Source organism: Salvia miltiorrhiza, chromosome 4 (assembly GCF_028751815.1).
Source record: "Salvia miltiorrhiza cultivar Shanhuang (shh) chromosome 4, IMPLAD_Smil_shh, whole genome shotgun sequence".
Lineage (NCBI taxonomy): Eukaryota > Viridiplantae > Streptophyta > Magnoliopsida > Lamiales > Lamiaceae > Salvia > Salvia miltiorrhiza.
This window is the reverse complement of record NC_080390.1, coordinates 46,512,164-46,583,575: the sequence shown is the minus strand read 5'-3', so window position 1 is coordinate 46,583,575 and position 71,412 is coordinate 46,512,164. Positions and strand designations below refer to the sequence as shown.

At 34.6% G+C, this 71,412-nt stretch overlaps 5 protein-coding genes and 2 long non-coding RNA genes across 12 annotated transcripts; 5 read left to right on the top strand and 2 right to left on the bottom strand.

Annotated features, from left to right (window-relative positions):
* The first annotated feature begins 20,604 nt into the window (after positions 1–20,604).
* LOC131023822 (uncharacterized) lies at positions 20,605–26,285 on the top strand. 2 transcript variants are annotated; one of them, XM_057953427.1, is made up of 5 exons: positions 20,605–21,272; positions 21,788–21,824; positions 23,297–23,533; positions 23,628–23,675; positions 25,616–26,285. In XM_057953427.1, the coding sequence occupies exons 1-5, from the start codon at positions 20,974–20,976 to the stop codon at positions 26,015–26,017; spliced, it is 1,023 nt and encodes a 340-aa protein (XP_057809410.1). In that variant the 5' UTR covers positions 20,605–20,973; the 3' UTR covers positions 26,018–26,285. The 2 variants fall into 2 exon arrangements, with proteins under 2 accessions (XP_057809410.1, XP_057809411.1); XM_057953428.1 differs by lacking the exon at positions 25,616–26,285 and adding an exon at positions 25,241–25,347 and having other exon boundaries at positions 20,619–21,272.
* Positions 26,286–26,672: 387 nt separating this feature from the next.
* On the bottom strand, positions 26,673–28,255 carry LOC131023823 (L-ascorbate peroxidase 3-like). Of its 2 annotated transcripts, none has more exons than XM_057953429.1 (9): positions 28,095–28,255; positions 27,892–28,016; positions 27,747–27,796; positions 27,608–27,673; positions 27,485–27,533; positions 27,325–27,407; positions 27,177–27,256; positions 27,001–27,103; positions 26,673–26,928 (listed from the first exon to the last, which is right to left on the bottom strand). In XM_057953429.1, the coding sequence occupies exons 1-9, from the start codon at positions 28,184–28,186 to the stop codon at positions 26,746–26,748; spliced, it is 831 nt and encodes a 276-aa protein (XP_057809412.1). In that variant the 5' UTR covers positions 28,187–28,255; the 3' UTR covers positions 26,673–26,745. The 2 variants fall into 2 exon arrangements, with proteins under 2 accessions (XP_057809412.1, XP_057809413.1); XM_057953430.1 differs by having other exon boundaries at positions 27,747–27,793; positions 28,095–28,252.
* A 455-nt stretch (positions 28,256–28,710) lies between these two features.
* On the top strand, positions 28,711–30,067 carry LOC131023821 (uncharacterized). Its single transcript, XR_009101533.1, has 3 exons — positions 28,711–29,558; positions 29,662–29,755; positions 29,878–30,067. It is a non-coding gene; the product is annotated as an uncharacterized LOC131023821 (long non-coding RNA).
* Positions 30,068–36,194: 6,127 nt separating this feature from the next.
* On the bottom strand, positions 36,195–42,864 carry LOC131023818 (cell cycle checkpoint protein RAD17-like). 3 transcript variants are annotated; one of them, XM_057953422.1, is made up of 13 exons: positions 42,730–42,864; positions 42,340–42,564; positions 40,789–40,846; positions 40,269–40,348; positions 40,138–40,185; positions 39,998–40,054; positions 39,755–39,857; positions 38,676–38,986; positions 38,245–38,596; positions 37,800–37,925; positions 37,121–37,319; positions 36,980–37,040; positions 36,195–36,565 (listed from the first exon to the last, which is right to left on the bottom strand). In XM_057953422.1, exons 2-13 carry the CDS (start codon positions 42,544–42,546, stop codon positions 36,350–36,352), a joined length of 1,818 nt encoding a protein of 605 aa, XP_057809405.1. In that variant the 5' UTR covers positions 42,547–42,564; positions 42,730–42,864; the 3' UTR covers positions 36,195–36,349. The 3 variants fall into 3 exon arrangements, with proteins under 3 accessions (XP_057809405.1, XP_057809406.1, XP_057809407.1); XM_057953423.1 differs by lacking the exon at positions 42,730–42,864 and having other exon boundaries at positions 36,195–36,554; positions 36,981–37,040; positions 42,340–42,681; XM_057953424.1 differs by lacking the exons at positions 42,340–42,564; positions 42,730–42,864 and adding an exon at positions 41,664–42,289.
* Positions 42,865–42,954: 90 nt separating this feature from the next.
* Positions 42,955–46,491, top strand: LOC131023820 (rac-like GTP-binding protein RHO1). Its single transcript, XM_057953425.1, has 8 exons — positions 42,955–43,095; positions 43,181–43,546; positions 44,311–44,398; positions 44,529–44,638; positions 44,773–44,836; positions 45,726–45,790; positions 45,930–45,995; positions 46,108–46,491. The coding sequence occupies exons 2-8, from the start codon at positions 43,448–43,450 to the stop codon at positions 46,207–46,209; spliced, it is 594 nt and encodes a 197-aa protein (XP_057809408.1). The 5' UTR covers positions 42,955–43,095; positions 43,181–43,447; the 3' UTR covers positions 46,210–46,491.
* Positions 46,492–50,561: 4,070 nt separating this feature from the next.
* Positions 50,562–55,249, top strand: LOC131023817 (la-related protein 1B-like). 2 transcript variants are annotated; one of them, XM_057953421.1, is made up of 7 exons: positions 50,911–51,049; positions 51,147–51,338; positions 51,530–52,061; positions 52,139–52,283; positions 52,369–52,459; positions 54,222–54,293; positions 54,589–55,249. In XM_057953421.1, the coding sequence occupies exons 2-7, from the start codon at positions 51,243–51,245 to the stop codon at positions 54,736–54,738; spliced, it is 1,086 nt and encodes a 361-aa protein (XP_057809404.1). In that variant the 5' UTR covers positions 50,911–51,049; positions 51,147–51,242; the 3' UTR covers positions 54,739–55,249. The 2 variants fall into 2 exon arrangements, with proteins under 2 accessions (XP_057809403.1, XP_057809404.1); XM_057953420.1 differs by having other exon boundaries at positions 50,562–51,338.
* Positions 55,250–63,910: 8,661 nt separating this feature from the next.
* LOC131023816 (uncharacterized) lies at positions 63,911–64,852 on the top strand. Its single transcript, XR_009101532.1, has 2 exons — positions 63,911–64,348; positions 64,468–64,852. It is a non-coding gene; the product is annotated as an uncharacterized LOC131023816 (long non-coding RNA).
* Positions 64,853–71,412: the final 6,560 nt, after the last annotated feature.

Genomic DNA, 71,412 nt, shown 5'->3' with positions numbered 1-71,412 from the left:
AAGAAAACCATGGTACCAGGGGTACCTAAAAGTTCATACAAGAAAAGAGAAAAAAGGAATCAGAGCACCAAGAAATGAAGCTCGATTCCTTTGCAACAATACCAAAAGATTTATTCCAGCTCCAGATCATTCCTTTAATTTCCAACAGCAGGTTCTGGATATCCCACGCCTTCCCTTCAAATCTGCTCTCGTTACGTCGTTTCCAAAGGAGCCACACCGTGCAAATCCATACCGCCTTAAGCATGTTACCGCTCTTCTTTCCTTTTCCAAGATGAATGAACCAATTGTAGTGCTGCTCAATCTTCATGGGTCTCGCTGAAGAGATACCAATCCACTTCTGGATATCATCCCACACTCGTTGAACTTTAGGACAGAGCAGGAAAAAGTGGTTTGCTGTCTCTTCACTAGCCACACACCCATTACACCAAGACTCCTCAACGGTCACTGCCACGTTTCTCTTAATCAAATTATCACACGTAGCTAACCTGTTTCTCAAGCATCTCCAGGCGTGAACTTTGGCCTTATGAGGGGTTGGCGACTCCCACACCGTTGCAAGGAGATCAACTGGGATGTTTGGTGTGGGCACTTCAGTTCTTGTTGTAGCAATGATGTGATACGCTGATTTTGTCGAAAAGGCTCCGTCTTTAGTCGCCTTCCAAGTCCACTTGTCCTTCATACCTGAACAAGGAGCAAAAACAGACAGGTAATCACGCAAGGAATCGATCGCCCCCCTCTCCCTATCGAACAACTCCCTTCGCCAAAGAAACTCCCACTCCCATTTACCCTCAACCCAACTGCCCGACTCCCCGATGGACACCTCCTTATTAACACATAACTGGAACAATCTAGGGAAGACAAAACGTAACGGTTTATCTCCCACCCACCTATCTCCCCAAAACTTGGTGTCAAACCCATCTCCCACAAGACGTGAAATATTTTGAACGAACCAACTCTCGGACGACCCCCCGCTACCTTCAACAATCTTTGGCCACCATCCCCCCTTCGGATGCCTCTGCCCCAACCTCAGCCGCCCCTCCTCCCCCCACTCCACCTCCCCGAAAATAGACCTCACCACCCTTGCCCACAGAGACTCCCTCCCCTGTAGGTACCTCCAAAGCCATTTCACCACCAAGACTCGATTAAACCACTCCAGATTTCTAAAGCCCAGCCCACCCTCATTATTGTTAAAACATAGGTCACTCCATTTAATCCAAGAGATGGATAGATTATAGGAAGCAATTATTTGTGTGTTTTTAATTTGAAGTTGATATATTTTCTTGAGTCTTCATAGAAGATAGATAATTTATTCATCAACTTTCATAATTAACTCTTTGTTAAAGGCTATGAATAATTGAGTGATCTTTCATCATGATTGGACTAAACTGGTAGTTAGATTAATAGATTAACTATATAGATTTAATTGGCATTATCACATTCCTACTGGCAGTCTTTCATTCTTAAGTTTTTATCTCATATTTTATTTGCTTTTAATTTTTTCTATCTAGATTGGATAATCACATTCCTTTGTTAAGTTGTCTGAATATTAATTGGGTGTCTGTGTTTAATTTTTCATTGTGTTTTCATTTATCAGTATTTGTGGATACAATACTCTACTTGTTATATACTCCCTCCATCTTTAAATAAGTGTATGACACAAAATTACACATACCAAGAAAGAGTATAATTTTACATACATACCCTTAGTTATATTTCCTAACTTCAAGGTTTCATTTAATTAAAATATTAAGACATGGGTAAAATTGGAAGTTTAGCTCAATTTTACTTTAAAATTCCACAATATGACGCTTAAAAGGGACAAAAAAAATTCTACATTATGACACTTATTTGAAGAGGGAGGGAGTATATGCATGCTACAATTATACTGTTTAATTATGATATTTTATTGTTATTATTTTAATGATCAGGGATTCCGTAATTGGTTAGCAGCTTCCAGGCATTGGGATTAATTTTCGATGTAGGTTCCCAACTTAGTTGGTTCTCTAATGTACTTGCAGAAACACTGTTGAAACTCTTGCAATTAATTATGATAAATCCGTAAAAATAATACTTTTATTAAACAAAATGATTGCTAATATAATATAATTTTAATAGAAATAAATTTCGAATTTCATCATTAGTAGAGAAACACTTCTTCACATTACACTCAAGAAAACGCGCTGCTATATATTTTGTAAAAGGTGGGTATTTTTTAATTTTTTTTCTTCTAATGGATACATATCATGCTGCCTTAAAATAATTATCGATTCTATTGAACATGATCAACACTAATTAAAAATTGTAAAATTAGACTTAATTGCAAGAATTAAAGAAAATTTAATAAATTTGATAATGGAACATGTTCAATGGATTAGAGGAGCTAAAGTGAATGTCCAATTTTCCCTTTCTCTATTTGATGATTTCCAATAGTGTATATGAATAAGAATTTTAAAGTAATTAATTTTCGATAGATGGGCACACTAGATGCTGAAAACCGAAGCAAGAACATGTAATCAATCATTTTCCTTATTCCTCATATTTTTCTTGAAAATGGTGTGCATATGTCGAGTGATGGTGAGTTTAAATAAAATTAGAGGCATCAACTTGTCAACTTTAACGCCACCTCATGTCATGCAAAACACTCTTCTTGCAATAATAAGTCGCTTAATTGAAAACCCGTTGAATAATTAAAACTAGGAAACAAAATTTGATTCTTGGAATTAAATAAGTGTTTGAAGAAAATGAGGTTTAAAATTTTTCCTTAGACTACCCCCAACGGTGACCCCGAGGAGGGGGTCACCAGAAACGACAAAAAGATGGGGTAATTAAATTAAATCAAAAGTCATCCAAAATGGGTGACCTGGGGGATCTGCCGCCCCAGTGTCACGCCTCCCACTTTTCTCCTTTTTATGCCACTTGTCAATTTTTAAGTGGTTGATTAAATATTTGAATAAATAAAATTTTATAATGTTTTTTTTTATAAAAAATATATTAAAATTATATTAAAATTTTTCTTATTTTTTGCTCTATAAATAGAGCCTAACTTCACTATATTTTTACACCTAAACAAAAACTCTCTCTTTCTTCATTTCACTATATTTTCATTATGGATCCAAATTATCCCAATTATTATTATCCAAATTCTCAAAATCATCAAAACTCCCAAGATTATCCTAATCCTCAAGATTCTGCAAATTTTTCATCTTATCCGACTCCTCCTTTTTTTCCAAATTTCGAAAATCAACCAAATTCTCAATTTTATGAATCTCAATTTTCTCCAAATCTAAGTCAGATCCCTACATCTCAAAGAATTTCCAGTTGTATGTTTAATTTCAGTTGTAATCTCAAAGTCACGTATTGTACTTTGCTATATTTAATTTCAGTTGTATGTTTAATTCTTGTAATCTTCCTTTGTGATTGAGTTAAATATCAATTATAATATATGACAATGTTTAATTATAATATAATTACAATTTTGTTTAAAAAATATTTATTTTATTTATTAAATATAATAAATAAATATTTAATTTATATTTATATTTTATTTTAGATATTAAGATAATTTAAAAATAAAGTGAAAAGAAAAAATATGTAGGTTGGGTTGGTGTCACCATTGGGAGTAAAAATTGTGTTAGGTTGTGGGTTGTGTAGGTGGATGAGAGAGAAATGAATATTTTATTAAAAAGTGGAGTAAGGTTGGGTTGGGTGAGTGTCACGACTGTGGGTAGTCTTAATAAAGTGGTGGACCAGAAGTATTGAAAGTGTTCAAGATAACCGGGATAGGACACTTGAAAAGATGTTCAAGAAAATACTAGTACTACTATAAATTCAATAAAAGTGGTAGTAGTATTATATAAAGCTCATTTTATGTAGGGACAGTTTCATAGCTGATTTGTTATAACTTAAAATGTTTACTTATTTTTTTGTGTTTGAGTGACCTGGGCCATATATGCTTCTAAATATTTCAGATTTAAGGTGTATTAAGAGCTAAAACTAAATTAATTAATCTGAGATTATTTTTAAGTTAATTAGCCTAGTATTGTAAGGTCCAATGAGTTTGATAAGAATTAAAGAATGATGATGATGATGATGATTATTATTATTATTGAGTGTCATGTGATTTATATCAAGAGTGGTGCTAATGTTTTGTCGAAATCAGTTTAAATAAAAATAAAATAAGATAGTGTGCAATTACAAGCTAGGTTCGTAGATCTATCTTACCGTGAATTTATTCAACACGATTTGTAGTTTTATACTTTTCAGCAATAGACTTTACGTTGCAGACATTTTCCACATACTTTCATTCAATTATTCGAACATGATTTTCACTTTCTCAAAGTTCGGATTTTGATGTAGCTCATCAACCTACCTGACGAGTTTGAGCAAGCATGATGTTACATTTAATTTATTGCAATAAAATCTGTCGGCCAAATTTTGAAGAGAAAGTAACAACCAACGTATCAGAAGCCAAGGCAAAATAGTACTTACAAAAATATTATTATCTGACAACCAAACTAATTAATGCTACCTCTCAAAAATAATAATAATAATTAATGCTAAAGCCAATTCTAATTTGCAAATCAGTCTAATTTGTAAGTTGAACGCAAAACATTAGCACGCTAGTTGGACATTTTATTATTATATTAAATTTTGGTATAATCAACCATAAAAAAAATCTTGATATAAGAAATAATTAGGCCCATCATATATAGTTGTTTTAGAGACTAAGATGGCACTAAAACTAGGATAGTGAGATTGCATTTTGGGCCTCTTGTACCAAATGGGCATAAGAAATAGTATGGACTAAAATAAACTTATCTAAATTCGAGTACTAGGAGAAAAAAAAAAAGATATCTTATAGATGCTACATAAAATAGAACATAATAAATGAAGTTACAAATTATCTATATAGTACATGTAAGTAAATTAATGAATTTGTGTATATATAAACACGCATTGTTGTGCAATATGTATTTCACATGATATAAAGTAGATCAAAATGATACTAAAGAGAATTCCAAAAGCAGAATAGGATATGCAAGCTTTTACAGTTAGGCTTTGAAGCTGACTGATTTGCCCAACTCCAACTCCCAACTCCAAATCCTATTCATAAAATGTGGTCCAATTTTTCCACTTTGAAATCAATAAAACCCTCTTTTTCCCTAACTTTATTTTGGCTAGTATCCAAGCAATGTGCACCGGCATTATACTATCTCATGATATTTTATAATGTGACATTAGATCCTTTGAGTTTTTCCCTTTTATTCTTCTCGAATTTGGAACTAATCGCCAGAATGTTTTTCTTTTTCTGCATTTTTGATTCGTTGATGTGATTGAACAGCAACTAGGATAGAGACATATCTATTATTCTTCTTAATGTGTGTATGAATGATGAATATTCTAATATTATGACAACGTACGGTTTTATTATTTGAAAACTCTATTACTCATTTTTGGACACTATCTCATTATCAACTCCTTATTTTGTATCCCTACTTTACAATAAAGTGGACTCATTTCTCAATACGCTCATCTAACATTTATTAAAACTCGTCACAAATAATTATACACACTCTTACTAAATCTTAAACTATTTGTCCTGTCACCATTGCGCGATCTTTAAATTTTTTTGTTTAATACTGTTAATCTATAAAATAAAATTTAAAATAAACTAGTATTTGTCTTGTTCCAAAAATATCATGAATTTTCAATAATATCAATCAAACACCGAAATTATTAACATTGTATCAAAAATATTTTCACTAACAATTTTTGTTGACCAAATTATTAATTTTAATAGGAAGCTTGTAGTCTAGAAGTCCTATATTGGGATACTAGATTTGAATTCTTAGTCAAATAAATTAATATTACAAAAGAATAATGAAAAATATAATTTAAACTAGGGCATTTTATTAAATCCAAAACAACATAACGTTGGATTTAAAAATTTGGAGTTTCACACTAATTTATTTTAAATGAGCTTTGTTGATTCCAAAATTTAAAGCAATTCATCCTAACACACATAAATGCATTTTTTTAGTTTTGTATCCTAATCACTTACTTTTACAATGCTCAAGTAACACATATAAATGCATTTGTTAATATATAAACTTTTAGGGGGTTTGTTTTGAGGTATAAGGATGGGATAAATTCTATTTATTACTTTATACTTTTTTTTTTTTACGTAACAAAAAAATTGGGCAAGTGGTAGAAAATTTCGGGCATCATTTCTTTCTTTGGACAATGTATAATTTTATACTTAAGGGAGGGCATTATAATTTGAAATAATATACTCGCATGACCATTTTGAAGAAAGAAACACAATATTTGGCTACTAATTGAAAAACACAAAATATAGCCAATTTTTTTACATTTTAGGACCGTTTTGCCCTTAATTAGGGTGGACCAGATTTGTGTTTGCGCGTGGGTTAGGCACACATGGCACTATTAGTGTCATTAATGTTATATACTCAGTGTTGCACGAATGGTACCTATGGCCATATTAGTGCCTTTAGCGCCATACGAATGGTACTTATGGTCATATTAGTGTCATATATCTGTGTGCTGATATTATTTAGATGAGTACGATTATATGACTATTTTGAACACTTCCCTGTAGGGTTTAGATTATCCATTTAGGGTTTAGATTATCATTTAGGATTTACATTTTCCATTTAGTGACGTGCACGAATGGTACTTATGGCCATCTTAGTGTCATTAGTGTCATATACTCTCTTATGTAGTGTTGCACGAATGATACTTATGGCCATATAAGTGTCATTAGTGCCATATATTTATATATATTTTTTTTCGGTTGGCACATATGACACTAATAGCGTCATATGTGCCTAATCCGCGCGCAAACCCGAATCCGGTCCGCCCTAATTAAGGGCAAAACAGTCTTAACACGTAATAAATGGCCAATTTTTTTTTTCAATTAATGGCCAAATATTGTGTTTCCTTCTTTAAAATGGCTATTTCAAAAGCGCTCTCTTATAATTTTATACCACCTTAATAAGGAGTGAAAATAAATATATTATCATTCAAAATAAATACAAATATAAGAAGTGTGATCCGCATTTTAAGTAATAAATTTATGTTCAATTATATATTTATCCCTCTATATAGTTGATCCGCATACTCAGGTCAAAACTCTATTTTCCCCCAACATTTATAAATTTGTTAGATGATAACTCATCAATAGTGGGTTAAAAACAAAACACACCCTTAATTTATTTAGGCATTCAAATAAAGTGTTTAGTTTTTCATCTTATTATTCAACTCGTGTCAAAATAAATTAATGTTAAATCCTAATTTTTAAAATTCAGTGTCTAATAGTTTATAGTTTGCTGAAATAGAAATTTTATTAAAAAAAAAAGAAAAAAAGAGAGACCAGATACAAAGGAAGCAAGCAAAAGCACCCGCAAGAAACCCCGGGTAACCAAAAAACAAACCAAGACTAAGAGAACATTTTAAGAGGGTCGTCCTCGTCTAAATCGTCCTCTTCATCGGCCAACACATCGCCCCATTTTTTCTTCATTTTTGAAGAGGCCACAACCGACATAGCATGGGCTGCATCGGTAGAGTTAGAGGAGTTGATCACAAAGTTTTGCAGTATATGTCCTCGAGACTGAGCATACTTCACTTTATTCAGGAACTCCACAGGCGAAGAAGTGTCAAGACCTGGGCCATGCATATCGTCACGGCGTGCTGAGTTTTGGAAATCCGAAGACATGCCATTGATTATGATACGACGGAGCCTGTGCTTGATAGAAGAATCAGAAACTCTCCCCTTCTTGGTGATAGCCCCTTTCGGACGCCCTCGTGTACAAGAAATGGGTCCTGTCGTCCCAGTCAAAGTTAGCACAGCGTTGTTGTCAGTCACAACAGCAAGCGGCTGAACAATCAGAGGTGCAGAACTCCTCTCGTATTCTTGCTCAACTACCTCAATTTGGCTCTTTTCGTCATCTGACCCAGGGTGTTCCATATCCTTTCTACCCTGACTGTCCTGAGGGATGCAAGCATCTGAAGCTCGGTCTCCATCAGAAGGCGGCTTGTCCATGTTATCATCACCAACAAGTCTCTGTTCATCTTGCAACTCTAGAGAAACCAACACAGCAAAGGGATTGGATGAGGTAGGAGAGTCTGAAGAAGAGTTCAGTTTCTGTCCAACCTCAGGAATTTCCTTTCCAGCCCATGCTGGAGTTTCCTGATTTCCGGTGTAGGGACGAGGATGAACCCTGTGGTCATCTACCTTGGACTGACGACGTTCCTCGGTCGTGGTCGTTTTATTTCTTCTGCATTCGTTAGAATTATGTCCCACAACATTGCAGACGGAGCAGTAATAAGGCAAATTCTCATATCCAAACTTGACAATAAAATCAATATCGCCACACTTAATATCTAAAGCTTCAGGAATATCAGCCGAAACATCTAACTCAACAAGAATTCTAGCAAAGTGACCCACATGAGCCTGTGCAGACTGACCATCAATCAAGATAGGCGTACCCACTTCTCGTGCGACCCCGAAAAGAACCTCTGGGGGCCAATATTCATGTGGCAAGTTAAAGATTCTAATCCATACCTGAACCAGGGTAGAATTCGCTTTGTAGGGATCAAAATTCGGCACCCAAGCCTGGAGATGGAGTATACCTGAGCGTAAACGCCAAGTCGTTTTAGCGAAAGTCGCTGCCCTATCCTCGTCGGTGGTGAAATTAAAAGTGAAGTAATAGTTTATTAATTGTCATAATTTGATTTTACTAATAACTAATTCGGCTCGTAACATTAATTTATTTTATTAATAATTCAAATTTAATGTTACATAATAAGATGCGTACGAGCGTTGTACTAGAATCGTAGTGATTGGTCAATCAAAAAGATTAGTGAGGATATTCCTACAGTGTCAACAATTTAAGTATTTGATAAATATTGTTACGTTCAAGACATTTTTAGAGGAAGACACATAGTTTCGGGTTTGATGTATTCTCTGTCTCTCAAACTTCTTCCTCTCTTTCTATTTTGATCCGTCCCCAAAATATCTTTTTAATTTACTTTTGAAATTAATTTCACTCATTATTACTCTTATAATCTTCATTTTTTATAGAATTCATTCTCCACTCATCTAATACACAATTAATTTTTATTAAAATCCATACAACTCCTTTAATAAGATGTTTGAGGGACGAAGGCAGCAGTTTTATCAAAGAACCGATCACCTACCCATCGTGGGCAAACATAACGTGCCCACCACTAATGTGGCAATTGTAATTATAGTAAGATAATTTTAATTAGAGTAAGATTTATTAGTTATCTTTCCTAATTAAAATTGTCACATCAGTGGTGGGTACGTTATGCTTGCCCACATTGGGTAGGTGATCGGTTCTGGTAGTTTTATATATGAGCCAAATGTTTACGTGGTCACCACTAAAATGACGTCACATTAGTAGGTGAAACAACATAATTTTATGCTAGGAAAGAATTAATCGACCATGTTGTAATTGCAAAAAATATTAAAAAGGAATTTTGTAATTGTAATGATTTAACAACGTATGGTCATCGCGAATTGAAATAAACAGTGTTATTTGCGACAATTTGCTCTTACTAAATTAATTAATTTTAGCTACAAATTAAAAGTCTGCTATGTAATATTCTTAATAATTATCAGAAAGATTTTTTTTTTCCAAAATTCACCGCAACAAAATATTTTAATAGTGACATAATTTTTAAAAAATTATTACTCTAAAAAGTGTAACTAAATAAAATTATACTAATATCGTGTGATAGATAGTTATTATGCGCATCACAAAAATAAAAGCATATCACATTATATAGTGACATTTGAAAATGCGTCAATTTGTGCAGCTAACAAAATTTACTTATATTTTTATGTATAACAAAAATATATAGATACATGGGTAGACGTAATTAAATTTGATTATACAAATGATGTAGCAAATTTTGTGTCAGATCTCTTGAGATGTCACTCAAATTGTGTTACTACTTCAAAATTAATGATTTACCAGGCTTTTACCCACCACTAAAATATTACTACTAACTTGATATAATTTGATAACTGACTAAAATAACAAATTTATGCGAAATTTAGATTTGTTTTCGCTAATTAGCTGGTAGGCCTTAAAGAATACGACCCAATCAATCAAAGAAAATCTCAGTGTTCTGTATTATTCCAAACACAAACAGATTGAGAGATTAATTTCTTTAATATTTTATCAAAGTGACAGCCGAAGACCTAGTGGACTAATATTGCGTCTATAAATTCGATGATCATATCCTCCCAAAGTCCAAACACGGCCTTTAATAACGCTATATCGATGCTTAAAAAAAAAAAAAACCTTGTGTGACTTTCATTTTATAAATTAATAAATAAATAATTTAATGACTGAGTCACAATGAACTCAGATTCAAAATCTTTGTCCCTAAACATTAAACACTTTATTACTAGACCAACGAATGCATATTGTAAGTTTGTTTTTTATTTCCATACATCGTTGCTATGGTTTTTTTATTTTTATTTTCTGACCACCTCTACCGCCCGTCCTGATCTATAAATAGGGGATTGTATTGGCTTTAATCAATATTTGATCAAATTATTGAAGAAAGCCGAATTTGGTAGAAATTACTATTATTACGTGACCAACTGGATAGTTTAGTCCATATGATAGCTTCCGAAAATAACCTAAAAAGCGTGGGATTAATTTATTTATTAAAATTTAAAGAAAATATTCAAATGTATGTTCAAGTTTTAGATGTATCCATTGGATTAAATATGCATCATGATATTCGAACCCAGCATCTGCATCCATCCACCGTAGATCTTGATGATCGAATGGCTTAAAATGGTTCTCCGTTCTTATTTTATTAGTGGTTCTTATTTGAACCTCTCCCTATATATATATATATAGGGTTAGGTTCAATGAAAAAGACGTAAATGTAAGAAAGAAGAGAGAAGTAATCTCATCCATTGATCTTATCTAATCTAACGGACATGATTTATTCACGTCATGTTCAACGGATTTTTTCGTTGAACATTCGTAAACATATACAATATTTTTGGGGGTTTTGGGTTTCGACCCCCCATATGTTCAACGAAAAAATCCGTTGAACATGACGTGAATAAATCATGTCCGTTAGATTAGATAAGATCAACGGATGAGATTACTTCTCTCTTCTTTCTTACATTTAGGCCTTCTTTATTGAACCTTAGTCTATATATACATATATATATAGAGGGTTGCGCTAAAATAAGACCCACATTAAGCCTATAAAATAAGACTCAATATTGACGCTTGATCTTTCTTAAATAAACGGCCAGATCTTCAATCTAATTTCCTTAAGTAATTAACGTTATATTAGGTATTAGGATAGAAAAGTAATTTTAGAATTTTGATAGTATCGTTTCCTTAAATTAAGGGATTACTTTTAAGTTAATATCTAACATTCCATAGATACAAAATTAATCTAACCTATATGAGCAAGGAAGGCGGCAGAATAATAAAAAAATAGTTAAGTAGTATATGTTCCATATTTTGAATTAAATAAATATATGTATTGTTCGTTTAAATTTTTATAAAAATTCATACGATTATACTCTATAATTCATCACATTTCTATATTTATTTCCTTTTTAATATATTGTTCTGTATTGCATGGTGCACTAAGTTCAGTAGACCTGAACGATGCTTCTCAGTTGCACGAATTATTTTGAATTAAATAAATATATGTATTGTTTGTTTAAATTTTTATAAAAATTCATACGATTATACTCTATAATTCATCACATTTTAAACATATTCCACTTTCGGTATTAGACTCGTTAAAGATTTTAGGATAATTTGTTATTGGATTCGTTAAAAGACTTTTTTTATTTATATTGGATTCATTAAAAATTCATACATAAATAAAAAAAAATTCGTACGAAAAATCAAAAAAAAATTCATACAATCAGAGTTGAGGCTAAAATAATTCGTACGAAACCAAAAACAATTCATACAATCAGAGTTGTGGCTAAAATAATTCGTACGAAAACCAAAATAATTCATATGTAAACCAAAAATAATTCATAAATGCTACATTTTAATATATAATCTCGCCCCCCCCTTAATTTAGGGATCACGTTCAGATTTTCTCATGTTTGTTAATAGAGCAAAAAAATCGAAAAAAATTCATCCACTTACAATGAAAAATGCATACATTTTATAAAGTAAGTGCAGTATTCGAAGCCCAACTTAAAAATGATGAATTCAAATATTCTTACATCATGAAAAATTTATCCACTTACAATAAAAAATTCATACATGTATATCCTATAATCCACATGAGAATTTTGATGCGTAGCCAATTGAATTGTAACTCTCCCCAATATCTACATAATGAATTGGTTAATATCAATTTTTAATTAATTAAATCTCCTCAGCCGTCATTTGCGTGTACAATTCCAGAGACAATAATTTCATATCTTAATTTCCCTAATTAATAAACGCGATAATCGGAAAGTTTTTGTTGGAATGATGGAAGGTGATTCGTCATTTCCAAATTTACCCTTCGGGTGAATATTTCACCGAATTTTACTGGTCTTACTCATGAACACCAGATCAGATTAATTATTTAATCTGGTCCGTTAATTAGATTAGATCTACGGTCATTATGTAGTCTTATTTTATGGACTAAGAGTGGTTCATTGAATAGCGGCACCCAATATATATATATATATATAGGATCAGGCCAAAGGCATACTATATAGACAAATGTACGTGGACAAATGATTTAATTGTAGGTAGAGAATTTTGTAGGTATACGCAGACAAATAAATGCAAACAAAGTTATTTTTGTGTTTTGCTACAATGCTAAGCCTAATATTATTTAGTTTTGTGAATTTGCGTATAACATCGAGAATGAGGTCAATTTCATCTGAAACAGTATTTTTACTTAACTTGACTCCATATCAGATATCAAGCCTAATGTAAAAAATTCTACTTCTTCCTCCGTTTCATTGCACTTGACTTATTTTTTAAACATAATTATTTAAAAAGATAAAATTATAATGTGAAACTATATGAGTTCATATTTAATGTAATATAAAATTAATTATCTAAAATTTAAATAAATCAAATAAAATGGGGAAAACCCGAAAAAGAACAAATACCAAATCAAATGGGTCGGAAGATATAATAATTAAGTATCTTAATAGTTAACAATAATAATTGTAATAGAAAATGCAGATAATTGCAATGTCATGGAGTCATATATACTTTAGGTGAGAACACGAAATTATTGTTTTGGCCATCACAATTATGGTTTACGAATGAAATTGGATTAAATATGGCATCATGATGTGGTGCTACATTCATACGTCAAATCTACAAAGAGAAATAATAAACGTGGGCCACTTCTTTGCTTAAGACTAATGAGTGAGTTCGGTATTAGTCATGAAGAATCTTCTACAGTCAATTACTAAAAATATAGAAAAATAAAAAAGGTTCCTTGTAATTAAAGTCAGGTAGACTTTAGTAATGAAAGGAAAATTAATTCTTAAATGAAGAAAATATATAGGTAACTGATGTCACAATATGTTAGATTATTAGTAATATATTAAGTTGCACAAAAGCTATTACAATTATATAAATGGATTGATTTATTGATAAAATAATTAATGTTTCAGGTTAAATATTTATTGATCTTAGATAACATGGTTAATTCTTAAATATAAACTTTAAAGTAAACATAATCAGGACAATTATATGCCTTCTTTTGTGGTTAATGCCTATTTATTTTTCTATCCTATCAAACAAAATATATAATTATATCTTATCTTTTTGGCACATGATTTTTTGCAAATGCTATATAATAAGATCCAATTAAGTGTGACGGTCTGGCCTTAAATCTTCATTTTACATATATGATATTCCAATAGCAAAATTAATACATATTTAGTTGAAGGACAGTGACATTACTAGGTATATGGTGTTAACTTTGGCGTATGCAGTGAACCAAGTGAATTCATATATTCTGAAAACAGTTACTGAGTTCCTGCGAAATGCTTCCATTCTTGTTAACCTATCAAGACTTCTAAAATTAATACTATGTCCGAACTTTTGATGCCACAAAAAAAATATCATTGATTTGTGCTTTATTGCACTTTGGTTCATCAAGCATAGAGTAATTATCGGCCGATCTTTCTCCCTTCATAAGATATACATTCTCAACATCAAATACTTCACATAACAACAGTTGCGGTGCCAATTGGAAGTGTTGCTTCGTCTGTAATAGAATGTTGTGCACGATGTTGGAACAACATGCATGCACAACAACACATAATATAAATAACATGGAAAAATTCAATGAAGAATAAGACAGAAGAATGAATTTGTTCACAATTATAATTTTTGGATGTCAATATGGATAAATAATCCACTATTAAACTAAATGACAAAAAAGGGGTAACCCAATCTGAAAAAGAGAAGCAAAAGAACTAGGATAAAAATAATACAATAAAAACAATGAAAATCTTCCTCACAACACTCATGACTAACCACTAATAAGCTAGCAAGAAATCCAAATGTTATCAGGAATGCTATGAAAACGTACACTCAGCTAAAGATGCACGATATTCTATCCAACATTCTCCTCTGTATAGAACGTCATTTTCTTCCCTTGCTCACTTATCCCATAACTCCACTTACCTGCACTTTAGTTGTGGGAGTTAGTTGAACCCATCAAACTAGGAACTAACTTTGTTCTCTCCTCTAGACTTTGACTCTTTATTTGAAGGTGGTTGTTAATTCTGCCGCAATCATTAATTAACGTGAAGAAAGCAGCTAAATTAAAATTCAAAAATAATAAATTACAAATTAGAGTTAACAATGGCTTTATATCGTATCTTTTTTTTTTTTTTTTTTAAACCAAACCTGTGTTGTATCTTGTAACTCTTGTTGACTGGATTAGACGCCATGTTCGACATATCGAAATCAGCAAATTAGCATATCATCTTTCCTTATGAAGTACTCCCTCCGTCCACGAAAAACATGCCACTTTGCTTTCGGCACGGGTTTTAAGAAAATGTGAGTAAAGTTGGTAGTGGAGTAAGGGTCCCACTTTAAATGTGAGTGGAGTTGTGTGGACCCTACTACTAAAAATGGAAGTGGCATATTTTTTGTGGACGGACGAAAAAGGAAATTGTGGCATATTTTTGGTGGACGGAGGGAGTATATATTAGACTATTCATAGTTGTGACACTCATCCAATCTAACCTGACTCAACTTTTTAATAAAATATTCATTTCTCTCTTATCCACATACACAACCTAATATAATTTCTAGTCATATTAGTGATATCAACCAACCTATATATTTTTTTCACTTTATTTTTAATCAGTTAGCACCTATAATATTTTTTATTATATTTATAAATTAAAATGTGGAGTCGGATAAGATGTAAAATATGCAAAAACTTGAGAGTTAGGATAATCTTGTGAATTTGGATAAAAATAATTGAAATTATTTGAATCCATAATTTAAAATGGAAACAAATCCGTGATGAAAAAATTAAACAAAAATTACATAATATGAAATTATGAAGAAGACATAGATTTAGTTTTTGTGTAAGGATATAGCAAACTTAAGTTCTAGTTATAGAGCTGAAATTAATAAGAATGTCAATATGTTTTTATATATAAAAAGAAATTGTACTCTTTTTGTCCCCCAAATAACTTCTTATCCATTTTGAAACATTACCCCACCAGTAATAATACTTTATTTATTCTTACTTTTCAATCTTTCACCATTTCCAATACTAATTATAACACATTTTCACCACTTTCAATACTAGTTATTACACTTTTTCTCCATTACTAGTACACTTAACAACTTTTCTTTAAAACTCGTGTCGTCCCCTACCAGAAAATTATTTGGGGGACAGAAAGAGTAATTATTTGGAAGGCAAAGACACCACATAAAGCAACTATGACAACTTGGAGGATGATGCTCAACAGGCTCCCGACCCGTGACAACTTGAAAAAAAAGAGGATTCTCACGACCGAGGAAGAGTCCAAATGCAACGAGTGTGGGATGGGGGAAGAATCGTCAAATCATTTGTTTCTTCTTTGCCCGAAGATAGAAGAGGTTTGGAACGAAATTCAGAGGTGGTTGGGCATACCATTGGCACAACCGAATCATATCGAGAGGCACTACGATATATTCATTAACCTGGGGAACAAAAAGAAGATTAGAACTCTACTTTTAGCAATTTGGGTGGGAACGATTTGGATGAGGTGGAAGAAGAGAAATGAGAAATGTTTCGAAGGCAAAGATTGGGAGTGCAAAAATCTTGTTCTGGAGATTAAGATTAAACTGTGGTGTTGGAATAGGATCTTTAAGATTGTTGAGGAGGAGATAGATCTTAATTCTTGGTGCTCCAACGATATTATCTGTAAAATATTCTAAGACTTTGCCTCGATACAACTGGTACCGTCTTTTATATTTTTATCTGTTTTCTGATAATAAAAAAAAAGAAAGAGTAATTAAATTTATTCTAAAAAATCTGAAAAATTACTCCAAAATTAACACATGACAACTTAAGAAAGAAGATATATATAATATAGTGGTGACCTCCGGGGGTGGATCAAAAATTGGGTCAAAGAAGCACACCCTTTTAATAAACATTATTCCAAAATAACATTAAAATAAAAATAAAATCCTACAATATTAAAATTTAAAATCCTCGACGACGTTGAATTTGCGCAATCATGCTCGTGTGAAACTCCAACTCTTCGGGTTTCATTTGCTACGTATCTTTGCCCATGAGAATGGAGTACGCCAGCTGATCCTGTTAAGTTCGGGACAAAATATCTATGACTTTGACCATATTTTTCATGGTCGCGACTGATCTGTTTTGCTCGTCCGACGACTCTTCATTCTTCTTTCCTTTGCTCTTGTCTCTCTTTACCGCCTTTTGGCCTTGGGACTTTGTTACTACAAGGTGCATATGAGCGTCATTTCCACTGGAGTATAGCTGCCTCGTTACTTCGTTGTCGTCGGCCTGTTGGGTATCTTCGCCACATCATCGTCTATTTTTATTCAAGTTAATTGCCTCAAGACCCCCTGAAGTGAGGCTTTTGATTCTTGAGAGAACGATGAAAAAGTTCCACCGGACGATTTTGGATTGCCCGACGATAGGCCGGATTTTGGGAGTGGTTGCTCCACCAATTTCCCCAATCATCCTTTATTTTTTTTCGTATAATAAAAAAATTGAAATAGAACGAAGAATAAGAAGAAATTTGTATAAAAATAAAAGTAGAGGATTGTATTATTTGGAAAAAAAGACGGAATAAAAAAGGAAAAACACAAGAATATGTCGTTGCATCAACGACCACAAAAAAAAAAAAAAAAATTGCAGCAAAGAATGTCGTTGCTCAGGTTCTTTCATTTTTTTCCCCCTATTTTCCTATGAATTCGTGTGGGCAATACAGTTCTCTTTCGCACACCGGGTGTATATTTTCGCACACCCCACAGACGTGGCAAAAACTGCCCGTTTCTTGAGCTCCCCTACGAATGCTCTTAAGTGATTCAGACTCTTAAATCTCGATTTATTTGTTGAATGAAAAATATTTTACTAGTTGAATTACACTTTATCGTCATCAAACGTTTTTTAAATTACCTCTGAGATTTTAGGACATTAAAATACGTAATAGTGTTATTGTCTAGATTTTTAAGCACCACAGTTTCAAAAATTTTATATTCTCATTCAATAGATGTCGCCGTCAAATTAAGACACATTCACAACTATTTTTTGTTAGAAAACCATTAATACGGGGTTTTTTTTTTCTTTTTAATTCTTTTGTGCAAGTGCGTTTCTACACGTAATTTGTATTGATATTTTCTTTGGGAAATGATAAAAGAAATTTACGATTTAATATCCATCTTGCAATTCTAACTTATTTTTGTGCTTCTGCTATGTAATCATTTTCTTTTTGCAATCACGATTTAGTATGTATTTGTTTGAGCATAAAACTAAAATTACACTACTAAAAATTTATAAATTTTATACTTAATTGCACACTAATAATGTCATCTATATAATACTCCCTCCGTCCACCAATTAAAGCCCCATTTGAGTGTCGGCGCGGAAACTAAGAAAGCTGAAAAAGGTGGTGTAAAAGTGGTGTAAAAGACTAAAAGGGTAGTGTTAATATATTTTGATTACTTTTACTAATCTTTCATTAGCTATTTGATATTATTTTAATGCTTTGACTTATTTAACAAATAAATAAATAAACTGAAAATAAATAAATAAATAAATTAAAATCTGGAAAATTATTATTTTTAGAAAATAAATAAATAAACTGAAAATTCGAAAATAAATGAATAAACAAACTGAAAATTCAGAAAATAAATAAACTGGAAATAAATAAATAAATAAATAAATAAACTGAAAATTTGAAAATAAATAAATAAATAAACTGAAATTCAGAAAATAAATAAACTGGAATTAAATAAATAAATAAACTGAAAATTCGAAAATAAATAAATAAATTAATTAAAATCTGGAAAATTATTATTTTTAGAAAATAAATAAACTGGAAATAAATAAATAAATAAACTGAAAATTCGAAAATAAATGAATAAATAAATTAAAATCTGGAAAATTTTTATTTTTAGAAAATAAATAAACTGGAAATAAATAAATAAATAAACTGAAAATTCGAAAATAAATGAATAAACAAACTGAAAATTCAGAAAATAAATAAACTGGAAATAAATAAATAAATAAATAAACTGAAAATTTGAAAATATATAAATAAATAAACTGAAATTCAGAAAATAAATAAACTGGAATTAAATAAATAAATAAACTGAAAATTCGAAAATAAATAAATAAATTAATTAAAATCTGGAAAATTATTTTTTTAGAAAATAAATAAACTGGAATTAAATAAATAAATTAATTAATTAAAATCTGGAAAATTATTATTTTTAGAAAATAAATAAACTGGAAATAAATTAATAAATAAATAAATAAACTTAAAATTCGAAAATAAATGAATAAACAAACTGAAAATTTAGAAAATAAATAAACTGGAAATAAATAAATAAATAAACTGAAAATTTGAAAATAAATAAAAAATAAATAAACTGGAAATAAATAAATGAATAAATAAACTGGAATTAAAATATTCAGAAGATAAATAAATAAATAAACTGAAAAATAAATAAACTGGAAATAAATAAATAAACTGAAAATTTGAAAATAAATAAACTGAAAATTCAGAAAATAAATAAACCGAAAATAAATAAATGAATAAATAAACTGGAATTAAAATTTTCAGAAAATAAATAAATAAATAAATAAATAAACTGAAAATTGAAAAATAAATAAACTGAAAATTCGAAAATAAATAAACTAAAAATTTAGAAAATAAATAAACTGGAATTAAAATTTTTAGAAAATAAATAAATAAATAAACTGAAAACTGGAAAATAAATTTTTTAGACAAAGGGTAGTAATTTAAAGTAAAGAGAGAGGGGAAAAGGGTACAAAAAGCACAATAGGGCTTTAATTGGTGGACAAAAATTTAAGGGCAAGTAGGGCTTTAATTGGTGGACGGAGGGAGTATATAAAAGAGGAGTTTCTCCCCTCCATTTTTCTCTCTCTTCTTTCACTAATTTTTTATCACCATTTTCTATCTCTTTTTTTCTTTAATTTTCTTTTCTAAACATCATCAATTTAATTCATGAAAAAATACTTAATAAATTTAAGTTCGTGAAAAGATCTTTAATATGGTATAAAAAAAATCATCAAAAATGACTTTAAAATGAATAAATTATGAAAAAATTAAAATTAAAATTATTTTATTTTTTCTCTCTTCATTAACATTTTACAACTTTTTATTTATATTTGTGTATGAATATATTAATTTATTTATTATGACGATTAATACTCTATAATAATAATAATAATAATAATAATAATAATAATAATAATAATAATAATAATAATGTGTAATGCCAATTTTCATTATCAAATAATTTTAATTTATTTATCATTATACTTTATACAAAGTTGAAAATATTCGTTTCAAATTCAAGATTTTATTGAGTAATTGATGTGAATTATTTTAAGTTATTTTATTATTAAAACATGTATGTCATTTGTTTATATTTTAATTTTATTTAATACTTTTTTATTATTTATGCATGTCATTTAATTTCGATATTCGTCGTGCGATAATGGACTATCTAGTTTATACTTAAACATCGGCACCCCAGTATCTTTTTTTATTCATGCAGACATCCACCGTCTGCGTCATCTTTACCATTTACTGTCATTGGAAAAAATGAGGGAAGTTATAACTGAAAATTTTATAAAAATTTGGTATTTGTGTACAAAGTAGAGTAATTATTTTGGGAAAGTATTTCTGACATTTCCTCTCTGTCAAAAGTAATTCTTCCTCTTTTCGGAGGAGTAATTTGATAAAATTTATTTTAAAATTATATTACCTATTATGGAATAGGCTAGTCGCTTTACTTTGTCCTTTTACCCTCTCTTTTCATGTTTACTTATAAAAAAGACATTTTATTCTACGGAATACATATTGTTATTGTAGATAGATATATAGATTTCACAATTTTACTATCAAAAGACTTTAATTTAATACTACTTGAATTTCAATTTCAATCTAGTGTAATTTTACTCCAACGTTCGAAAATCCCGAGTCCCCATAAAACTACTAACGCCGCACTCCTTTGAAAATTCTGCTTACTTTTTTCCTTTACTCGGCCCTCTTCCACACGCGCCACCTCCCCGCGCCGGCCGCCTCTTCCCGGTTTCATTCTCCGAAAGGAGATCTCAATACGACTGCGGAAGTTGCTAGAGAAAAAGTCCTGAGCTTTATTTATGAACTGTGCAACTAAATTCACTCAGCCGCCACAGAAAGGGGAATAGTTTGAGGAGAAAAAAAAAGGTATGGGCGGGGTGACGTCATCGATCGCGGCTAAGTTCGCCTTCTTCCCGCCGAATCCGCCTTCGTACACGGTGGTGGCCGACGAGGGCGGAGCTCTTTGCATACCGGAGGTTCCGCAGAGGGAAGGCGTCGACGTCTTGAAGCTGAGGACGCGCCGGGGGAACGATGTGGTGGCTGTGTACATCAGCCACCCCAAGGCCACCGCTACGATGCTCTATTCCCACGGTAACGCCGCCGATTTAGGTCAGATGTATGAGCTGTTCGTCGAGATTACCCTCCGGCTACGCATCAATCTGATGGGGTAACTTTTGATTTTTTTACATTAATTAATTACTTTTTGGTAGTATTAGTTCAGGTAACGATTATAGACTTGGAGAGGTGAAAAATAAGGAAGAGATTTGAGGTGAAGTTTATCATTTCACTGACCGTAAGCTCTTGCAAGTTACGTTTCAATACTTAAGAGTATGCCTGTCGAGCTGATTTCCTTATCAAACTAGTTGGAATGAGTGGACGAAACCGTTAAGTTGCAGGTGGTGGAATCAACTTTGAATGCACTGTTTAAGCCTGGACAGGTTTCAAAAAGTATCTCGATGACTGAACACATAGGATAAGCATATGTTAGGGTAAACATCTATAATTAAATATAATAGTCTTATGAACAAATATTTGAAAATTTTCATTCAGAAATAACTTAAGCAGGTTCTGAAAAAAAGCATTGCATAGTGTAGTCGTTACTTCCATCTCGGTTCTTATAATTAGTTATCTATAATGGTATCAATGGTTACTTTTCTTACTTGCTTATTCTCTTTTTTGCAGGTACGACTACTCAGGTTATGGACAGTCGTCCGGAAAGGTAGCTGCCTACTCTGAACAGCAACACATTTTTCTGACGTAGTAGGCTATAGTTAGTGGGACCGTCAGATTGCTTGCTAGTACAATTGCTTAATCCTTTTGGAATCAGTTTTTCTCGAGAATTTAGGAAGGTTATATATAATGATAAAATAATATGACATTTTTCATTTGTCATTCTGCTAGATATGCTTCTCCTAAGCAATGAGCTGCAAAATGTCTGCAATACCATTTGCTTGACTGTGATGATAACAGTGACCAATTCAATCCTTGTTTCATAGTCAGCAGTATACAAGTTACAAAAAGTAATTTAGAATGGATGTCTGCAAATAGAACTACATTGATGAAATATATCGAGGAAGATTCTGTCCATTGATATGGTTGTTCGTTCTTGCCTATAGTGTATATAGTAAGCTACGAGGTGTTAGATGGACTTGTAGTTCAGAAATGTAACCGCACTCATAAGAACCCAGATGCATCCTCGTAGAAGGTCAAATTTGAATTGTAGTCCTTAATTATACTGCCGCAGAAAAGTTTTTGTGAAAATTTCATGGTTCCAAGATGTTCAATTGCGTATTGTCTTTGCCCCTCCTCTATCTATTTTCTGAATATGGATTCAACTTGGAAATGAAAACTGGCAATAGATTCCCTTTTTTCCCCAAAAATCACATCTCATCAATTGCTATGCCCTTTTACCTGGCAATCGCCACCTCATAATTTCAATAATCTAGAGACAAGAAAATTGGTATGTATATGCTATCAGAGTTTCGATGAGGATGTCAATTATTAGTTGTGATTATTGTGTTTCAGTTAATTTTACGCATTGTTCAGCAGCTCTATGCACAAGCATCAGCTTACCTTTTTTCAGAATTGAAATTGACATCTCGGCTGGATGTGTGACACTTTCTATGCGCAAGGCAGCTTAGATTAGTGTTTTAGCTGTTTTTGTTTCAGTATATTTACTGTGGTTCAGATTAGGGAGTATAACTACTATTTATCGATATGCTCCATATTTATTGCCAACTTAGTCATGTCATCAAGGGCTTTAAGTGGTTACCATTTCACAGGGGATAGCAATTTCTGGATTTATACAAGTAATAATGTATTAGATGTGCTCAAAATTTTGTTAGATAGTTTTCTTGGTATTTGTGTTGTCCTAGTATACTTGGAAGGTTCATGGGGCAACTGACTTTCTTTGTACCTGTACTGGGGTTTTATCTTTTATGCGTGTAAACTGTTCTTTTTAAGAAAAAGATTAAGCACCAGTGGGAGCAATAACTAAGGACTTGGGTAAAAGAGTTGGTTGAGTAAATACAACATTCTGCAAAAGACTGCTCATTCTTTGATCTAACTAAGCATTCTAAATAATAAAGTTTATCTGAATATCTTTATCAGCAATTCTGAATTTCCCTCTAAGTGCTTATGACACTAGCTCTTGTCATGATATGACACAACCCTTTGTTTTCTGTGAAACAGCCATCTGAGTGTAACACATACACAGACATTGATGCTGTATATAAATGCCTGAAGGAGAAGTATGGGGTTAAAGACGAACAATTAATACTCTATGGGCAGTCTGTTGGTAGTGGTCCCACTATCGATCTTGCATCACGATCCCCAAACTTGAGAGGTGTTGTTTTACATAGCCCAATATTATCTGGTTTAAGGGTATTGTACCCTGTAAAGCGGACATATTGGTTTGATATTTACAAGGTAGTTATTGATCTTAGGGTCCATTGCCTCTTTCCTTATATTGATAATTGGACATTTCTACCATTAACACTCGTTATTTCTTTCTTAACTACAGAATATTGACAAAATTGGCTCAATAGAATGTCCAGTTCTTGTTATTCATGTAAGTTGCTTTTTTGTTTGTTTCTGCCTTTATCCCTGTTTCTTGTACATTCTTGCACATAATTATTTGATCTATGAAAACGTGTTTATTGATAGCAAGAAATTGCTTGTTCGTTGTTGGTTATTGATAACCCCACCTCCCTAGTATTGTGTGTAGTTTGTAATTGTGATGCATCGACTAGCACTTATTTAATATTGTTCATGTCTATGGGTTACTTCCTATTAGTGTCGGTTGAAACATCAAGAGTAGATATTGATACAGTATTCTTATCTGAATCATATCAAGGTTCTTATCTAGGACCAGAAACGAGAACCTTGTAGGCTCCTTTCCTCATAAAACTTTATGTATCCTGCACAACTTTTATGTGAATTTATAAAAATTCAAATTGGCTGAAGTGGGGATCAGGGTAGGACTAGAGAGATAAACAAAAGAAAGAAGAAGAATAGAAGATTAGGGAACGAGAGAAGCAGTAAATATGAAAAACTGAAGGCAGAAAGAATTGAGAAAATAAACAACCTAATGAAGGAAAAAGAAGTAAAACTGAGAATTATAGAAGAAAAGAGGAACTAGAAATTGAGTTTCAGGAAAGATGAAAAAAAAAAAAAAATTGAGGAAATCTGAACCTGCAGAGCTAGAACTGGACTTGTAGATGTTCGTGGACTGGTCAGATGAACTAGAGATGCTGCTATTGGTTGCTTAAACATCTTCAAGAAATTGTATACCATACATCAAGCAATTTTCCAAGGTTTTTCCTGAACAAAAAGGGCATAGGCAATATGGTATTTGCCAATTAGAGGCAAGTGCCTTAATTATAAAATATTTCTAGGAACACGATCAATGCATCAACTACTTGACAAACCTGAATAAACAAAAAGTAAAAAGTAGGGGAAGCTCATTATTCTGTCTTTAAATATATAAACAACTACGATCTTGAAGCAGAATCCTTGCCTTGAGGAATTAGTTTTCTCCCTCTCGACTTTTTTTATCTTTTAGCTGTAGTGGCAAAGTGATAAATTGATAATCTATCCAGGACTCATGAGAACCTGATGTCGTGAAAGTTATCTTATTTGAGGTATGAGGAAACTACTAAAACACTAGTCGTGTATTCTTAATTGATTTGGCATCATATTTAGCCTTCAGTATGGTTATGATGTTGTATGGCTCGTGTCTTTTAGCAAATGTTAAGCTAGCATATAAATTATCCAACAAATGTCACTTTTCAAATATGTTTTGAGCAAGAGAAAAGATTATCAATGTTCCAAGTCCAAAGTTGGACAATTTGCTAGCTTAGTTTGCCGTGTTCAATTGGGTAGTTGAATTATTTATCTTGTAGGTGAACTATCAGTAATGTGATGCTAGTAGTAGAATTCGCATAAGTTCTTATCTCTCTGCTGTAGTGAATAATTCCTCAAGCCATACTTAGTGAGGGTCAATTTACTTGGCATACTATTGATTTTACATGATTTCATTCGTAGCTCATTTCAATCAGATTGAGTGTGGGCCAAAGAATCCAGAATGACTGAGTATGTAAATTCTAAATCATCAAATACCTGATGACTTAACAGACTGAGGGGAAGACAAGACGTATAATGCAGCAAGAGCAGTTTTGTTAAATATATAGCTTGAGGAAGTCCATCAACCCATACAATTAGCACATTTCGTTGACATATAACTTACATGGTCAGAGTAAGTTATACGCTTGCATAATTAACTTCTACTTTACACTGAAATTTATGGCAGAACCTAATTGACTGTTCTGCCACGTGGGGTATTTGCCTTGGTTTAACATTATTTTTACTGGTGACATGATGATGGGGGAATTTGTGCATTAATTGTTTCGTCTGAGATATTTACTGGACTTGAAATGCCAATAGTTTAAGGTGATTTTAGTTTTCATTTGCATTGGGGAGAATGTTGCTAAATATTGGTTCGGATAATAGGGTACTTCTGATGAAGTTGTCGATTGCTCCCATGGGAAGCAGCTTTGGGAGCTTTGCAAGGTAAAATATGAACCTTTATGGATAAATGGAGGTGGACACTGCAATCTTGAACTATACCCTGAGTTCATCAAACATTTAAAAAAGTTTGTTCTGGCTCTTGGGAGATCAAAACCAGCTGTGAATGGTGCGGTAACGACATTGCTAAATTCAGACAGTAAGCTTACAGCTGGTGAAAGCAGCGGCACAGAGACATTTGATTTGCAACCAGATGTTCCAGAAATTTCTAGAAATAGTTTGGATAGCCGGCTTGACAAGTCCAAGAAGACGAGCAAGCCTGAAAAATCTAGAATGAGCACAGATCGTGTCGACAGATTCCGGAGAAGAAAAGGGTTGATCTGGTGACATGTTAGAAGACATCAGGTTTTGTGCAACCTGAGTTCCTCACTCACCTGGGAAGGTAATGTTAGTAACACCATTTCTGTGTGCTGATTTAGTAACTTACCTCAATCATATTTGATCTGATCTTGTCAAAATAAAACGGCATTTGTTTTAAATTGTAAAATTTTGTATTGATTAGATGCGAGCAGCTTGTAGTTTTACCGCTTTTCCTAACTGCAATTCTGTATATTTATATCAGTGGTTTGTAGGGAAGAAGTTGCTATGATCTTCAGTTTTTGAAATTTATTTAGGTTTTTAGTTTTTTTTTTCAGAAACAAAACTTTCCCCATGATTAAACAACGTGGATTGTAGCATTCTGCTCATTTTAAAAATGGTAACTATCAATCAATATTCATCATATTACTTCCCTGACTGTCGTCTGTGATGGGGACCCCAAGTGTTGTTGAGAACATTCTGTATGGAATGATGCTTCTTGAAATGGCTGAAGATTAGTTTCCAGATAAAATGTAGGAGATGGTTTGATGATGGAAGAGACGAGAGGAACATGTTTGTGGTGCATTCCACCCATGTCTAAGGTGGTAGATATGTTGGAAGGAAGTATTGAATCCATAAAAATTCCACACTTTTTTCTCCTACACTCTTCCAAGGCATCAAGTTAACATGAAATTCTGTTTATTGAATTTCAGTTTGTTGTGAAATGTATTTACATGGAACACATATTACATTACTGATCATTTAGACAACTCTGTTTTGTTTATTTCATACAAGTAACTCAGAAACACCACCGTGACAGCAACAACAGCCGCGATCATCGTCTTCTTCATGGCTAATCTTAAAGACGATGGTGGACTGAATCCCAGCTCGGAGAGCCTTTTGTGCGACGCAGCATAGTCCCGGAAGAATGCTTCTTCATCCTGCCATGCATCAATGGATAATAAATAGTAATAATAAGAATGAGTAGTGTCAAATTGAACAAGTGTTGGTACCTCAGCATAGAGGGTCACAAATTTCCTGAATTGTGGATCCTCCACGAGAACCTTATCAGTGGGTAGTTTAAGCAGGCCTGTAGAATCGCCTCTAAGAAGCTCCCTGTTGATGATCCAATTTAGAGAAGTTGATTGGCATTTGGAATAAAGGAGTGGAGTATTATCTTGATTCTTACAGGAAGTAAGAATTGTCAAATTTGAGAGGATCGCGGGTCCAAGGGCCTTGGAATCCAGATCTCTCAGCATGTGCTCTTCCCTGTTATAACAAAGCATTTGATGGGTCCATTCCATCCAAGATTGAGAAATTTGAGATGTAAAAAGTACCAGTGTATGGCCCCCAGATAGTGCTACAATATCTTGGTCGGATAGACCCATTCGATTGAAAACATTCCTTAGGTGAGAAGCACCTATAAATATGAGAGACATGAGTTTTCCTGCTACTTTTGGAGTATCAATAAATAAGTTTTCTTCCATTTCATATAACCTTGTTTGGCGTCGGGAAGGCGGCCTTCTTCCGGGGAGGCCATAGAATCCTGCCAAAACAAACCTACTCTTTCAAATGGAAGAATTAATTTCAGGGGAAAATGATGATAAGAATTCGGTGCACCTTTCGGCCTCCAACAAAGTCGATGGTAGGGCCTCCAGTTACCTCAACAGCAACCACGCCAGCAAGCTCAAAACACACAACACAATGCCTGTCATTACCAATTTCATCACACTTGTTCCATTTATAAGTATATATATACCTGGTAAAGATCTGCATATGAAACTCGCGGGTGTTTAGCTTTTACTTCTTCTGTTGTCAAAATCAAGAATGGAAATTAATCTATAATTCATAAGTAATGTAAAACGAGGCCCTAGTCCTAGTCCTAGTCCTAGTCCTAGTCCTACCACAAAGATCAATGGCAATTTTGAGACCAGTATTGGCTGCATGATTGAGCTCAGCTTGGTTCCTGATTGAACCATTGGGACCTCCAGTCTTTGTTTTCGCATCATATGTGCCTGCATCGTGCCACCTACAACCATATATAACTTGATTTTAGCTACTTGTAATTATAAATTTGAATAAAAAATTGATTGAATAGTGTAGTTACGCCAAGCGAAGCATGATGGGGGCACAATTCTTGGAAGAGATGAGGGCTCTTAGATCCCTCCGCGCCCTCTCCATCTCTTTACCATCTGCCATTGCTCAATTCAACTTAAATCAATCAATATCAAGATTTTGTATGACTCCCTTCTTAAATTGTTTTTGCAATCAACAAAGTCATGGAATAATAGATCAACACAAGAAAAGAAAAGAATCGAGCATCTCTTATTTTTGTTACTACACTTAATTTAATTCTCTCCCGAATCTAGGGATTCAGATTTCTTGTAATAAAAAATTCTTCATCCAAATTTGCGGCAACATTATGCTTTTGTCTGTTAACAAGTGTCATAGAATTTCAAAGTGTGTGATTATAAATATACACTAATTCTCACAACATTCTTCTATCTGTTCGAAATTCCAATGCATGCTTTTGATGAGTTGCATTAATGTATATTTAATTATGTTGATATTTCTTATTTTCTCAAGTTTAATATGTTTAGATTTTGGAACTCAATTATATTTTGTGTTTTATTAGGTGTTCTGTTGGGATTTATGAAAAAGAAGGCAAAACGTAAGAATAATATAGGGAGAAAGACATAAGTAACCAAAATGAGATAGTTTAGGACTTATATAGCCACCACTTATAAAACATGACTTTAGGGGTCAAAAGCTATTGAAAAGACAAAACAACCCTTACTAATTACTGAATAAAAATAAAAAAAAACTAAAATAAATTTTGTTTACTTAAAGAATAAAAAAACAAAAATAGAAAACCTAATTAAAGAAAAAAACAACAGAATTTGAATTCACTCCCTCTCTTCTGCGGTTTCTCCCTGCCGTTCTCTCCCCCAGAAATTGAATGTAGCGGCGGCCACCCTTTCTCTCCAGCGGCGGCGACGACGTTCCTTCCTCCATCGGCGGTACTCCAGCAGCACGGCGTTTTCCAGCGGGCAATCCTCCAGCGGCGGCACTTCTTAGGGCTCCAGCGGCGGTGCCATGTTCTCCGGCGCTTCTACCCTCTCCTCTCTCTCCCTCTCTTTGCTGCGGCGACGGGTGGGCAACGCTGAAATGGGTGGAGTCGCGGTCGTGGCTACGGAATGGGAGGAAGGATTCTCTCAGCCCACAGAGTCGCGGCGGCGACGAGCTTCCTCTCCAGCGCAGCGGTGGCGACGAGCTTCCTCTCCAGCGGCAGCGACAGCAGCAGCAGCGACCCTACCTAGGGTTTCTACGGAACGGCGGCGGCGACTCGGCGGACTCCAGCGCAGCGGCGGCGACGAGCTTCCTCTCCAGCACAGCGGCAGCGACGAGCTTCCTCTTATGCTTAACTATCCTCTCTCACTCTCAAAGACGATGGCTATCACAGACGATGGCTATCACAGACCAGGCAACTGCACTTGTACAAGCCGGTGTCCCCGTTATTCGACTAGCAGCAGGAGAACCGGATTTCGACACTCCAATTCCAATTGCTTAGGTAATATCTTAATTGTTCAGTAATCCAGTTCATGTCAATTGGGAAAACTGTAAAATGATTTTGATTGTGTTATCTTGCTCGTCGTCCATTTTCACAAATTTAGGCTGGGATTAATGCAATTCGTGAAGGGTTCACTAGGTATACTCCCAATGCAGGCACATTGGAGCTCCGCACAGCTATTTGTCACAAGCTTAAAGGTATTCACGTGACACTTTTTTTTGTGTATCATTCTTGTTTCTGTAGCATAAATCTTTATTTCTCTAATGAAAATGGTTATTAACTTTGTTTTCTAATATGCCTTATGCACCCATCTCTGCAGTGAAATTGGTTATACACACTTGATTACACAATTGGTGCATTAGGGCATCACCAAGGGGCTGTCGACGAGCAGTATTTGTCCCAGTATAGGTTTCGTGTTAGTCGTTGGATATTTTCTGTTACTGTTTGATATTTAGGTTGGATTATGATTTGGGTTGTTTTAAATTATGGCTTGGGGTGTTATGGATTTGGATCAGCTGTGTATGAATTTATCTATCTATTGTGCACTTATTTTAATTAACTGTGTACCTGTGGATGTTTTGGTTGATTTCAATTTGGTAAATTGAAATGAATTTAAGAGGTTTAATTTTTTAATTTCCATTTCCCAAACACCTTCAAATTGGCCAAAAAGAATTGTTCTACGGTGCACAATGACAGTACACAGTTGAACGCATACACAATTGTGGGCTAACTACCCTTTAAACGATGCATATTTTAGTAATTGAGATGCAATTAAGTGAAATTAAATATTCAAATGTGTTAGTAAACATTATATTCAATAAAATAAGTTAATCGTGTTCATATCCATCACTCGCTCATACATACTGAACATATATCACATGTAACTTAAGTGTAGTAAGTGTATATATTAGTGTGCATATAATAGCATCTTAGTAATTTACATGTGTTTCATTAAAATTAAAGATCTGATTTGATTTATTAATTTGGTAAATTGAAATGAACTTAAGATGTTCAATTTCTTAATTTTCATTGCCCAAACACCCTCAAATCGACCAAAATGAATTGTTCTACGGTGCACAATGACAGTACACAGTTGAATGCATACACAGTTGTGGGCTAACTACCCTTTAAATGGGACATATTTTAGTAATTGAGATGCAATTAATGGAAATTAAATATTCAAATGTGTTAGTAAACATTATATTCAATAAAATAAGTTAATCGTGTTCATATCCATGACTCGCTCATACATACTGAACATATATCACATGTAACTTAAGTGTAGTAAGTGTATATTTTAGTGTGCATATAAAACCATCTTAGTAATTTACATGTGTTTCATTAAAAACAAGTATCCGATTTGATATATTAACCATTGAAATGAACTTAGGAGGTTCAATTTCTTAATTTCCATTGCCCAAACACCCTCAAATTGGCCAAAAGGAATTGTTCTACGGTGCACAATGACAGTGCACAATGACAGTACACAGTTGAACTCATACACAGTTGTGGGTTAACTACCCTTTAAACGGTGCATATTTTAGTAATTGAGATACAATTAAGTGAAATTAAGTATTCAAATGTGTTAGTAAACATTATATTCAATAAAATAAGTTAATCGTATTCATATCCATCACTCGCTCATACATACTGAACATATATCACATGTAACTTAAGTGTAGTAACTGTATATTTTACTGTGCATATAAAAGCATCTTAGTAATTTACACGTGTTTCATTAAAAACAAGTATCCGATTTGATATATTAACCATTGAAATGAACTTAGGAGGTTCAATTTCTTAATTTTCATTGCTCAAACACCCTCAAATCGGCCAAAAGGAATTGTTCTACGGTGCACAATGACAGTGCACAATGACAGTACACAGTTGAACGAATACACAGTTGTGGGCTAACTACCCTTTAAACGGGGCATATTTTAGTAATTGAGATGCAATTAAGTGAAATTAAATATTCAAATGTGTTAATAAACATTATATTCAATAAAATAAGTTAATCGTGTTCATATCCATCACTCGCTCAAACATACTGAACATATATCACATGTAACTTAAGTGTAGTAAGTGTATATATTAGTGTGCATATAATAGCATCTTAGTAATTTACACGTGTTTCATTAAAAACAAGTATCCAATTTGATTTATTAACCATTGAAATGAACTCAGGAGGTTCAATTTCTTAATTTCCATTGTTCAAACACCCTCAAATCGGCCGAAAGGAATTGTTCTACGGTGCACAATGACAGTGCACAATGACTGTACACAGTTGAACGCATACACAGTTGTGGGCTAACTACCCTTTAAACGGGGCATATTTTAGTAATTGAGATACAATTAAGTGAAATTAAGTATTCAAATGTGTTAGTAAACATTATATTCAATAAAATAAGTTAATCGTGTTCATATCCATCACTCGCTCAAATATATTGAACATATATCACATGTAACTTAAGTATAGTAAGTGTATATATTAGTGTACATATAATAACATCTTACTGATTTACACGTGTTTCATTAAAAATAAGTATCAAATTTGATTTATTAACCATTGAAATGAACTTAGGAGGTTCAATTTCTTAATTTTCATTGCTCAAACACCCTCAAATCGGCCAAAAAGAATTGTTCTACGGTGCACAATGACAGTACACAGTTGAACGCATACACAGTTGTTGGCTAACTACCTTTAAACGGGGTATATTTTAGTAATTGTGATGCAATTAAATGAAATTAAATATTCAAATGTGTTAGTAAACATTATATTCAATAAAATAAGTTAATCGTGTTCATATCCATCACTCGCTCAAACATATTGAACATATATCACATTTAATTTAAGTATAGTAACTGTATATATTAGTGTATATATAATATCATCTTACTAATTTACATGTGTTTCATTAAAAACAAGTATCCAATTTGATTTATTAACCATTGAAATGAACTTAGGAGATTCAATTTCTTAATTTTCATTGCCCAAACACCCTCAAATCAGCCAAAATGAATAGTTCTACGGTGCACAGTGACAGTGCACAGTTTAATGCATACATAGTTATCTCGTTGATTTTGATCAAACGTGTACAAATTGAATCAACTGTGTATGCATTATAGTCAAGTGTGCTCAAAATAAATATTATAATAATAATAAATAAATATGAAACTTAATTAATAAAAAATTAAATAATATGATTAATTAGTAATTTAATTAACTAGATAAATTAACAAAGTTAAATATTGATTAATTTCTAATAAGAAATATTTAAGCTAATTCATAAATAATATCTCAACTGTGTATATTGTTCCACTATGCACACATTTACACAGTTGATTTTGATCAAACGTGTACAAATTGAATCAACTGTGTACGCATTATAGTCAAGTGTGCTCAAAATAAATATTATAATAATAATAAATAAATGTGTAACTTAATTAATTAAAAATTAAATAATATGATTAATTACTAATTTAATTAACTAGATAAATTAACAAATTTAAATATTGATTAATTTCTAATAAGAAATATTTAAGCTAATTCATAAATAATATATCAACTGTGTATGTTGTTCAACTATGCACACATTTACACGGTTGATTTTGATCAAACGTGTACAAATTGAATCAACAGTGTACGCATTATAGTCAAGTGTGCTCAAAATGAATATTATAATAATAATAAATAAATATGTAACTTAATTAATTAAAAATTAAATAATATGATTAATTACTAATTTAATTAACTAGATAAATTAACAAATTTAAATATTGATTAATTTCTAATAAGAAATATTTAAGCTAATTCATAAATAATATCTCAACTGTGTATGTTGTTCAACTATGCACACATTTACACGGTTGATTTTGATCAAACGTGTACAAATTGAATCAACAGTGTACGCATTATAGTCAAGTGTGCTCAAAATGAATATTATAATAATAATAAATAATTATGTAACGTAATTAATTAAAAATTAAATAATATGATTAATTACTAATTTAATTAACTAGATAAATTAACAAATTTAAATATTGATTAATTTCTAATAAGAAATATTTAAGCTAATTCATAAATAATATCTCAACTGTGTATGTTGTTCAACTATGCACACATTTACACAGTTGATTTTGATCAAATGTGTAGCTAAGAACACCTTCATATCTCCCAACCGTGTCTTCAAAATCAAGCATTTATTTTATATTTTTCACACTCAACGTGGTCTTAGACGTGAAAAAACTAAATTTTATCATTACGCAACAACAAATCTCGATTTTGATTCCAATATAGTCTTAACTGTGTAATTTACGCAGAAGCTACTGTGTACTGAAATTTTCTCACCAAAATTAGAAAATAAAACATACAATTGATACATTTGCTATGAATTTAACATACATACCTAAATAAAATCAGAATGCCCAAAGAATTTCGTCTGACCCAAGCTTTTTTGTATAAAAAATCGTTAATTTTTTCAGAATTTTCGTGGGTTCCTCGAGAGAAAAAATGAGAGATGAAGAATGAATTTTTTCAGAATTTTCGTGGGTTTTCAGCACCAACCTACCTTGTATTTGCATTTACTATCATATTAATTGATTTGTACGGTGAATCCTTAACATGTGAAATTCTCATTGTTGATGAAGATAGCTTCTCATAAATGAAGCAGCTGCAATTCGAAAATGAGCAAGAGTTGAGAGAGGGAGAGAGAGAGTCAATTAGAGAAGAGAGAGAAAGAGTTGTTGGGTGGTTGGCTGATTTGGAAGAGAGAGAAACTCATTTAGAAAAAAGTGAGAATTTCATTTTTCTTTTATTTTTATTCTCTAATTAGTAAGGGTATGTTTGTCTTTTCAATGCCTTTTGACCCCTAAAGTCATCTTTTATGTGTGGTGGCTATATAAGTCACAAACTATCTCATTTTGGTTACTTGTGGGAATTCTCACAATAATATATATGGTTTTGAAAGTGAAATTTAAAAAGTTGAAGTCTTGAAGGTAGAAAAGGAATCAAAACAGAAGAAATCAATAAAGTAGACATCTAGTTTATGATTTAGATTGATATACACTGATGCAGGGAAGCGTATATAATTAAAGCATTAATCCGCTGATTTGTCGTTGTATACGAAAAGAACATGGTGACAAGAGAAAAAACCCTAATTTTCTTATTAAAACCAAAACGTTTGATAATGATAAACAAAGCCCTATTTATATTAAATGTCCAATAAATAAAACTAATTAACTTATAACCAACTAAGGTTAATTAAAAAAAACCATGGCAAAGAAAACAAAATAAATAAGCAAATATGAATTATAAATTATAAATCGGGCCTTTAATTTGTTGCATATTTATTCAAAATTCATATCAAAATTAAAGTAATAAGTTTAAAAATCAAATGGCCAAATTGTCACAAGAATTTGGATTATTTTTATATAAGCCTTTTCTCAATCTAATTTGTGGTCGTCTCAAGGTCAAGGGATGGTATGTTGAACTTCAAATTGTGAGTTCACAGCACATGTTATTGCTTTATTTCTCTTGAAGAAAGAAACAGCAAACCCATAATTTCTGTTCAGCCCATAAAGAAGTGCAGGAAAGATAGGAAATTATCCTCTTCAAAAGAATATATAAACTCAACTACGGACACATTAACATTTTCTGGTTTATTAATATGCAAATAATAGCCTAAAAATTCAATATGTCGATGTTTTTCTATAATGTCAATTCAACCAAAATTTAGGTAAAATGGTCAAATACTACCAAATTTAATGAGTCAAAAACAGCTGACGAAGCAAACATGCAAATTCATTAGCAATTATTATCAACGACCTAAACTTATAAAATAAAATAAAGCATAATAAGAAAAAAAAATTAAAAAATGTTGAAGAATTTTCCAGTCTGACTATCCATCGTCCAAGAAACACGAAGATACATTGCATGTATTATATATATAACCAGAAACAGTCAGTAACCTTGTGTTTAGTATCCCAAGCCAACTTTGGCAACTATTCAAAAACAGAGACCCAATTTCACTCTCTCATGTAATGTTTATATTTACTATTTCACTGATTCAATAATTTAATACTGTCCTTATAAAAAGTACTCTCTTCATCCCACAAATCTTGAGTCACTTTTCTTTTTCGGCCGTCCCATCAATCTTGAGTTATTTTCTTATATGGCAAAAAAAATTTCCTTTATTCACATTTTCACTTTTTCACCTACCACACTTTACACACTAAATACTACTCCATTTTCTTAATTTTCGTATCGAAAAGAAATGACACAAGATTCGTGAGACGGAGGAAGTAGTATCTATTTTTAAATGGCATGGATTTTAATAAAGTAGTTGAATGTGTTGTGAATGAAGTAAAAATCTCACTTTATTATAAGTGAAAAATTTACCTAAAATAAATTGGATACACTTTATGAGAACAAACAAAAATAACAAATTAAAACATTTTATGAGGACAGAGAATTACTCAATAAGCATGGCATGTAGTTGCAGTAATAGAACAAATAAATGGAATGTTCATGGAAATTATTTGTTAAACAATTGATAAAACAGATTAACACGAAAAAAAGTAACAATACACCTCTTGTCCTATTAAACGCCATAAGATTAAATGACCAAACAATGCAGATATCATGGAGCAGTTAACAATTCCTCACTACGAATGTCGTAAGTAATATTTCGTCAAAAAACGATGAAGAAATTTCCTAAAGTAGACCTGATATATACATACATCATTTACATATTAACAAAAACAGAAAGCTGGCGGCGGTAAAGCATCGAACGCTACCACTCTTCTATTTCATCATCGTCGACCTCATCATCTAAGCTCATATCGCAGCAGTAATCTTCAGCAAAGTTAACTTCATTTAGGACTTCAGCATCTGCTGCAACTCTATGTCCAAGCCATTTGAGTGCAGGATTATATTCAGTTGCTAAAGTAGAATGGCTATACAAACTTGCACTGATAGGAGCATCAACTCTTTGACTCAGTATTTGACTCTGCAAATGCATTAACGAGAGATGAAAAACGGTATGGATTAGATATAAACCAAAGGTGTAAGTACATTTTTTCCTAAACACTACAAGTCAACAGATCATCGCGGCATAAAAAAGGTTGATGACACAAGATGAAGGATGTTTAGGTTGATACTCTGAGAAACGTACTAAATGGATGTGGGGAAAAAAACACACACACACAACAATGAGTAAACATCGGACTGGTTCTTTCCATAAGCAATTATATGATAACAAAGGAACCTAGTATATACATTTGAAAATCTAATAATTTTATGGCAAGTTGGTTATCTCATTTCCGAGCACAAGAGCTAGTAGAAATGTCTAAAGATCAAATTCAAAGATATCATTTTGACAATGATATAGATGTCACCATTATTATGTCCTTAGCTAACATACCTTATTGTGCTTCAGAGATTGATCAACCTGCCAGAGCACAGGACGGCGAATTGCATGCCACCTGCATAGCCAGAAATAGAATGACCGCCATTAGCATCTTGTTCACCAAATAACAAAGAACACATTTCTCAGGAACTATACCGAGAAGATAGGGGACTGGTATTCCCAAACAAAACTCCACGAACAGCAACTGAAGCAGCGGCAGATTGTAAGAGGTTCTCAGCTTCCCAGGTTTTACTTAAACCTCCAATGGATGGGGTGAGAAGCAAGTCAGTGTCGCTTAAATATGCTCCTACAACCCATGCATCCTCAATTGCCTCCTCATTCACAAAATCTAAAACTGTGATTACAATCATCAAACAAAAATAAAATCACCAATAGTCCAGCAGCTCACTCTAGTTTACAAGTCTTTGGATAGTCTAACTCTCACATAGAAAATTACATAAGTGTAATCTGGAAAATAACACAGATTTGATATCACAGGGTAAATATAGAAACAATTGGGCCTTGAAGTATATAACATATCCTCACACATGATTTAAGACATTACTAAAATTTTCAAATGGAAAAGGAACTACTCCCTCCATCCACGAAAAAGTTGCATACAGTTTCCTTTTTGGTCCGTCCACAAAAAATTTGCCACTTCCATTTATAGTAATAGGACTCACACAACTCCACTCACATTTAAAGTGGAACCCTTATTCCACCAACAACTTCACTCACATTTTATTAAAACCCATGTTGTCCACAATGTGGCAATTTTTTTTTGGACGGAGGGAGTACTATTTTAAAGAAGGAGATAGCATACAGCATGGATTACCATTCTCATGGAGAAAATCAGTAACAAGCCGCGCCTGCCCATGTGCTTGACAAAGCACCAGCTCTGGATCATCCATTTTGATCTGACACCTGGTAAATTTCTCCTTTAAAAGAATTGCATCTGTATCTACAAAACGATGTAAAAAAGTCAGTACAGCAGCCACAAATTTCTAAATTTGTCTATTTTCTTACATCTAAAAATGGCTGTTGAAGGATTTTCTTTTCAAGATTTTGACTCATCTACAAAAGAAACAAGTTCATGTATCCTAGTATTTTTGTGTTTTAAGATACTTAGGGAAGGTGGGTCTAGCTCACACCATGATGGTGATGGTCAAACTCCACTATGAAGTTTTAGCTCACACGCATTAATTTGCATTTCCATATATCTCCATCAGTCTTCAACACTTGAAGCATATGATATACACAAGCCAATTGCATTGATATACCTGGTGGAACTACACTTCCAGTCTCCCTCTTGTTGTGCAAAAATTTTCCCAGTGCATGAAATAGTGACAGAGTTGCATCTTTCCCAAATGGCAGAACTCCATCATCAAAACAGCCAGTCTCAATCTGTTTTTTTTCTGGATAAGTTGTGACCGAATTCGGAACAGATAAATAATCCATGGGATGTGGTTTCAATGAGAAGTACTGCAAAGATGTAATAGCATTTCTTATATCTCCTCCACTGGCTTTTGCTATAACATCGATGTGCTCATCATTCACTTTGAGTCTTTCCGATCTGCAAATTCTTGTAAGTACTCTTTTGATGGAATTTACAGTGATTGGATTAAGCATCACCTGAGAGATTGAGTGGATGCAATAACATCAGCAAAACACAAGTAGTAGCTCTTTGATATGACAAGCTGAGAAACACAACCTTATAAGCCCCTGCATTTTGAAGAGATAACTGGAGCTCTTCCCAATACCGGCCATTTTGTTCTGAAGATTCAGATCGGCCATAGTCATTGATCAATATGGCTGTTGGAAGACGGACAGATTGCAGAAGAAGATACAAGCACCTCTGAAGTCTTCCATAGGAGACCTTTCCATTCACCATAGGGAGATCATCAATTAACAGTACAACTGATGCAGGAGATACTCTGGTTAAGGATGAAGAAACTAATCCATACTTCCGTATCCTTTCAACAAAACTTTCAAATTCATCCAACTTTGACATATACTGAATCCCTATATCAGAAATAAAATTGAATAAAACATTATCAAATGTCAATTTTGGACCTCATCATATGTAACAACAGATGGATGTGAAGTATCTGATTCAATAAAGCATACTGCATATATTAACGTGAAAAACTAAAGAAATGCAAAGTGAGAGAGAGATTGAGAGATGCAACCAATCAGTCTCCTGCTAAATCACAATCCTACCTTATAGATTGATGCTTAATAAAAGTGCAGCAACTTTAAATTGTATTCAAGAACTTTAACAACACTCAGTGCAATGCTGAACTATCTGGGTCAACCTACTAAAAAAAAATGAAATTTTATACCACTATTATAACATGTTTCTTTCCCATTTTCCCATATTTTCTTGGACAAGGAAGGCAACAAAGGAGAAGCACGGATAATCTTACATCTCATTTCAAACTATTAACCTAAATCATTATAGGTCCAAGGGGCAATTAGTCATGTATTTTACTTTTGTCTTCAAAACACCAAGAAAGAAAGGAGGTTAATTCTCTGGGATTTTTCCCAGATAAAATGAAATTAGTTAAGGACAAATTTGGGTTGCACCCGGTTCTAACTTTCACATGATGTAAGCCTCAGTTCCTGTATGTTGTATATCTCAAACATTTATGAGGCTAACATTACTGTTTCCAAAACATACCTACACAGCTACACGTTTAAAATCTAGCAGTACAACTATCCATGCTCAGGTGCTTAATATTTACAGCTCGGATGGTACATATGGAGACTGGATATAGACAGTGTGAGTACCTGAACCAGAATTATGCACATGTTCCTGCCATATCGTGGGGGTAGGTGTTCTCCATTCATACACTTCCATTCCAAGATGACATGCAACAGCATAGATGGTAGCCTACAATATTATGTCATTGATGAATAAGCATTATTGAAACAACCAAAACATTCTCTTAACAAAGACAATGTATATTGTTCCACATTGCATAATGATAATGCAAATACTTGTCAGAACTAGGTCACAACAATAATGCTTACAGATTTTCCAACTCCCGCTTGCCCAGAGATGAGGATCACATTACTGCATGAATTATCCTGCGCATAGTAAGAAACAATGCCTGTTACTTTTAAGAAGACAGAAGAAAATATGTTCTCAATGGTTATGTTAGAAGAGATACCGCACTATTTTTGAATTTCTCCTCAAACCATGATTTAACTTCTTCAACCTGCCAACCAAGAAAAAACCATGCACATTACATAACTTAGGTGTGAATAAGTTAGGAAAAAGTAATCGTAAAGTGGTTTGCACCTTCTTCTTATGAACGGCCAGCTCCGCTAAGCAACTAGGCGTATACTTTTCAACCCACAGATCCTTGTTACCACTGGAACCTATGCAATACCATGTATTTACCAAAGATCAGAGCGACAGCAAGTAAAATTACACATCCATCAAATGAATGTAGACAAACCAGCCTATTTCAAAGAAGGAAGTGACCTGTATTCAATACTTCAAAGTTCAAAATAAAAAATTTATAGCAACTGCAGATAAATCAAGATTCAGTACTCTCATACAACAAGCAAATAAGGATATAGAGATAAAGGGGAAATATTCATAGAGTACTAAAAAATAAACACAAAATGAACAATGAGGACCTACAACAGCATGGTCATGATAGCAAATAATATATGAGTATATTAGTAATAACAAAGGAAGGACCATTAATCACAAAGAGTAATCCTATATACTCTTCATAAAAATAGGAAAGGCAACCTCATTATAAATAGTGAGAAAATGCAATCTAATAAATAAAATCATAATAACAGCATACCAGATGTTACCTTGAACTGAGGGAACCCTTGATCAAATTCCTCACAAATCTGTTTGACCTGAATTCAGTAATAGCATGAGAAATTATGTAGGATTTCAATATTAACCAAGAGAAAAAGTAATTAACGGAACTTTTCAGATCTTTTATCACATTGTATTATTTTCAAGGCTTACTTTTCTCAACAGCCTGAGCCTACATTCACCAGCATTTGACAGGTTACAGAGCTATAGGGATGATATTGTTTCTCAGAAACAAATCATCCACGAGAATATGACCATAACCAAATATTCTCTAATTTCCTAAACTGACCTTTTCATTGATGGGGACATTCACCAGGATTGACGGTCTGTTCTAGTTCTCTTTCTCTAAAGCACATCAACTAAGAATTCTTGATTATTGAATTAGAATGAGATTCAAAGTAACTTTTACTAGGTCTAGTAACCAATGCACTGGTTTTAAGCAATCTTTCTTACTCACTAGAAACAGGATACCTTTTCCAAAAAGAGAAGCTTATATATGTTTCATAAGAATTATCATATATTTAATTCCCTCTTCATCAATAAGAATAAAGAAACTGAATAAAACGTAGAACAACTTGATGTCCTTACACATAAGATGGGTTGCCAAATATTTTAAACCTTGACTGTTGCTATTTTCTAGACTAATTGAACCTAAGTGGTTATCTAATTAGAAAAAATGGTTCACACTATCTTCAACTTTACTTCATCCAGGTCAACTGATACGCACCATCAAATGACAAATGACTTCAATAGTCACAATAAAATATCATTCTTGAGTAAGATCTATTTTCCAACTAATCCATCTATTTCCAAAATAACAGGAAAACTATGCATTATTGTGTGACTGTGACTAACCAAAACCCAGAATGAGGCCAAGAATGTAATCATGCAGCACTTTGGTGGTAAGCTTCATGCTCTCTCAGGCCAGTAAGAGACCCAACAGCTCAAGTGGCTACTGCCTCAATTTTGATTGGCAAATCTATGAATTTCATGCTTCAAAATATGTAAGCTCACAGGAATATCTCAAGATGCATTTGCCTAGTTACAAAGGTGCAAGAAAATATCTTATTACTACAATTGCAGTTCTCTCAGTCTCACTGTCAGCCACTAATCAAGACCATGACTCAGTTTAGGATGCTTTTCCATGGTCTTCTTAGTTCGTTGTGAAACAGTGTATCAGTTGGCCAATGAGAATGGACCAAGAAAGGAGTGACCATAGGGTAACGCAGTGAATAAGTAGAATCCCATTTATATTCTTCGAGTCTTAACATAGCCTGCATAAACTAGCCAATGCTAAAATTTATAATGCACCGGTTAATGTTATATTTGAAATCCAGCATTGCTGAATACTTAGCCCTCCACTAATAGAAATTTAGCTCAACAAAATTACCCAGAATCTACAACGCAAAAGAAATGCCAGGGCTGTGAATTAAAAACAAAATCGTTAAGCCAGTACTTTTTTCAAATTGAAAGAAAACACCCGTAATCCAATATAAAGGTAAATGAAATTGTAACAGATGCCAGAACGTACCTCATCGAAATCAATGACGCTAGAGTTGTGAAATGGCGATGAATAAGACCTGGAGACGGAAACCTTCTTAGCCCTTTTAGGGTTTTTCCTAGTTGGAGCTGATCTCGAGAATCTGACATCAGTTTTCGACGATAAGTTTTTATCTTTAACTTGATCATCATCGGATGATGAAATGACAATGGTTGAATTCCGTTTCCCCTTCCCCATCGAAGGCCAGTTTTGGAACTGCAGTTTGGCAATTTTTACAAATTAGCAGTAAGATTTTTTAAACCCTAGAAAACGGGTAGAGGCAATTTTGGGGAGTGGCTTCGGTTTAAAAAAGCGCGGGTTATCAAAGAAAAATTAAATTAAATCAAAAAAAAGAAACGCGGGTGGTATTGAGAAGCGTACCGCATAAGCTTGTATTGTGCAGTTGAATTTTATATAAAAATATACGTATATTAAATAAAATATAAAGATGTATAGGCATATCACGGGTTGAAATATGTTTTGCGGAGGAAAGGAAAAAATAAAATATAAAGATGTTTGATGAATGGTTTTTCATAACATAATTTGGGCGAGGAGTACTAAAAATTCCTAAACTTAGATCTAAACTGCAAACAGAGTAATAAGCCCAAAAAACGTGGAGCAAGAAGTAAATTTGAAGAAGTGGAAAGTTTTTAAAAAAATGTTGGAAATTGGGACCCAAAGAGAGCAGCGAGAAAAACGGTGGGGAGAAGGGAGCGGTTCAACGGCAGTATTTCCCGGCTAAATAAGGTATTATGCGTGATGGCCACCCATTTTCTTATCACACCAATTTTCTCTGATCAATTAACCATATTATTCTTCTTTCTCTCTCTAGATTGTGATCCCCCATTTACCTTTCCAACCACATTCTTCTTCCGTACATGCTGCCCCAAGAGTTAGGGTTCGAATTGGCTGATTGTCTAGTTGTCCCATCTTTCAAGGGGAGGAACAATGGGAAACCCGGAAACTCTTTGTGCTCTTTTTACGTGTGTATTGTGCATTTCTGGTAATTAGGTATAGTCGGTCATTGCACATTGCCTAGAGGGAGAGTGAGAGTGAGAGAGAGAGAGCGAGGAAGCGGGGATAGTTAGATTCCGAAAGAATGAGCGCTTCAAGATTCATCAAGTGTGTGACGGTGGGTGATGGTGCGGTTGGAAAGACATGCCTCTTGATTTCCTATACCAGCAATACCTTCCCCACGGTCTGCATTTTTTTCCTAAATGATCTTTGTGTTTGAACTATTCACAGGATTTGAAATGTCCCCCTTTTTTGGTGTTATATGTATTCTTGTGGAATAGATGAAATGGGAAATAGAAAGTATGGTTCCCGTTGTGCTTTTGTGATGATTATGAACTTGGATTAGGATAATTGATGAAATTTTCTGGCGTTATTGAATGAAAAGACACAAATATGCATAGAGGCACCTTATGTTTCCATATCGTTACTGGTGATATGGGGATTGCTCTTTCTCCAAAGTAGGAAGATTTTGGGAAAACTAGTACTGTTTTATCGATTTTGACTTTTTATTTCATAGTTGTGAGAATCATATTGAGAGTCGAGACAGAGAATAGTTACTTGACATGGGATTTTCCTTATTGAATAGGTGATTTTTCACTTAAAGATAGACAAGCACATTGATATATTACCATCTTTTTGCTAATAATTAGAGAACTGATTCTATATTTTTCTGTTCATCTGGATCTTGTCCCCTTGTCGAGTGAACCATAAAATTGGTGCTACTTATCGAAACAATTATGTTGTAGATCTCAGGGTAATTTCCTCTTGTTACTTGGCCAGCCCCAGCATTTATTTTCTGATTTATTTGAAACAATTATGCCGTAATGGTCCTAGAAGCTAATTGCTCTGGTGTTGATTTGCATCTGATATGAAGCAATATTCTTTATTATCTGAAATATGACCCATCATATGTTTTTAACATTTTTGTTTGTTTTTTGTATGGCACAGGATTATGTGCCTACTGTGTTTGATAATTTCAGTGCCAATGTTGTCGTCAATGGAGCCACTGTTAACCTAGGCCTGTGGGATACTGCTGGTAATTAATAGAAATATATTCACTGTACTTCCGAAGATGATTACACCTACAATTGTATAAATGAATTTAGTTTTGTGTTTCTTCTTATAGTTCTAACATATGACCCTAAGGTTATTATTCTGTGCAACAGGGCAAGAGGACTATAACAGATTAAGGCCTTTGAGTTATCGTGGAGCTGATGTTTTCATTCTGGCATTTTCTCTTATCAGCAAGGCAAGCTACGAAAATGTTTCCAAGAAGGTATGGATTTGATTGCCCGTACAATATTTCTATTAATCCTTTTTTTCTTTTATGCTGTCCACTCTTATTTGCAACAATATCTTTATGTTAATTGTCCTTTTCTTGTTGGGGTCTCTGGTGCATTTCTAATTCAGTGGATTCCCGAATTGAAGCATTACGCTCCTGGTGTCCCTATAGTTCTTGTTGGCACAAAACTTGGTAAGATATCAAATTTCAAGGTGCATGAACCAGTCTGTTGTTTGTTAAAGATGCTTCTGCTATTGTGTTTGTTGAAATTGAGAATATTATGATTGGTTTTCTTAGAAGCATGACAGATATATCTTGTCAGCTTCAAGTTCTCTGCCAGACTGCCATGCTTTTGTACAAAACACTAGCCATTCTGTTGGAATAGTATGCATGACCCAAGAGTGAGAGGAGACTCTTTTGTTTAGTTTTTATAACTACAAACTTCCAGTTTGTAATTATCATGCACCGCTATGTGGGATAAAAAATATTTAAGTGAATGTTCCCCCATATTTTAGCCCGTGATACTTACGATAAGCTAAAACCGTTGCTAATAAAATTTTAGGTGAAATCACAAGCGTTTGAAATCACCGTCCTTTCTTGATTTTAGAAACTGTTTATGTGATAGTAATAAGAACTTACCCTTAGTTTGGTCCCCTGCTGGACTTTATTCATTCAAGCTGCTCTTATCTGTCTACCCTGTTTGTTGTGATTGTATAATTCTGGCATTTCTTTCTAGATGATCATTTCTATTCTTCTTTAATGTATAGATCCTTCTGTTCACACTGGTCTGTATGAGTTTATAGGAAGCTTTCACTAACAGCTGCTTTTGCAGCAATTTAGGTTTTACAACAATCACCTGCTGAAAATTGTTCGTGATCCGTTCAGGACTTCATGTATATGTATACAGCTTTATTTCAATGCTGTTATTAAAATTTTAAGGATGGAAAATCTAGATGTACGGTTATTATGATATATCAAATTGATATTTTCTTTCTTTTTTAGTTTTATATGTTACAATATGGCATAATTCATTCAACAAAGGTCTTATTTGTTGTTTGTTCACGACTTGTGATGGATTCAGATCTTCGGGATGATAAGCAGTTCTTTGAAAATCATCCAGGCTCTGTACCAATCACCAATGCACAGGTGAAACTCTGTGGCTTGGGTTATGCTTATGTCAGCCTTCTTTTTTTTTTTTTTTTTCCTTTCTAGTATGTATTGCTGGTTTCTGTGATGGCTAGGCTCTATTGCTGTAGATTTTATTGTTGTTAATCTAAACTTACAGGGAGAGGAGCTGAGGAAATTGATTGCGTCTCCGTCTTATGTTGAATGTAGTTCAAAAACGCAAGAGGTACGTTGCTATTAGTTGCGCCTACTTTCAGAGAGCTTTTACTAAAATCACTTTCATCACGATGTCAAGATATGAAAGTGAACCTGTTTTGTTGCATTCTTTTTCAAAACAGAATGTGAAAGCAGTTTTTGATGCTGCCATTAAAGTTGTTCTCCAGCCACCCAAGCAAAAGAAAAAGAAGGGAAAGGCTCAAAAAGCCTGCTCGATATTGTGATCAGCTTGAGGTGAAGATTTATGTCCACCTCTCGTCGTTCCACACCATCTACGTCCTTTTCTCTTCCTTTTGCGTAAGAAGTAGGAAATCGCCGTGTATTCCTTTGCCCAAAGTACTATTGATCTATGTGAAAGTGCATGTGGCTTGAATTCTACATAGTGCTTTTGGTTTTGAATTGCTAGGTCGCACTTTTAGGCCACTTCCTGTTTTCCTTCGTTTTTGTTTATGTATCGACCAGACATAAAACTCCTAGTATTAATGCTTGTTGAATTGTTTCTTCTACTTAATTTGTGTTTTGTAATCATAAGTTTTGATCACAAGAGGGTGAATGTGATTTTTTTGGGTTCTACATGTGTAAACCTAGAATATAGGGGGTTGGCAATTAATTTGTTAATTTATTTTCAAGGAAAATAATTCATCTCAAGTACTAGAGGATTGCGTTATTTTTCAGAGATTAATGTACTATTTTATGACAATTATTTATGAAGCAATTGTCATGATCAAATTAATTTGAAACGAATTATTCTGTAAGAACAATGCACAAATATAGTACTCCTTCCGTCCACGAAAGAACTTCCTATTTTTCTATTTCGGGACGTCCACGAAAGAACTTCCTACTTTTTCCTATTTTGGGACAATATCCCACCACTTAAAAAATACTCCCTTTTTAAGACAATTCCCACCACTCAAATAACATTAATTAAAACAACACAATAAATTATTAATACTTTTTCACAATTCCCAATACACTTTACAACTTTTTCTCCATTCTCAATACACTATACAACATTTTATTAAAACCCGTGCCACTCCCTCCTAGGAAGTTCTTTCATGGACGGAGGGAGTATTACTTACCTCGGTGGCTCGGTCCACTAAAAATGTACAACATCATCCGATTTAATATTTCATAAAGAGTACATCAATTTTTTTGTGGACATAGATTATACTTTCTCATTTAACTACAATTACTCATTTGTATATAATCACTTAATCAACCATAACAAATTCAATTCTATATGGTGAGACCTTTTATCCACTAAAATCTATCAATCATTTTATTAAAATTCGTGTCGAACTCAAAGTAGTATATTTTTGGTGGATAAAGATCGTAATATACAACAAGAGATGATATTGTATAAAAAAAATGTATAAATCTATATAAAAAATGAACCTTGTATTTAATCAATAAAATAATTGTACTTAATGTATAAAGTACTCCCTCCGTCCCCAAAATAAGTTCCTCTTTGGGGACGACACGAGTTTTAAGGAAAAGTGATAAAGTATATTGATAGTGGAGAAAAATATGTTATAATTAGTATTGGGAATGATGAAAAGGTGAAAATGTGTTATAATTAGTATTGAGAGTGGTGAAAAAGTGAAAAGTAAGAATAAATAAAGTATTATTAGTGGTGGGGTAGTTGTCCAAAAATGGAAAGAAAGAAAGAGAAACTTATTTGGGGGACGTCCCAAAAAGGAAAAAGAGAAACTTATTTCAGGGACGGAGGGAGTATAATATTTGCACTTTCATGATTTTATAAATGCATTGTAATTGTGTCCTTATGAGCTTCGAATCTAAGACTATGAAAGTATAAATATTTTTATATTAGATTCAAATGATTCATAATTTTTATATTACATGAAGTTTATAACTAATCCAATAGAAAAGGCAACCCTCAAATAAATGAATTGAACCAGAGGTTGTATATAATTTTAAGATTGCAAAGTTTTCTTAGATTGGATGTATATAATCTCTTTGATTGGATGTGTTTACAAAGTTGTCGCTAAAATTCTGGCCAAGAGATTAGCTAAAGTGATCGGTAAAGTGATTTTGGAGAATCAAAGTGCCTTCATGGGCGACAAGCAAATTCTTGATAGAATTTTAGTGCTGAACGAATCTATGGACTTTCTCAAGAGGGAAGATGTTAGCTGCATGATTTTCAAAGTAGATTTTGAAAAGGCCTGTGATTCGATTTTGTGGGATTACATTGATGAAATGTTGGAAAGTATGAACTTCAGTTGGAAATGGTGATCGTGGATTAAAGCTTGCCTTTCTTCAGCTACCATGTCAATTCATGTTAATGGTAGTCCTTCTGGAGAGTTTGCTTTGCAACGGGGAATCAGACAAGGGTATCCTCTCTCTCCCTTGCTTTTTCTTATTGCGGCTGAAGGTTTTAATTGCCTTATGCAAAGGGCTATTTCCCTGAATTTGTACGAGGGAGTTTTTATCAGGAAAGACAAGGTTCTGGTGAGCCACTTGCAATATGCCGATGATACCATTATCATTGGTAAAGCGACACAAAGTAATGCTATGCTAATAAAAGGGATACTACGACTCTTTGAAATATCATCAGGTCTTCGCGTCAACTTCTCGAAGATCTCCATTCATGGCATTAATGTTGAGCCCAATATTACGTCTACCTTAGCAGAGATTATTAGCTGCAAAATTGGTAGGCTGCCATTTCAGTACTTGGGCCTCCCTATTGGCTCAAATCATAGAAAGAAAGCGGTGTGGGAGAAAGTTGAAGAGAGGTTGCAGAAGAGGTTAACAGGTTGGGAGAACAGATGTCTCTCCTTTGGTGGTCGGATCATCCTCTTGAACTCGGTCTTAGCTGTTCTTCCTCTTTACTACATGTCTTTCTTCAAAGCCGTTGTGAGCGTTATCAAGTCTTTAACCAAATTGCAGCGGGATATTCTCTGGGGTGGTGGGAAGGGGGATAGAAGAAAAATCAGCTGGGTGAGTTGGGATAAAGTTTGTAGAAGTAAGGTGGATGGAGGTCTCGGGGTCAGAAACTTAAAAAACTTCAATCATGCCCTCCGTTGTAAGTGGGTGTGGAGATGGATTAATAATCCGAATGCATTGTGGGCGAGGGTCCTTAAGTCCATTTATGGGAACAGTCTGGGGGGATTTAGGAGAAGGGTTTCGGTTAACACTGAGTCTTTTTGGTGGAGAGATTTGAGAGGTCTTCTGAGTGGTCTAGAGGGTAAGGTGTTTTTTGAGAGCCTTAATTTCTCTCTTGGTCACGGGATGTCCACAATCTTTTGGGAAGATCCTTGGGTTGGGAGCGGGATTCCTTTGAGGATTAGGTTTAGGAAGTTATTTGCTTTAACTGATCAAAAAGATTGTAAGGTTGGAGAGATGGGATTTGCTAAAGAGGGGGTCTGGTGTTGGGAGTTTTCTTGGGCAAGGGTGTTTAATTTTGGTGAATTTGTTGAATTCCTTAAATTTTGGTATTTGTTGTGCAGTGTGTCTATTGATCAATCAAAGGTCGATTCTCTGGAGTGGATTGGGTCCAAATCCGGCAGGTTCGCAACTAAAGAGATGTATGATCATTTACACAAAGAATCATCATCCAAGGAGAGTGATACATCAGCTTTTCAATGGATTTGGACTAAGTTCGTTCCTAGTAAAGTGTCAGCCTTCATCTGGAAAGCAGTCCAAGATAGAATTCTCACAAGGTCTAACCTTTTGAAGAGAGCGATTGAAGTTGAAGACGTTGACCGTGGCTATCCGTTTTGTCCGGCGCCGGAGGAGACATCCAACCACATCATTCTCTCCTATCCTTTTGTTGTTGCTATCTGGAAAAAAGTATGAGATTGGTTACAGATTCCCTACTTATCTACATCTTCCATTCTCGATCATTTCTTCGAATTCATCAGCTTGGGCAAGAACAAAACCAGCAAGCTATTTTACAACTGCATTTGACAATGTGTGTGTTGGACGGTGTGGAAAGTTAGGAACGCGAGCATTTTCAAGAATGGAACCCCAGATGTTGCTAAAGTTGTGGAAGAGATCTTTTTGTTTACATGGAAATGGATTAAGGCTAGATATGAGCGCTTTTGCTTCTCCTTGCATGACTAGATACTTGACCCTGCTCATGCTTCTCATAGTGGTGTCTCTCTGATTGTGGTGGTGCCTTCCGTTTGCGCCGTGCTGTGTATTTTGTGATCGAACTTGAGTACTTCTTGTACTCTTTTGGTTTTAATAATTTTTTTTTTACTTTAAAAAAAAAACAAGATTGCATGTTATTGCGTTTTCATATGCCTCATTTTACGAGGCTTCTTTGCGATGTGTCGAGTCATAAAAAGCGCTAAAGTGATATCGTATTGGGAGAGAATCAATAGATTCATTTAAAAATTTACTTTTACCACTTATAAGTTATTTAAAAGTTTATTTTATTTTCAAAAAAATTGCCAACCCCTAAATAATTTATAAATTATTTTTAGAAAATTATAAACTCAGGCGAACACAACCTTAATCTTTGCAAAATCAACTAAAAATGCTTTGAAGGCATAAAAACTCGGTCAAAAACATGAGTAATAGTTGTATTAAAAAAAGTAATAATGTGGGTAAAAAACCTAGAAGAGAATTTTATTTTCTTTTCCCTTTTATATTTTCTCTCGTAGAAGACACAGAAACGTAGGTGGGGGAAGGGAGGTAGTAATACTCTATTTTCACAATTGTGATTTTGGTTTCCGATCGGAAACCAAACCCCATTTTTTGGAATTTGTTTACGATCATCATCTCGATTCAATTTTTGTTTTATTTTTTTTCAATTTTTTTCTGAGACATAGATTAGTCAGGTCGAATAATTTGTTGATTTTTAGCCCTTCGAGAAATTGGATTCGCATACTGTTGTGTTGTTTGAGGAGCTTGATTTCCTAAAAGCATCGAAAAAGCGGCGACAGTTAAGGTACAGGAACCCTAAATTTTGATTTGGATGGCAGCGGCGTCGAAGTCTCCTTCTACGCTTGTTCAAGCTCATAATTCTCGCCAGTCCCGGCGGCCCTCGGCGGCGCGTGGCGTGCATTCGCCTCCTCATCAAATTGTCGATCAGGAACAGTCTGTAACTTCATGTCTTACTATCCCTCACAGCAAAATAGTGGATGCATTTAATTCTTTGGTTGCATATGAATCTGCTACTGGCGTGGATGATCAGGTCGAAAACAGTGAAAATGGTGGCGCGGCGAAGAAGCCGGTCTGGAACAAGCCTTCCAGTGGGGCTGCTGCGGTGGCTGCGGAGGTTGGTACGGTGATGGGGGCGGAGGCTTGGCCTGCTCTATCGGACACTGCTCGCGGATCCCCCAAATCTCCGTTAGTTTCATCAAATGGATCAATTATTATACCAGAGGTTTCATTATCTCAATTTTATGTTTCTGTTGTTTACACTGATATTGCCTTTCTTGTTCCTTTTATGTGGCCTAAAATGCTCGTTTTATTCAGATATTAACGTGTTACTTTATGTGTTTAATTTGGAATATTATGATTTTTTCTTCATTTGCGGGAAATATTTTATCTATAGAATCTATAATTCTTTCATAGGGAGTACTACCAGGCTCTTTGTCTCCTAGAAAAGGACCGGACACTAGCATCTCTACTCAAATTCACATGGCTCCTGGTGGCCAGAGGTCTACGAAGAGTGGCGGTGACAGTCCGAACCACAACAGAATGGCGGCTAATGGCAGCCTATCTCAGGCTCCGTCTATGCTAGGAGCTTTTGCTGAATCACAACAGCAGAATGCTGGAAATTCTGTTACTTCTGCTCGGGAATATAATAAGGAAGAAGCAGCACATTGGGTCTCTGGGCAGAGAGGAAGATCATTTGGTGGTAATGAGCTGCATGCACAGCATGGTCCTTTTAGGGGTAACAGTGGGCCACAAGCTCGACCTGATGGTTCTTACCATCATAGACACGGTGGAAGGCGTGATCATCATCGCAGGGAAAGCTTTGGATCTCAAAAGAGAGATGGTTCTAGGCCCTTTGTACGTGGGCCAGCTCCAAATCGACCTTTTCTACCTCCCCCTCGTCCTCCAGTACTTACGCGACCTTTTGTAAATCCCATGGTTTACCATGGTATGTTTGCTGCTATTGTGATAGTGTTTCGTTTTCATGTTGCTTCATTTCAGCTGATGTTTTGATGAATCTTGCAGAGATGCCACAGGTATACTTCGTCCCTGGCCCCCACCTAGATTCACCCAGGCCCATGCCTATGGTCTCATATTCGCCAATGTTGTTTCCTATGCCCGATCCTCACTTACTTAACAAGATCTTGAACCAGATAGACTATTATTTTAGGTATTTGTTACTTGTGTTTAGCTTTCATTACTTGGTTTCTACTAAGTGGAGCCTCTTATCTCTTTTTCTCACTATTGCCTTGTAGTGATGAGAACCTGGTGACAGACACATATTTGCGCAGTATGATGGATGGTGAAGGATGGGTGTCTGTTAAGGAAATAGCTCGGTTCCAGAAAGTAAGCTAGTGAAACTGTGCCTTACACCATATTATTATTAGTCTTCAGTCTATGCCCCTCTTGTGGTGTTAACCTATATTGTGTCTTACCTGCAATAAATTTGCAATACATATTGACTGTGGAGTTTTTTCTATGGACATTGAATAGGGGTGAATATACTTGGGGTGCGTTCTCTTTGGTTGCAAAATATCATGGGAAAATAAGGGATAAACAAAATTTCACCCTTTAAATCCTTCCAATCTTTTCCCTCATTTCCTACTTGACCCTTACTCATTCTTCCTTTTCACTATAAAGGAGGGATAATATTATCCCTCCAAAAATGGTGTGATAATATTATCTCACCTTTGTAGTGAAAATGAGGAATAAGTAAGGGTCAAGTAGGAAATGAGGGAAAAGAAATGAAGGATTTAAAGGGTGAAATTTTGATTATCCCTCATTTTCCCATGATAAATTTACAACCAAAGAAATGAAGGATTTAAAGGGTGGATGTCTGTGGCTGTGTTATTGAGATTGCTATTGTTCCTTAGACCTATTGCCAGCCCTGACCCCTGTCATGGCTGGTCTCTGATGAACAGCCAGAATAAATGAAATTTAGGGTGTAAAGGATTGAATCGTGATCCAAAATTAACAAATGTTAATTCAAAGGTTGAAAACATGTTGGAGAAACTTTTCAGTATATTCATTTACCGATGAAAGCACCTATATATACACAAGAGTCCTAATTGAACTAGGAAAGCATTTACTTGCTCTACAGTTTATACCATATATATATACAAATCTAATTCAAAGGTGAATTGGTAGCTTTATCTTAGTCTAAATAGCTATCTGTGCCAATTTTGGCCTTATTTAGGTTGTCCTATCATATGGCTGAAAACACTTATTATTGATATGTAAATTACTTTAGAACACGACTTATTTGTACTCACTACCTGATATGAAATCTTATTGCGGTTTATGAACTAGGATGTTTGGATATATATATATATATATATATATATATATATATATATATATATATATATATATGCAATAGAAGAAATCATGAAAGAGTAGAGTGCTGTAACTTTTACTTGTGAAATTGAAGGGGTTCAATTTGATGTTTGAATTCTGGCAAAACTTCATGGTGAATAATATATTATTGAAAAAGTTGTGACACATGTGAAACCTTAACTATTTACTCTGATTCTTCTACAAATTGGTTTTTGGATGATTAGATAAAAATGTGAATAAGATACTTTTGGTTCTTAAAAATTAAGATTATTTATTCTTAAAGAAAATAAAACTAACTACCTAGAAATATGGTAACTTATAAATATCTGTCTTTGGGATAGTATTTTGTAATAATATATTAGAATTCTGGTATGCCCTAAACAAGAGTACTCTTTTGCAGCTTCACTTCCATAATTGCTGAATTTTAGAACAGAAGAACTTTTTTCCAGACTGACTTTATTTGGGAGGCAAAGTGGAGGAAGTCTGTTTTACTTATGTGGCTTATAGTCTCGAACTCTCGATTATATTTCAATGGATTATGGTAATTTCATTGTGATGCTGGAAGTTATGGTGTCCTTAGATCTTACCAACTATGGGATTATGTTGCATCACACTTTTATTTTATTGATTCACAATGTCTGAATTTGCTAGCTATTCATAAGCTCACTACTATGCTCGTGTTTTTTTATGCTTCTCAGTTGTTATTCTTGTCTGATGGGATGGTTTTTAGCATTTGCTGTAAATTTCGGTGTATGTTTTGTCAATTTTACAGGTCGAGCAGATGACAGACAATATTCACCTTATACTAGATGCCATGCAAGCTTCCAATGTAGTGGAAGTGAAGGTAAAATATATGACCTTTTGTCTTTATCTGAGTGTAGTTTTATCTACTACAACTAACATACTAATACTATATATACAGTTTAGTATGGATCATATTTTCTTAGAGGTGGTTTAAGTCTGTGAGATCAATCTTTCTTTGTATAATCTTTTGGATCTTATTTTCTTATCCTAGTATCATTCATTTTTAGTATGTCACTAATTCTGGGAGGGTCGACTGCTATTATTGATATATTGTCACCTAAACAATCTTTGTTTGTTGGTAATGCTGGTTTTCCCCCTATCCTTTTGCCTTGCAGGGCGATAAAGTGAGGCGCAGAAGTGATTGGGTTAAATGGTTGATGCCCCCTATTCAATATTCCACCTCAAAAAGTCCCTCAGATTCTAGTCAGGATAATCTTGCAGCACATATCAACAGTGTATCATTGCGTGAAAAATCTGCCAACTAGAGTCATGCTCTGCTTAACGTCATCTGGGATCTTGAACGTGCTCAAACTGTGTACCGTGCATTTATTTTCGATGCATTTGAACGGAAAACAACCCTTATGTCTCACGACTCTCACCTCCCTCTTGGAACAATTTTTTATTTTTTATTGGAGAAAACAGGAAAGAACCTGTCAGCTTATGCCGTGACTATTATCTTAAGCAGTGGGTACATTTGATTTTGGTCACAAATGTGTGACGGAATGATGTCTCTCTTCTTACAAACAGAGGCTTCACTTCTTGGTGAATCACAAAAAAAGAGAGAAGAATTGATAGAAATTATTTTTAGTAGGAAATTGAGACTTATAACCTGATTATCTTCAGGTTCAATTTTTGGTTTTCATCGAGTGTTTTAGTTTTTAATTTTCTTCTTGTCTAGCTTTATAATTTCTCATGTTATGTATTTATCGAGTATGAGTTGACTACGGTATGTACAAGATAATTCTAATTTGTTAACCATTGCTTGGGTTTGTCGAAGGTTTTTTATCTCCCTCCATAGACAAATTCTCCTGAGAAATATTTTGCATTTTTTTATGGGAATGCAATTTGATTCTTCCCGTTGGATTTGATGTGATTTATGAGTATATACGTATAGGATGTATTACAGTGAGATTGCTAATGAGGTAGTACTCCCTCCGTCCCACCGAAAGTGGTGCGTATTCCTTTTGGGGCTGTCCCACCGAAAGTGGTCCATTTCATTTTTTGGTAATAATTTTACACTACAAACAATATGGCCCCACACACATTTACACACCTTTACATTACAATCTTATTCTCCTTAAATCACGTGCCCAAAAGAAATGCATCACTTTCGGCTCATTAAATCACGTGTCCAAAAGAAATGCATCACTTTCGGTGGGACGGAGGGAGTATATATTATATCGATATTAAAAAAATTATAAAATTTCAGTTCCCTCCAAAATTCGATCGGGGTAAAAAAATTTGCCCTCTAGATAAATACTAATCATAGGATACATGAAATCAACACCCACAAATTAATTTAAGATCTCACCCCATATAGGGGATCTCATTATAACGCTCTCCTATATATGTGTGTGTGTGTGTGTGGGCACCAAGATTGTAACATGTGCCAAGGAGCTTCCAAAGCCTACCAAGATAAAATCTGTATAGGGTAAAGTCGAAATATAACTTTCAGATATAAAAAAAAATATTTTTTTTGTTGATTTTCTTTTGATTTTTAAAACATATATGTTTTTCATGCATAAAGTTTTACACAAAAATACATAATCTTACATACAAAAAATACATTAAATTGTAAAAAAAAAAATACTATATAAATGTTTTTTTAAGGATATAATCTAAAATTCATGATATATTGATATCTAAAAATCAACGTTTATATACAATATAGGTTATTTTAACTTAAGGAAATAAAATATTCGAAAGGTATAAGATTGAATGAATTGTCCCTTTCTTAATTATTGCCAGAGGATGATTATGGAAACTACATATTCAATTAAAATTTGATTATTTCCTTAGTTTATGGAAATGTGTAAAATGACAAAAAAAATGTCCAATTATATACTCGATATTATGTATATAAGGCAATCACCTAATAAAAAACGCAAAAGATTGCGTGCATCGTATAAGGCGGGTTTGCCCGACCCGCGCTCCATCACCCTAAACTCGAATCTTCCTCCTTTTTTTCTCTCTCAAGCATCGATCACTCTCTCTTTCTCAATCTGACCGACAGCACGTGATAAGGCTAAACTCACGAGCTCTTCGAGTGAGCACAAACTCCAGAATACAGATAGAGAAAACTTAGGAGGAGAGACAACAATCTCAATATTCATTCAAGATAATAGAGAAAACAAGGAAACATCCTATATATTTTCAACGGCCTTCTGGGAAAAGTAGAAACAGACACCTAGGGATTGAGCGACACAGTATCAGATTTTCTAACAAACAGGGATCACCGAATCAGCTTTCTCTACCCCACTACATAGTCCTTCAGCCAAAGGGGTTGCTGGGATACTCGTTTGGGCTTCTTCCCTTCTTGGGGCTTCTCTGGTTGGGCCGCAAAGTCACGCTCAGCAATTGGGCCTTGGGATGTAACATTCCCCACCGCTTCTGCAATCACCTTGTCCTCAAGGTGAAATTGAGGATAGGCGTTGCGAAAGTCTTCCAAATCCTCCCAAGTAGCATTCTCAGGAGGTTCTCCAAACCATTGAACCAACACTTGATGACGCGGTACGTCCTTGCTCAAGACGCGGCGTTGGGAGCAGATGGCTAACGGAACGGCGACCGGATGAGAATCGCGCGATTCTGGTGGAAGATCACAGGGAACTTCTGAGTTGTCACCCTTGTAGGGCTTGAGTGCTGACACGTGGAACACCGGGTGGATGCGGCTGGTGGGAGGCAATTCGAGGCGATACGCCACTGGACCAACCTGCTCCGATATGGTGAAGGGGCCATAGTACCTGCGTGCTAGTTTGGGCGCTACTCGGCCAAAAACTGAGGTTTGTCGGGTATGGCTGTAGACGCACCAGGACAGAGTCGCCGACGTTAAACTCGAGCTCGTGACGGCGTCAATCACTATTCTACTTTATGTGGGCCTGCGTTTGGCGAAGAGTGATTTTCAGCTGATGTAATAATTGATCTCGTTCCAAGAGAAGATCCTCGACAGCTTGAATCTTCGATGCTCCCCGGACATAAGGCGGAATGGTCGGTGGCAGTCGCCCATAAAGCGCTTGAATCGCTCATAAAGCGCTTGAAATGGGGTCATGCGAATGCTGGAACAATATTGTAAGAAAACTCTGCCCAGCTCAAGTATTGCGCCCAAGATGTTGGCTTCAGGTGAGCGAACGAACGGAGGTACTGCTCGAGGCCGCGATTGACCACCTCCGTCTGACCGTCCGTATGCGGGTGGTAAGCGGTACTATGATGCAACGTAGTTCCCGACAGTTGAAAAAGCTTGTGCCAGAATTTACTTAAGAACAAAGGGTCGCGATCGGAGATGGTTGAAGCTGGAAATCCATGATACTTGACAACCATTTCTATAAAGAGAGCAGCTACGGATGTAGCAGTAAAGTGTGCCGGCAATGGTCCAAAATGGGCGGACTTAGTGAGACGATCAACCACAACAAAAATCGTAGTGAAGTGGCGGCTCGGAGGGAGGCCCGTGATGAAATCCATAGTGATGTCTTCCCAAACTTGATTTGGTGTAGGGAGAGGTTGAAGCAACCCTGCTGGAGGTAGGGTTGAGTACTTAGTGTGTTGGCACGTGATGCAGGACGCCACATATTTCTCTACTGCAACTCGCATCCGAGGCCAAAAAAATGTTGTAGCTAAACGAACTAGAGTGCGCTTCACTCCTCCGTGACCAGCAGTGGGAGTGGCATAGGCTTCGTGGAGAAGGCGAGGAATGAGAGAAGACTCGGGGCTGATGTAGAATCGATTGCGGAATAGCAGAATTCCATTGCGGACCGTAAAGTGGGAATTCAGCTTTTGAGCCTCAAATTACTCGTGGAGGGCGATGAGATCAGGCTTTGTAGAGTTTTCCAAGCGAATGATGTCACGGAGTTTAGACATGGGCATGCTGGCGAAGGTTAGCGCAAGTAACTGTGGTGAAGGCTCGCTTTGATCCTCCGGCAGTCGAGATAGAGCGTCGACTGCGCGGTTGGAACTGCCCGAGCGATACTCAATCCGAAAATGAAATCCCAGCAGCTTACTGACATATCGCTGCTGTTCCGGGGTTTGGATCGTCTGTTGCAAGAGCTCTCGAATACTCTTGTGATCCGTTCGAACCACGAAGAATCTCCCCAGCAGGTATTGCCTACCCCATATTATTTCCTAAAATAGAAGCGAGCCATTATCGGTGGGACAACCCGCCATCAATAGCGGGACAAAGGGAGTAATAAAAAGTAATTATTATTATGAAGAAGTGTAATGCTTTTGAAACATTACATTTCTTCACAATAATGTTTATTTTTATTCATAAGAACTTTTACTTTTAGTTATTTGCTCAAGTAATAATTTTTGTAAGTAAAAGTAATTATTGGTGTGAAGATTAGTAATGTTATTTTCACACGTTAATACTTTTATTCGTAACTATTTGGCCAAGTAATTATTGTCGTAACAAAAAGTAATTATTGTTACAATGCAATGTAATATTAGGGCTGAGCAAAATCGAACCGGAATCGCCAAACCAAACCAAAAATAACGGTTTGGTTCGATTTTTATGTATGAAACGGTTCGGTTCGGTTTGAAATTAAAACAACCAAACCATTTCGGTTCGGGTTCAGGTTTGAAAAAACGGTGCGGTTTTCAACCCAAACCCGCCCGAATTAAATATTATTAATAAATTATTAAATATATATTTTTTAAATAAATAATTATTAAATAATTAAAACTTAAATTCATGTTTTAGGGTTTTACACTTTAGTACTTTACACATATTAGATTATAATTGTATCATCTAGAATTAAATATTATTAATAATTTATTAAATATATATTTTTAAATAAATAAAATAAAATAAAATAAAATGGTTTATGCCAAACCGAACCGAAAATTTACGGATCAGTTTGGTTCGGTTTCGGCCATCTAAACGGTTTGGTTTGGTTTCGAATTTCATGGGCGGTTTGGGTTCGATTTGTTTTGGTATGGTTCGGTTTTGACCCGAACCGCCCGAATGCTCACCCCTATGTAATATTTCTAAATTATCACATTTGTTCACGATAATTGTTACTTTTATTCATGAGAATTTATTACTTTTATTCGGATTGGCTAATGTCGTTGTCTTCATTGGAAGTGTAGTAAAGGATGAGAGGTGTGTAAGAAGCTGAAATCCTCTCATCAATGAAAGAGAGCTTGAAATCTCTGATATGGGAAGGGGTCACTGAAGAAGGCTTTATTACTTGTGTGGATACTATTTCAATCTTCATTTTGGGTGAGTATTGGAGGAGAAGGAAAGATATTGATTGGTTCAATGTTGGGGAAATATGAGACCATAAATTTGTGTAAAATATTTAAGTGTTGTTGTCAATGTGTGCAGTGCAGTTAATTAGAGGGGGGTGAGATTTTTTATTGTAGTTATAAGAAGCTTGCCTTATTGTGTTTGTGCATAGCCAGATTTAAGATCTGGAGCTTTGCATATATGTATGTATTTTTATTAATTTGACGAAGTAAACATTATCATAATAAAAAGTAATTATTGATATGCACAAATGTAATATTTTAAAATTATTTCATTTGTTGTAATTATTATTGTAACAAAAAGTAATCATTATTTTAATAAAAAGTAGTAAAAAACATAAAGAGACGTAACCCAAAAGTGACTACATTCAAGGAGAAACAAAAAACAGACCAGACAAAAACATAAAGAGACGTAATCGAAAAGTGACTACATCCAGAAGACAAAGGAAACGAAATCAAACAGGAAACAGACCAAAGCAAACTAACTATCAAAATGAAAACTGAATCTAAAGTTAAGATAACCAAGCTGATTCATCCGAACTAGAGCAAGAAACTGCCAAGGAGCAGAAGTGTAATCAAAAGTAATCAACGTATGGACCTGATACCCTCTCATCTCCATAAAATCAGTAGGTCGGTTTCCCTCGCGGGGGGTGTGAGTGAAACGGACTCGCTGAAGTTGGGTAAGCAATCAGATCCAAGCAATAATATGACGAATACTAGCATGACCGTGACGCCCAGCAGACATGAGCAACACGATCACCGCCGCATCCATCTCAACCCAGATATAAATAGAAAAGGTGATAGTCAACCTAATACCCTCGAGCATGGCAACTAACTCAGTATCAAAACTGGAAGTAGCATCGCAGGGGGTACAGAAGGCAACAATGAGGGTTCCAGTATGATCACGAACCACTTCTCCACTAGCACCTCACTGTGTGTGTGAATTGAAGGAACCATCAGTGTTCAGCTTCACTCAAGGAGACTCCGGAGGGATCCAGAGAACCAAAGTGGACCGAAGCGTCCGGCTCATGGGAGGAGCTGAGGGCATGAAATCAACCGGGGGGTACAACCACGCTAATGAGAGACAGTAAATTTCCCCGCTGCAGCGAGCAGCCAAAGATGTCGAAAAACCTACCAAATCATATGAGAAGCACATAAAGATGTAGTCTTGTGCTTACGGCTATTCCTTTCAATTCAAAGAAACCACATAACCAAAAAGAAATGTGCCTCTTATCCTCTCGCAGGAAGGCGCGCCGCCAGTGACCTAGTCTACGTGCAATATCAATGCTCATGTGATAATAGATTCTTGAATGTTACTCTCATTTAACTTGTGCACTTTGCATACCGAGTGAATTAAAGATACACATTTAACCAAAATAATACTCCATATGGCTTTTAAGCTCTTAAAAACAGCTATATAAGGACTACTCCTAGTCCTCCGGACCAGGAAATCATTCAGCTCAAGGAACTTGTGACAAGAGATCAGGGGCGAGGACCTCTTCCTCCCTCCCTTCGCTTCCAATTCTCCTCATGGGTAGCTTGACTAGTTAAGCAAAGCAACTAGTCAAGGTACCTCCCAGTATGGAGCCATCGTCGCTTCGGTCGGTCGTTGTCAGCTTGGAGATTTCTTTTACTTTATAAGTCTCCGCTATAGTGACCAGTAGCAGGTTTTAGTTCACACTGGTATATAGCGACCACTGCCTTCTTGTCCCCTGGTAGGATCTTATCGAATATCCGTATGCACACTTGAAGAAAACCCGCTCTAACCGATGCTATACGGGACCTTGCCAGGAGGTTCAGTGATCACTTAAGATATTTCCAAAATTGACTCTAAACAACCGAAGGGAGTGATGGACTATCGGGTGATAGGCCAGAACGATATAGAGTAGTAGAGTAGTGTAGCTAGTCCTTAGTTGTTGCTTGTAGCTAACCCTAAGTCCGTACTCCAAAAAGGGAGGGTTGGGGTTAGCGGCTACTAGAGTTAATCCAGATCAATTATAAATCTGATCAACATATATATACACAGACACATTCAACTATAAGCACATGGCCCCTAATAAAATTTGTGGTTTTAACTAATGACAATTTGTCGGGTAATGTTCTAGAAAATATTGTTTTGCCCTAACATTGTTTCATAACATTGTTTTAGCTATATTAATTAATAATGTATTTTCTTGCTCGTTATTCTTATAGACAAAACCCTTTTTAATCCAGTATATATTGGATTGAACCTAGATACAATAGCTCAAAAAAATTGTAAGCTTATTTGTTTGATAGTATGAGATAAGCTTGATATATTTGGTTAGATGAATTACATTATATATAGTATGTTATGTATAAAAATTTTAATAGAAGAATGAAATTATGGTAATTTAATATTTTAATATGTAGTATAACTGATCCCATTTTGTAGATAGTACCAAAATTCCACAAATTTTGTATCACACATATTGGGGCCTTGTTTTTATAAGGGATCTTATATTATGAAACAAATAAGATATTAGAGTATCATATGTGTATTATATACAATTATCACCTAGCTATAACAACATATTTAACTGAAGAGATAATGAAATAAATCAATATGAATTATTAATGGGAAAACATGGTAAAGAAAATAGTCATTCACTTATTTAATTTCCAACCTAACATATCAATTATAATCAATGACAATGATTTTCTCCCTTTGCCGTTCACTAATTCTATTCTTTATAACCAAACACCCTTAAATAAATTATAATCATATATAGCAAGGTTTCACGTTGTAAATCATATTTGAGATTACCTACTTATTGTTGCAAGCTAGCGAGAGATTGTGACTAAACAAACTCATAATTCGAATTTCGCTAATATTGTGTTTAAGTTCATTAAAAATAAAGTAAATAAAATTAAAGACTAATTATTTGATGTGACCTAGTAGCTAGTGCCTAGTGGTGTGATCTAGGTGATGTTGTGAGTTAAATTGCTATGAGTTTAAATTTCATAAATAATTGTGTTAAGATCGAGATTATTATGACTATAAAACATGAGTTTAAAAACCGGTCAACCGTTAACTATTTTTGTACGATACTTACTAGCTTTAGTGAATTTATCGCTCATGTGTGATTTATCGACATTACACAAATTTTTTTTTATCAAGATTGCGCCTAAATATAATTACCATCACACCTAATTAGTGATATGAGGGAGTTTAGATTTTTTTTATTTTTTATTTTTTTTAAGTTGTAAATCGTAATTGTCGACGATTGATTGTATTTGTCCGTAAATACACGAATTTAGATCAAATTTTAGTTTTGCACGTGAATTTTAAATTGCATATGGCTAAAATTCTGATTTTTGCACATTATATTTGAATGGTTGCTATCTGATTGTATCCATGGCTATGATTGCTATCATACACATGCGTGTCTGCTCGAGCTGGACCATGCATGTATTTCAGGTATACTAAGGGGACGAAGAAGAAGGTAAGATGGATTTATAATTCATTTGTTTTATTTTAATTTAATACTGGAGTAATTTTATTTCATATATACAAATCAAGTAAATTAAATAAATTGAAATGCTTAAATTATATATAAAATTCACATATTTAGAGCTATTGACCCTATCATGAATAATATAGTGAGTCGTTTTTCACAGAACTTCCTCTCTAGTCTTAAATCTTAATTTCTTGGTCGAATTTTCTTCTTCCTATATTTTGACCGACATTAATATTATTGGCACCAAAACCATTTGACTGAAAATGATCATTTTATCTGTACAATTTTGACCGAGACTAATTTTTTTTAGAAGACAAATATTATACTCCCTCCGTCCACTAATTGTTGGCCTACTTTCCTTTTTGGTCCGTCCACCAAAAAATATCATACCCATTTATAGTAAGTCTTTATAATTTTTTAATTAGTGGGTCCCAATAAACAATACACTTTTTCTCCACTCAACTAATAAACAATACACTTTGTGGGTCCCTTTCTCCACTCAACTAATAAACAATATATTTTGTGGGTCCCTTTCTCCACTCACTACACTTTTTCTTAAAATCCGTGTTTTGCCTCCTAGGCCAACAATTAGTGGACGGAGGTAGTATGATTTAAATCAACCAATTTTTTTTGTTTAATTCCATAGTTTATAAACACTCCCTCCAGTCCTATTACAAATGTCTCATTATTCAAAATGGGATGTCTCATTACAAATGTCACATTCCTTTTTGGCAATATATTATCTCTTTATACCTAATATTTAAATAATTTTTACCAATCCACTTTGTTTTCAAAAGTAATGAGATATTTGTAATGGGACAGAGAGAGAGTACAATTTTAGTTGCCCAAGTAAATTTTACATACGATAATTATCAAAATATCTCGCACCACTTTTCCTCTTCACGCACATTTCTCATAAGCCATCGCACCAAGCTTTTCTATCTACTCTTCTTCGCCGAGAACGAAGGCATCATCTCGCTGGACTCAGTTGACGAAGCAACGACTTGGAGAGCCATTCGTGAACTTGGCGCCCCACAGCCTCATATCTCTCTATCTCAAGCTTGCGGCGCTACTGTTGTGACAGTGGTAGCTTGTTAAAAATGGGAGTATGGGATGGCGATGATTTGTAAGGGAAAAAGATAAAAGAATAGAATAGAAGGTCAGAGAAATTGAGAGTGAAAGGGTGATTTCGGTAGCCAATCTCGTCAAAAACTGAAGGAGATGTGTTTTTTTTTTTTTTTTTTTTTTTTGGGTTTCTAACAATGGTTTTTTGCACAGAGGGACTGCAGAGAGGGATACTAAGGTGATGGTGTCGCGACGGTGGCTGGCGGCAACCCTCGTTGGACAACAAGTGATGGTGTCGCGGTGGTGGCTGGAAGCAACGTTCGCCGGATGACAAGAGCAGTGTTGCAAATTGGGAAGGGTTTTCTCTTAATTCAATTTAAAAATTAGTTAAACATGTGAGCCTTCTTCCTTTTCTTCCTAGTTTAACTTTTCTAAATACTTATTCCTAAAAGAAACGAGTCATTAATATTGGGACGGAGTGAGTAAATATTTCAACACCATCTTATTTTTTCATGATTTTGTAAGCAACAATCACTTTATAAAAATAACTCTATTATGATTTGTTATTATTAATATATAATCTTTCAACTTCATCTTTTCTCATTTTTCTCTAGCTAACTATGATTTTCTATCTTTAATTCACAATTTTTTCTATAACTTTTTTTTTTCTAATTATGTTTTCTCTCTCTAAATCATAGTATTCTTTCTAATTTTTTGAATTGTGTGAAAGAGGACTGAACCCTAGACATCTCTGTCGACACAACAAGTCTTCACCGCTTGATTGTCACAAAGGGAAATTCTTTCTGTATACAGAGTTACGTAACTCTGTAAGTTCAATTAGTTAAATATTTTAACAACTTATAAGCTATTGACATATTAAATTTTATAAGTTCCTAAAACATTTAGTGCATGTTTGGCATCTAAGTTTGGAAACAGTGTGATTAATAAAACCAAGTTAAAGAAAATGTGACATAGTTTATCTATTTATAAGTGTTTGGTAGCAAATTATAATTTTAACCTTATATTAATTTAAATAAGTTTATTTAAAAAAAAATTATCTATCATTTGCACCCTCACCCCACCGTTTGCCCCATTAAACCCCTCCCAACCCCACCGACAGCCCTTTTTCCCTCACACCCACAAACTCCATCTTCTTGTCGTCGACCACCACCCCTCCCCTCAAACTACATCTTCTTCAACCAATTCTTGCCGCCGACCACCACCCCATTTATCTCAAACTCCATCTTCTTCAACTAATTATTGTCTTCGTTCAATCTTTCTCAAGGTTACCCTTAGATGTAGTGAATGTTAAGATGGAAGTACATATCCTATCCTTGTAGTAAAAGTCGGTAGAAGCTGAAATTGAAATATTGACTGAAGAACCATGCATGCCATCAGAGCCCAAGGCGCCACTGTTGCCACCGCAAGTAACAACAAACAGATTGAAGGACCCACCATGGACCTCTCCATCATCGACAATAGTCAAATCCGCTAATTGTAGATTCTTTGGACTCTTAATCGCCTTTGAACCAAATGAGGCCAAGTTTTCGCAATCCCCCTTTTCATTCCACTCTATCTCCATAAAGTGGCTCATCAAACAACTCAATTAACAAGCTACATCATAAACTGAAACACTAGATTTGGAACTTAACAAATCAACACGATTAATACGCAGAAGAGAGAGAATGGTAACCTTGAGAAAGAAAAATGTTATCTGGCCTTCAGATTACTTATTCGAGGAGAATGACGAGATTATATTTCAAAGAGTAATAGAAAAACAAGGTCGAACCTTGTATAAATCACAGGTTGCCCATATTAATTGTATGGGGTACCAAACACCTAGATAAGATTAAATTATTCGTTTATCTTGCCTTATCACCCCTACCAAACATTGTCTACGGGCAATTGGTCAAATTTAGTATGGATCATACATGGACGGTAGTTGGAGTCAGCGATTCATAAGCATTTTAAAATAAGCTTAGCCCAATACCCTCTAAATCTTCAACCACTCATGCCAACATTTAGAAAGAAAAAAAATATGGAGACTGAGCCAAGGGATAAAGCCAAAAAAAAAAAAAAAAGTTAGCAGGGTCGAGTTTAAGAGATTTTAAAAAGAATATTTTTACATTTCGATTGGATAGAAGAAGTGTTTGTATTGCAATTCTCACAAAATAATACTCTTGCACTTAAGAGTATGCTTTATTAGTTTGTTTGACACGAGTTTTAATATATGTTAGGTGAATGTGTTGTGAGTGGAGAAAATGGTCCAATTGTTTTGTAAAATAAGAATAAAACGTAAGAGGTTTGTGGTGAAGTCATGTCCAAAAATAAGTTGTGAATACTCTTGTGGGATGAACGAAAAATAAAAGTAAGCATACTCTTATAGAATAGAGAAAATAATAATCTAACGATTTTTTTTTTGTAGGAGCGATTTTTAAAAGAATAATAAAAACAATCTTTTGATTGCCATAAGCTAAAACCAACTATGACAACCTCAAGCTTTACTACCTCTACCATTGATTGAACTTGTCCCGTTTGATTTGTAAGTTGGTTTACTGATTTATGCTTAATTTACTCTACTTTTAAGGGTTTGAAGGTGCGTGTTTTAAGATAATCCTCTGGAAATTGGTGTGTTTTATGGTGTATTTTATGCTTTGCAGGAGATTTAGGCTTTCGAGATGGAAGAATGCAGTTTTGGAGAATTTTGGATGAATTTGGCGTTTTCTAGGTGTTCTGGTCTCCAGAGCAAAGAAACCGACATCTCCAGAGCAGAGAAATCACCATTCCTCTGGCGTCAGAGAAATCAACTCACCAGAGCAAAGAAGCGCGAGAGGAAAAGAAGCGCCAGAGGAATCGAGAAGCCAGAGGAACCGAGAAGCCAGAGAAATCACCGTTCCTCTGGCGATGTCAGAGAAATCACCATTTCTCTGGAGTCAGCGAAATCAAGAAGCCAGTGTAGCGAAGTCATCACCAGAGGAGTCAATAGTCAGAGCAGCCAAGCAAAAGTCTATTACAGTAGAATCGCGATGTCAGAGAAATCACCGTTCCTCTGGCGATACCAGAGAAATCGCTATTCCGCTGGCAACCCATTCCGCTGGCGATACCAGAGAAATCGCCATTCCGCTGGCGAGGCCAGAGAAATCACCCATTCCTCTGGCGATAGCAGAGAAATCGTCATTTCTCTAACGCGACCCGTTTCCCGGGTAACATCCGTTCCTCTGGCGAGAAGCTGCGAATTCGGCAAGAGTGGGAGTATTTTCCGGAGCGCGCATCCAGCTGGAAAGTTGCCTTATTTTACACGATTCTATTACCTTTAGAATTCTACTTTGCATGGCAACTTCCATGGTGATCCGAAGGAAATCTGAAGCTTATAAATAGGTCCTCTTTTGACCTATTCATCATCCCCGAACACCTGAACATTTATATTTTCAGTTTTTTTAGCTTTAGAATATTTTAGCTTTTTAGTTTTCAAGGCTTGGATCAAGATTGAAGATTCAAGTCGCTACTTCAGTTTTCATTCGGTTTTTATACAATTCGTTTTTACAATTGCGTTCTTTTTAATTATGTTTATGTTTGATTTTATTATGTCTGGCTAGTTCTTTTATTCTGAACCTAGGGTTTGTACATAGCTAATTAATTATGTGTTTTTGATTTGTTGATATCAATTTGCCTTCCAACTTATGATTCATGATTCATGGTGCTTATTCTATTGTGAATTATCTGATCAATGATTTACATGTCTAGCTGTTCAGTTTGAGTCTTGAATGCGATAATTGTTCAGCCGATTCAGAAATGCATGATATAGTGTTAGCCTTGAGTCTTGAATGCGATAGGTGAAGCTATAGGAAGCTATTCTTTATATGCTATTTGGAGTTGATTGATTCCTTGGAGTCTTGAATGCGAAAAGGAGTTAGTTAATCTACGTTCATAGGTGTTCGTTAGAGAAGCTTGTGAATAATATAGTGATCTTTCATCAGGGTTGGATTAAAATTAGTAATTGAATCAATAAGTTAATAGCATGTAGTTGATTAGTGAAAGTACATCCCTAGGGTCGGAGTTTCCTTACGTTTGAGTTAGTTATCGTTATATGCTCTTCAGCTTTTATTTTATTAATTTTAGTTCGTAAATCACCTTCATCATTGTTTTGCCTGTTTACTGTTAGAGTCTGTTTAGGAAATAGATAGAGTAATTTCGTTTTACAGTCTCTGTGGATACGATACTTTGCTTGTTATTTGCGTACTACAATTACACTGTTTAGTTGCAGTTTTTGTCGCTATAAAAATAGTGATTAGGTTTACCCCTTGGTATAATTTGTAGACTATTATGAGATGATTACTTCTTATCCTTGCTATTATGATATTTTTATTTTCACTTTTTTAATGAGATATAAATATTTTAAAATTAATTCGAAAATAAAATTTATTAAAATTTTTGAGATATTTTTAAATTTTAATTCAAAGGCGAATTCAAAATTTAATAAGAAAGTGGACTAAAAAATAAACACTTCGATCGACGACAGTATTAATATTAGTACCACTATGGTCTCAAAGAAGCCAAAATGCGAAATAGAAGAGAACGGTATTGGAATATCCAATTTACTAATTTCTTCGATCGTTTGCACATTTCGCATACACAATAATTGTGTTAAGTTGGGCAAAGTTAATATAATACAATGGCCTAGAGTTCGGTGCAACCTCTTAATACATCCGTCAAAGATTTAATTCATCAATAAATTAATATTACTATATCTAAACTAATTATTAAAAACAAACACCCTTTTAATATTTTTGTCATGGCTCACCGAAGCTCGAAGTTGCAGATTCCAACTATAACGAAGAATGAATCACGAAAAATGTTACTTCCCATGATTTTTTAGGGTTACTTGCCATGATTAACGGACATAAGTAATAGGATTACAAAATATTTAACGTAATTCTGAAGTGTGCAAACAAAAACAAAAATCCTACTTGCAGAATATTTATTGGACGAAAGCACATTTGTAAAAGGGGTAATTGCACACCACCTTTAATTTCAGCCCCACAATACTTAACCTTTGATATTTTTCTGATTTTTCCCATGGCACCTGAAACCCCCAAATTGAGAGATGACATGGACGCCGGATTATCTACGTGGAATCGCCGGCCGATTTCATAAAACGACATCGTTTCCAACTTATTTCCTAAATCAAATCTAATTTCCTCTAATTTCCCTTCTTCCCTACGAAAGCTGCAACCCTAATCTTAAGAAGAATCATGTCTGTACCAGCGAACCAGAGAAGAAGACGCCCTAGACAACCAGAGTCGATGACACCAGAGCCTTAATTTCTCCCTCTGTGCTCAAGGTAGAAGGTAGCAAGGGAGAAGAGAGTAGGGCGACTTGAAATTGCGCAGGAGAATGAAGCCCTAATTTTTGCAAGCAAGTAATTTTCGTCCTATCTCTTCCATTTTCGCTGGAGCCCTAATTTTTGCAAGAGCGAGCCAGCGTCTTAGGTGCAAGAGCGAGCGTCGAAGAGAGCAGGGAGCAGAAAACTGGATTTGTAGGGAGAAGGGAGCAAGGACTCGATCTTTAGGATATATGTCTCTGAAACATTCCGAACTCTTCGAGCTTAAGGGATTCAATTGGGTTTGAGAAATTGTGTGGGCATGGTATTCCAGCGATTGAGGAAACCTTACACACTCAGAAGAATCCGAAAATGAGATTCTACTATTTTTCTCAAAGTAATAAAAGCCAAACAAACTATACTACTCCATGTTAGATAACTGACGTTTTGTTTGTCTGAAATGAAAGTAAATCCACTTCCACTTCCAATTCCCATGTCCTTTATAAAACACTTCAAAAACTAGCTCCAATTCTCCTTATTTTCTATCTCAACAATGGCTGAAGCAATATGATACATCTGATCATTACCGTCCTTCCCTATAGCACACAACAATATCCCACCTAGATATGTTTTGAGGAAGCAATCATCCAAACCAATTAAAGGTCTGCAACTCTGCTTGAAGCCCTTTTATCAGTGCACTAAAGCCCAAGTAGAAATCTTTGAAAACTGAATTATCTCCAAACAACAGGTCAAAACGCCCATCCCTGTCAACCCTTCTCAACTCAGTTGCATATCTCCTAAGTAGACCATAATGATGGTCTACTATACCTCTAACAAGTTCTTTTGCTATTGCTATGGCCTTGTACAATCTATCCTTAAGCAATTGGTACTTCAGCCTAGCCATAACATCATTTCTCAAGTCTGCACATGAGAACCCAGGCCTAACTCTGAACGTACATTAAGTACCTCATTGCTACTCATTTAGATGTCAAAAGCTTATTATTCATTGACCTTGAGCAGCTATAATCCCCTCCATAGGTTTTTATACAAAATGACTGGTCCTCTTTCACCAAACTAGCATAAACTCTCCACTCACATAGTCGAATGCACCGAGCTTCACATTGATGCTTAGAAACCCTCCTAAACTGCACAAACTTTCCATTCTCTATTGACATTGTAGTTAAAGCACTCCTACATTGCCATCCATCCTGAAACCTCATCCCAACCATCAACTGAAGTTCTTTGTGATCACATTCAGGGTCATACACTATTATATTTAAGTTGGATTTAATGGTTTCCCCATCTTTACCACTTTCATTAGAATTCACATCCCCCTCTGAGTCTTCATATTCAGATTCTTCAACTTCTATATCATCCAAAGTTGGTGGTACATATTCTTCCACAAGCATTTCTAGTTCCTCAACTTCACTTTCTCTAGCCCTTTGCCGAGCTTCTATATATTCCTCATCACCATCTGCTAGCTCATTATCATCTAACCCATCATCTACCCCAGTCTCTTTAGCTCCCTCCCATGCATCCAACTCATATTCACTTTCCTCCAGATTATCACCGCGCCCTGCATCAACATCACCAGTAGTTGCCACAACACTCTCAGTTATTTGTTCAAGCCTAAGGTTACTTTGAAGTGTGCATGTGTTGTCATCAACCCCACCCTCCACATATACACTCAAAATTCTACATTCTTTAGTCAACATTTTTAACATATCATTCACTTCTTCGTTAGTTTTAATCCACCTGAATGAATTACTCCTAAGAAATATGTACCATAACTTAGTCCACAAGGCATAACCTATGGACTTAACAATTTCATGAAGTCT

Bases quoted from the DNA above. Each gene is read 5' to 3' on its own strand.
- LOC131023823 (XM_057953429.1), bottom strand. From the start codon at position 28,186: ATGGCAGATGGTAAAGAGATGGAGAGGGCGCGGAGGGATCTAAGAGCC. The intron at 28,017-28,094 runs GTAACTACACTA...ATATGGTTGTAG, and splicing joins CCCATCATGCTTCGCTTGGC to GTGGCACGATGCAGGCACAT. The intron at 27,674-27,746 runs GTATATATATAC...GTGTGTTTTGAG, and splicing joins CATATGCAGATCTTTACCAG to CTTGCTGGCGTGGTTGCTGT.
- LOC131023822 (XM_057953427.1), top strand. From the start codon at position 20,974: ATGGGCGGGGTGACGTCATCGATCGCGGCTAAGTTCGCCTTCTTCCCG. The intron at 21,273-21,787 runs GTAACTTTTGAT...TCTTTTTTGCAG, and splicing joins CTACGCATCAATCTGATGGG to GTACGACTACTCAGGTTATG. The intron at 21,825-23,296 runs GTAGCTGCCTAC...TCTGTGAAACAG, and splicing joins ATGGACAGTCGTCCGGAAAG to CCATCTGAGTGTAACACATA.
- LOC131023820 (XM_057953425.1), top strand. From the start codon at position 43,448: ATGAGCGCTTCAAGATTCATCAAGTGTGTGACGGTGGGTGATGGTGCG. The intron at 44,399-44,528 runs GTAATTAATAGA...TCTGTGCAACAG, and splicing joins AGGCCTGTGGGATACTGCTG to GGCAAGAGGACTATAACAGA. The intron at 44,639-44,772 runs GTATGGATTTGA...TTTCTAATTCAG, and splicing joins ACGAAAATGTTTCCAAGAAG to TGGATTCCCGAATTGAAGCA.
- LOC131023818 (XM_057953422.1), bottom strand. From the start codon at position 42,546: ATGGGGAAGGGGAAACGGAATTCAACCATTGTCATTTCATCATCCGAT. The intron at 40,186-40,268 runs GTGCAAACCACT...CTTGGTTGGCAG, and splicing joins TGGCCGTTCATAAGAAGAAG to GTTGAAGAAGTTAAATCATG. The intron at 36,566-36,979 runs GTATGTTAGCTA...ATGCATTTGCAG, and splicing joins AATCTCTGAAGCACAATAAG to AGTCAAATACTGAGTCAAAG.
- LOC131023817 (XM_057953420.1), top strand. From the start codon at position 50,928: ATGGCAGCGGCGTCGAAGTCTCCTTCTACGCTTGTTCAAGCTCATAAT. The intron at 51,339-51,529 runs GTTTCATTATCT...ATTCTTTCATAG, and splicing joins GATCAATTATTATACCAGAG to GGAGTACTACCAGGCTCTTT. The intron at 54,294-54,588 runs GTAAAATATATG...TTTGCCTTGCAG, and splicing joins CCAATGTAGTGGAAGTGAAG to GGCGATAAAGTGAGGCGCAG.